The sequence below is a fragment of the Musca autumnalis genome, unplaced genomic scaffold (assembly GCF_047663935.1).
Source record: "Musca autumnalis isolate F117 unplaced genomic scaffold, ASM4766393v1 scaffold_4, whole genome shotgun sequence".
In the NCBI taxonomy this organism is placed as follows: Eukaryota; Metazoa; Arthropoda; class Insecta; order Diptera; family Muscidae; genus Musca; species Musca autumnalis.
Window position 1 is genome coordinate 26736452 of NW_027411977.1, and position 72089 is coordinate 26808540.

The 72089-nt window shown below is 37.1% G+C and overlaps 6 protein-coding genes across 6 annotated transcripts; 2 read left to right on the plus strand and 4 right to left on the minus strand.

The window, feature by feature from the left end:
- Positions 1 to 1597: 1597 nt before the first annotated feature.
- Positions 1598 to 1946, plus strand: LOC141401528 (larval cuticle protein 65Ab1-like). Its single transcript, XM_073981820.1, has one exon. It carries the CDS (start codon positions 1629 to 1631, stop codon positions 1944 to 1946), a length of 318 nt encoding a protein of 105 aa, XP_073837921.1. The 5' UTR covers positions 1598 to 1628.
- A 7053-nt stretch (positions 1947 to 8999) lies between these two features.
- Positions 9000 to 9326, minus strand: LOC141401483 (larval cuticle protein 65Ab1-like). The gene has a single exon (XM_073981747.1). It carries the CDS (start codon positions 9315 to 9317, stop codon positions 9000 to 9002), a length of 318 nt encoding a protein of 105 aa, XP_073837848.1. The 5' UTR covers positions 9318 to 9326.
- Positions 9327 to 24962: 15636 nt separating this feature from the next.
- On the plus strand, positions 24963 to 25296 carry LOC141401627 (larval cuticle protein 65Ab1-like). The gene has a single exon (XM_073981957.1). It carries the CDS (start codon positions 24979 to 24981, stop codon positions 25294 to 25296), a length of 318 nt encoding a protein of 105 aa, XP_073838058.1. The 5' UTR covers positions 24963 to 24978.
- A 10303-nt stretch (positions 25297 to 35599) lies between these two features.
- LOC141401471 (larval cuticle protein 65Ag1-like) lies at positions 35600 to 35905 on the minus strand. Its single transcript, XM_073981735.1, has one exon. The coding sequence runs from the start codon at positions 35903 to 35905 to the stop codon at positions 35600 to 35602; it is 306 nt and encodes a 101-aa protein (XP_073837836.1).
- A 5062-nt stretch (positions 35906 to 40967) lies between these two features.
- Positions 40968 to 41267, minus strand: LOC141401447 (larval cuticle protein 65Ag1-like). Its single transcript, XM_073981706.1, has one exon. The coding sequence runs from the start codon at positions 41265 to 41267 to the stop codon at positions 40968 to 40970; it is 300 nt and encodes a 99-aa protein (XP_073837807.1).
- Positions 41268 to 56463: 15196 nt separating this feature from the next.
- On the minus strand, positions 56464 to 56763 carry LOC141401608 (larval cuticle protein 65Ag1-like). The gene has a single exon (XM_073981936.1). The coding sequence runs from the start codon at positions 56761 to 56763 to the stop codon at positions 56464 to 56466; it is 300 nt and encodes a 99-aa protein (XP_073838037.1).
- Positions 56764 to 72089: the final 15326 nt, after the last annotated feature.

Here is a 72089-nt window from a genome sequence, read left to right on the forward strand (position 1 = left end):
CACTATTTAAAAAATGTCACTAAAATTGTATGCACGATATATCTTTAACGGGGCAACCAATTTGGTCCAAACTTTGGATATCCTAATATTTTGTCTAAATTTAGTTTTTCTCGGCCCGTATCGGTCCTCTCCTTAGGGTAGCTCCCCGACAAAAGTTCAACATTTGTCTCTAAGTGCAGTTTAGGGTCTGTTCGAAGATCCTTTGGAAATGTATACCGATGCTGTTCTTTGCGGTCCTGTTTACATCGATATTATGTTTTCGTGGACAAGTCCATGCTTCCTGTTCCAAAATTTATACAATGACCCACTGAAACGACTAGTGGTCCACTTCCAAAAGAGACAAAATTCAGAAAAGACTCTAAATACATTCGATCTGTCCGTAGATGAAAGTTTCAATTCACATAGGCTGAGGGTATATCTCTGTCGGCAAAGCCGACTGATACTTTTTTACTTGTTTTATTATCAATGAATGAATTAAGTATGCATAATCCATTAATGCATACCTGTGTTTATAAATATATTGATTAATGGAACACTTTCTCCACGTATCACAAATTCAATTAATTAAATTTCATTTAATTTCCAACGGTTTTACACGTTTATACAACCTTGACATTCATAAAGAGAAATTTTTATAGAATATTAAAATTTGCACTTAATTAAATAATCAAATTCGAATAAAATGAATTTTTAATTAGCCACGAAGAAATCATATTAAAATTATTATAGATCTCTTCGACAAGCTGGTCGATTTTAAAAATTTTGTTATAATTACTAGTTTTTAAATTTTCATTTATTATACAATGTTCTTCCTAAATGTTTTTTTTATAATTCAATAAATAATAAACCAATAACATAATTCAAAATAATTTATTAAAAAAACATAAAATTATATTGAGCATTAATTAAACGAATCGAGTTTGTTGTTTAAGTCTTTTGTGTAGATGCAAAAGGCAGCATAATGTTCTTTTCGTAGTTTCAAATCAAATTATAATATTTATGGATTTATAATGTTATTTGAAATTTGGGCACTTGTTACGGTAGTACAGATAATATTTCAAGATTTACGGATCAATGCATTTAAAAATTCAATTCTGTGTGGAGCGAGATGATCATTCAAGAAATATTTGTATTGTTCTAAAAATAATTTTAATTGGGGACTAACAGTAAATTCGTAATTAAAAAAATGCCACCACCTTTAAATTACCGTTTTTTTGCAATATTCCCCAATACCAAAAACTCTCCCGACTTTAATGGCCATTATGTGATTATTACGGCAATTAAGGTTGTTTAGCAACATGTTTTTGAATGCATATCACTGTGGCCCAACAAGAGCCACCTAAACCCGAATAACAACCAAAAATGCATAAAGAAAATAATAATTCCATAAAAATACTAATCTGACATATTTCTTTTATTTTAATTTGCATAAATTAAATGACAAAGTTGGGCGAAATGCAAACTTGTTTTTTTTTATTAATTTAGAACATTTCTTCTGCTTGCTCTTTCGTGTTTGGTTGCGCAATTGATTTTTTTGCATATATAGGCAAGGTAAGATCTGCAACAGTCACCATTCAAGTGTCAGCTATTTCAAGCACCACACCAACCATCAAACCTAATCAGTCAACATGAAATTCCTCATTGTCTTCGTTGCTCTCTTCGCCATTGCCTTGGCTGCTCCTCGTCCTGAAGTTGAAATCGTCAGAAACGACTCTGATGTAGGACCCGAAAGTTATAACTACGCTGTCGCTACTTCCGATGGTACCGAACACAACGAAAGTGGCCAACTCAAGAATGTTGGTTCTGAAGACGAGGCCATCTCTGTCCAAGGTGCTTACACCTGGATCGATGAACAGACTGGCGAAAAATTCACCGTCACCTATGTTGCTGATGAAAACGGTTTCCAACCCCAAGGTGCTCATTTGCCCGTTGCCCCCGTGGCCTAAATGACAAAAAATAATAAATAAAATTTGCTGACAAAAAAATAAAAATTGTATTTTTTAATTAATGAACACACGGGAAGGTTAGTAGCTCAGTCGGCAGCGACTGACGTGAGGGATTTGGGGAATTTAGCTATTCCAAGGACATTACATTGCTACTTGAGGTTGAAGTGCTTCGCCGCGGCAAAAACATAAACGTTAGTTGCTGCAAATTTAAACACCAGAAAAAGTTACAAAAAAACGTTACCGCCCATTTTGTGATCAGAAATATGTGCGCCTAAGCCTCAACCCAAGACAAGGATGAACAGGCTAAAGATATATTTTACTAGCTACTACAAATGCATGACCGATAGTGTTTAAGTTAACAGCACCAATTATAGAAAAGTTTTGCATGGCCGAAATACTCAGGAAGTTTCGCCACCGAATCGAACACAGAGTGCAAGTCAGGTGCACATCCATTACCCCACATTAACAGCCAAAGGATAAACCACTCCACAAGAAGATACAAAATCGATTGTAGATATAAGAAGCCTTCACCAAGGAACCCATGGTACAACAGGACTTCTTTCATATTTAATGGCGTGGTTGTAACAGATCCGAAGAGGTGTGCAGGTTATCTTAGCAGACAATTTACTGAGCACCACGATAGCGATCAGACGAAAATAAATCCGTTATGAATACCAGAAGCCTTCTCCCAGGAACCCATGGTACAACAGGACTTCTTTCATATTTAATGGCGTGGTTGTGACAAATCAAAAGAAGTGCGCAGATTATGTTTGCAGACAATAAGTGTTTTATGTCGTTTATGATCTCTTTCTGCTGAGAAGGAATTTCAATGTTGATGTTAAAACAATTGGAGGAACCAGGAGACAAGTATCTGAACACAATCATCGTTAACTACCTTTATAGTTCCCGAAGCCTGACGAATGAGCAGGATGGTCCTATAACCAATGATGGGCTCGCACCTATAACCAATGATGCCAATAAAGGTGAAATCATACAGGCCGATCTCACTTTGCCACCAATAGGAAATATTCTTGAAATGTTACTCTTCCCCAGCATTAGAGCGCATTATTCTGTTGTGGTACATCGACATGGGTTCGGTAGGCAGCATACAAACCATTTCCACGTATTTTAGCCGATATCTGATCCACAACAGATCGTCTCACATAACAGTTATGATCGCATTCGAGAAAAGTACTACCCTCCGGCTTTTTTAGAAACGTTTGGTCACCAACTCTATGTTGTTGTAACAGTGTTTTTTATTATGTTTGTATGTTCGTTCCTCTGTTCACTCTGGCTCTGGGTCTATCTCCAGTTCCAGAAAAATGGCTGCTTCGATGGGATATAGCCACAGATCCACTGGAGTTGGATGGGTAGGTTTGGCGGGGCATTTGAAAAGGTGTTCTGTGTCGTGCGGGGCCATGCTGCATACTGGGCAGGTGTCTTGCACGGCGCGATCGATTTCCGCCCAATAAGAATTTAGGCGACTGCAATATCCCGAGCATAGTTGAGCCAAAACTACTCTGGTAAGTCGTGGTAGCTGACGCTCCTCAGCTGCGATAGATGGGGGATGTACTCCGACTACTTCATTCACACTATAATTGCTTAAGGCCTTGGCAACTGCGTCCATGTGAATGCTATTCAAACCTGTTTGATATGCTTGTTGATCTAGGGGTTCTCTCCTGTATCGTTGGACCTCTCCCTCTAGAGCATGGATATCCTTCCTGATCTGCCTGAATGTGTCGGGCCTACCCACAAGATGGTGATGTGGAAATGTGGTGGTCTGTGGAAATCACTCTAGCGTCCGAACGGATTGACGTAGGTTGATGAAATTTTGGGAAAATATGTTATATTTACGTAGGACTTTTGGTATTGAAAGCGGGCTATGTAGGTCCACGCTTTCGTATAGCCCCCATACAAAATGAAGCGTGACGCGTCGTCGTTTTAAGAAATTTTTAAGATATTTGGCCCATTTGACCACAGAATTGGTTGTAATTTGGTATTTTGTGTCTTCAGAGGCCAGAAAACATTCCTACCAAAGTTGGGTTATATAGGTCCACGTTTTGGTACAGCCCCCACATAAGGCCCCTTATAAAGTACGCGTCATTTTAATATATTTTGAATGTATTAGACCCATTTGACCAAAGAATCGGTTGTAACTTTGTATTTTGTGTTTCCAGAGGCTATGAAACATTTCTACCATAAAATGTTTATATAGGTCCACGTGTTGATATAACCCCCATAATACAATATCTCCCGATTTTCGATATTTTGAACGTTTTAGCCTCATTATCACACCGAGATGGCTGAAATTTGGTATTTAGTCTTCTTTAGGCGTATAAAACTTTCCCCCAGAAATTTGTAGGTATAGGTCCACGCCATCATATAGCCCCAATAGAACGGTACCTTCCGAATTTCGGTATTTTGAAGGTTTTTTCCACATTAATCCACCGAAATGGAGCCGCATAGCTTACCACAGACCGACCTATCGCGTTATATGTGGTCAACAAGGTTTCTTTATCTGCACCAAAAGTGCTGCCGGCTAGGGACTTGAGGACCTTGTTCCTACTTTTCAGCTTGTCGCAGATAGCTGTGGCGTGTGCACACGATGTGAATGTAGTGTCGAATGTGACCCCTAAAATTTTAGGGCAGTTTGTGGTCGGAATTCTGCTACCGTCGACCAACACATTCAACTTACGTCCAAACTGCGCTGTCCATGTGGTGAACAGAGTGGCTGTAGATTTTGTGGCGGAAATCTGCATATTCCTCGAATGGAAAAAGGTGGTAAGATCGGTTATATAGTTGTTCAGTCTCTCACAGATGTCATCAGGATAGGTACCCGACGACAGAATCGTGCAATCATCCGCATACGTTACGTTCTCGATGCCGTCTGGATGGGGCGGAGTACAGGAGAGGTAGAGGATAAGTCAAGCGCCAAAATCACTGTTCTATCGCACGGTCGTCTCTGGTTGAGTCCTTGACAGATATATGTGGTAATGGCGTGCAGCGCTGTTGTCGGGCTGTACTGCTTACGGAATCCATGCTGATGATCGGCAACTTGATAACTATTTCTGATACTGGGTAGGAGTAAGGCCTCAAGTGTCTTTGATAAGGGCGACAAAAGCGAAATCGGCATATACGACTCACTTTTGCTGGCATCCCTACCTGGCTTCCGTAGTGGGACCACCCTGCCCATTTTCCAGACTTCGGGAACAACGAGGGTGGCTAGCGACAAGTTGAGAACTTTAGTGAGATACTCCACTCCCGGCTCATCCAGCTGCTTCAGCATTACCATGGAGATTCCATCAAGGCCCAACGCTTTGGATGATTTATCGTTTCTGATGGCATTGGCAACATCATCCATTGTATATTGTGGTGGTTCATCCTCGGCAGGAAGAGATCTGATGCGACGCAATACTCTTCTCTTCGCCCTGTCACACTCGGGGTGCTCGACAAACTGTCGATTGAAATTACTTGCGCACCTCTTCGGGTCAGTCAACGTAACGTCGCCAAACGTGACTGAGGTCCTATCTTCCTTTCTTCCAGGGTTCGAGAGTGACTTAACCGTTGCCCACAATTCACTTATACCTGCTCCAATGTTGCAGCTCTTCAGATGATTTAACCATTTGTTCCGCCTATGCTCGCTCATTTGCTAATCCCGTCGCCTCTGCTGGAAAGTTTGGTCTTACTTCGGGTATTCGGCCAGCAGTGATCATGTCTCGGAACGTCCTTTCCGCTACCCGAACTTCAGAAGGATTGGGCAATTCTCTGAAGCGGTGATTGGTGAACTCTCTGAAAGCCGGCCAATCAGCTTTCTTATGATTGACGAACGTGGGGCGTTCAGAGGTGATGAAGTCAGGTGGTCTACTAATGTGACACGATGGTTATGTCTGGCGAACTGTGACACTCTCCTCTAGTTCTGGTAGGGGCGTCCTCATTGACCGTGCAAAACGTAGAGCTATCAATCTGCTCAGCCAGCGCTGTACCTCCCTGGTCGTTTCCGAGGGCCGAATGCCACCTCTCATAAAGTCCCCCAGGACCAGACGATTATGACCTTCCAAGAGCGGGCTAATGTCAGGCCTATAATCTGAGAACCAACTCTATGTGTGACGCAATTCATACGTGGAATTCGGAAACAACAAATCTAAACCCCATGATTTCTCCGGAACTGCTTAACTTATATCTATCTGTACCCTGTCGGACTTTTATCAACCAGTTTATAAAATGGTTGATAATAATTGGATTATTTGTAGACTGACTATAAACCGGTTGAAAAGTCATCTAGAGATCAACCACTTAAAAAAAATGTCGACAATTGTCCATTTCTGCACTACTATTCAACTAACTTTAAATTGGTTGAAAAGGCATCTATAGATCAACCACTTTGAAATCAAGAACACGTACTTTCAACAAAGTATTTCTGTTTGTCAAAAAATAAAGCACAAATGTATAAATAATTCACATTTGTTTTTTCTTAATAAATTTCATATAAATACAGCATCCAATAATAGAACCCATAAAAGGGAACACGAAGGAAATATACAAATTTATCCTCTTATTCTCTCTAACAAAACATAACAGAGAGAGAGAAAGAGATAGATGGAGAATATGAAAAGTCAAAGTCATTGTTTTTACGCTATTATTTAAACTCACTACTAATAGGCTTAAAAAAGTTAGTTTATAATCAGTTGAAAAGGCATCTAGCGATGGACAATACTAACTACTTAGGCGCTCATCGCCTTGTAAAAGTAGTCACTTGGCATAAAGGAACATAATCGATAAAAAGCCTGTTATGTTTACAAAAAAGCTAGTTTTGAGTTAACTTTAAATCAGTTTCAGTCCCTACTGGGTAATTCCATGCCCACCCCAACTTATTGATCCTGTAGAGTTCTTCTATGCGTGGAACCCTACCTCCCGCTTATCGAAAGGTTTGGGCCTCATTATCGTACCGAAATTACGTTGGACTATTTTCGGTGAAAACTTCATAAGACTCTCGAAATTTTGAACTTTTGTGAAGGCGGAAGCAATTTTCCGATATTGGTTTTCTTGGAACGTAATTACTATTTGCAAAGTTTCATCAAAATCGTATACCCAATTCGCAAATTATCTTGCACGTTAGAGATTTTGGGTCACTGTTTCAGCACACCGATGATCTACTTTATTTTACTTCGCTTTAGAAACCGATTTCGTTCCGCAGATAATATCCGTCAACCGACTGGGTCCCATATTTGTCTTTCGTAATATTTTGTCCAAATTTAGTTTAAGTTCGAAAATGGGTAAAATCGGTCCACTTCTTCCTGTACCTTACCCACATTAGTTCAAAACTTTTCGCTAAAATGGTGCGCACGATAACTTTCGAAAGCAGTAACCGAGTTGGTACATATTTTGCACATCGTAAAATTTCTACCAGACATAGATGAGGATCCAACATGGACTCTATCCGTCTACTCCGTCGGGTACTTCCCACACAAAATTTCGGGAAAGTGCAGTTTAAAACATCCTTACAAATGTAATAACTTGTATTGGCTGTCCTCATTACGACGGTACAAACTTTTTCAGACGCAAGTCCATACTTCCTAAGAAAATGGCCCGTAAGCTGTGAAAAACCCCTGTGGCACCATATGTAGTGGTTGAAGCGCAAGTTAACACTCGAACGGATCAGCCGATTCGGTCCTAAATTTGTCTCCGTAATATTTTGTTCAAACTTCGAACGTAAGCCAAATCGGTCCACTCCTTTGGGTACCTGCCCCACAAATGTTCAAAACTTTTCTTAAAAATGGGGCGCACGATAACTCTCGAGAGCAGTAACCGAGTTGGCCCATATTTTGAATCTTGCAACATCTCTACAAGGCATATATCTGGTTTGAATATTAACTATATACGTAGGTCTACTCCTTCGGTACACAAAATTTCGGAAAAGCGCAGTTTAAGACCTCCTCATGAAGCCCTTTCCGATTCGGTCCAAAATTTGGCTTCGTAATATTTTGTCCAAACTTCGAAGGCAAGTCATATCGGTCCACTCCTTTGGGTATCTGCCCCACAAAAGTTCAAAACTTTTCTCTAAAATGGGGCGCACGATAACTCTCGAGAGCAGTAACCGAGTTGGCCCATACTTTAAACCTTGTAACATCTCTCCAAGGCATATATCAGGTTTGAATATAAACTATATAGGTATACTCTATATAGGTCCTCCTCGTGAATCCCTTTGATTTTTGTAACAACTTCTATTCGCTGCCCCCATTACGACAGTACAATTTTTTCCAGGGGCAAGTATAAAATACCCTTATGGCACCATATGTAGGGGCTGCAACGCACGGTAACTCTCGAACGGATCAGCTCACTCTGTCCAAAAATGGTCCATATCGGTCTTCTCTTTAGGTTCAACATTTTTGTTTAAGTGAAGTTTAGGATCTGTTCGAAGATACTTTTATACGGAAGCTACTCCTTGTGGTCCTGTTTATAGCGATATTGTGTTTTTCGTCGGCATGTCCATGCATCCTGTAGTCCATGCCTGATGTAGTGGTCCAAAAGCTCTAAATTATACGGTGACCAACTTAAATGACTGGTGGATATCTATCGAAAAGGAATGATTCCCAAAATAAGGGTAATTTCCGCTACACTTTTAAGCTTTAAGTTCATACGTCCAAAAAATGCCATAAAATTCGGAAAACCCTCTATGTACATAATTTTTAGGAAAGAAGATCCTGGTTGTTTTGCAACTTTTCGATCTGTACATAGATGAAAGTTCCAACTCACACAAGCTAAGGGTATACATATATCAAATTGTTCCATGGTTCCTGGACTAACACAATATGTATATGTATTCGTATACAAATCTACTTGTCGATATCGGCCAATGGATTTTCGGGATAGTTTTCCTTTAACGTATTTGCTAGAATCATAATACGGCTAGAAAATCCATGGTTGCACATTAAATATTGCTCCTTTTTATTAATAAAAAAACAACATATTCTTTAAATTATAAAATTATCTTTTTTATTTACAGTTTTAATAACAAAGAATGGAAAAAAAAACACCTTTCAACATTCCACCAACTTAGGCGACGGGGGCAACGGGCAAATGAGCACCTTGGGGTTGGAAACCATTTTCATCAGCAACATAGGTGACGGTGAATTGTTGACCAGTCTCTTCATCGACCCAGGTGTAGGAACCGCGGACAACGATGGCTTCGTCTTCGGAACCAATATTCTTGAGTTGGCCACTTTCGTTGTGTTCGGTACCATCGGAAGTTGCGACAGCGTAGTTATAACTTTCGGGTCCTACATCAGAGTCGTTTCTGACGATTTCAACTTCAGGACGAGGAGCAGCCAAGGCAATGGCGAAGAGAGCAACGAAAACGATGAGGAATTTCATGTTGATTGGTGATTTCTGGCAAATGGCTAACACTTGTTTGATACATTTCTCCAAAATGAGGCTTAAATTTATATTGAAATAATCATTTGGCAAACTATAGCTAGAAACATAAAAACAATAACAAAAAACATGATCAACAATATAATTTTGTGTATCAGTGCGATTTGCATAAACAGCATGCCTGACTTCCTGATGTGGTCGGTGGTGAATTGTTTGTGTTAAGTTTTAGGGTGTGTCATCCACCCATTAAAAGCCATATGACAATAATTAAGCCACTTTATATTGTACTAGCAAAATGCCCGCTCCTTCGTAAGCGGAAAAGGAATAATATACAAATAAACAATATTTAATAATGAGCACACTGAAAATGTTGATGTACTAATACCTATTTGAATTGATATTTAATTTCTTTCAAGTACTGCTCGTATACGTTTTATTCGAATTTCAAAAAAGACCTCTACACTTGAACAGCGGCCTACATTTTAAATTCCAGTCCATGTTTTATTAGAACGACCGAATTTTGGAATTTTTGAAATCAAAATGTAGATAACCATTATTCCGAAGATGTTACCCTATATAACAGTTCATTTTTGAGACATTTTATTTTAGATCTACCTTTTCAAATGAACTTACAATAACATTTAGAATAGACAACAAAGATAAAAACAATTTTGTTGAAAAGGTACGTTTGACTTTTTGATTTCAGTACATTATTTAAAAACCGAATTCGTGTTAACCTAGAAACAATAGTACATTATTCAGTACAATTTTTTAAAATCCAGGACCTTAGCTCAAATGTTACAGTTTTAGCTCTACTTGTTCACCCAATATCAATGGTATTTCATGTAGGAACCTTTCATACATTTAAAGGCGGATTTAAATAAACATTCTGATACAATCTCAACAGTTATCCTCACAACAAATTTCATTTATCGATTCACCCAGTACCAGTGCTTCAATATTTGGTATTATTTAATACTTCTAGTACACTTATTGTACGACCACCTCTAACAATGAACCTGACAAATCAATAATATATCAGAATTTCACTTCTATACCAAATTTATTGCAATTTTGTACTTTTCACGCACTAATTATATAATTCCATCTTCATTGCTACACCCAACTTCAATTTCAATAGAATTTATTACATTTCGTATTTCTCAATAAATCATACAGCCCTCAGCCTAATTTTAGAATTTGTATGCATTTCAAAAAATCCGTATCTAAACACCAACACAATCCATCATACAACAATTCGAAATTCCACCTATATCCCATCATGCAACTCCAAACTGGTACCAAAATTAATACTTATAGTATGTACATATGAGTTTCAAAAATTACTTCCTTTTATCCAAAACATCCTCTCTATCTCCACTCTAAACGTCAACTGCTATACTAATACCGATTTTCACAATTTCAGCTCTACCCCTTTACACAATAACAATTTGGACCAAATTCTGTGTCATTTAGTAATTTTCGTACACTTATTGTACCTATATCCACAACCACATCCATATCTCAACCTTACACACCAACAGCGGCTATAATACCAAATTTCCGAATTCCACCTCTATTCATAATACCATTAATACTTTTTGTATGAAAGTACAAATTTCAATAACTAACTCCAACAGTAATTGCGAATATCAGGATTCCACCTCTATCCGTCCACCCAAATCTAAATTTTACCAAATTTAGTACCATTTATTAATTTTCGTACCCATAAGTACGAATATCCGAAACTACCTCAATGCTACACTCCATATGTAATCTTAATTATAAATTTCAGGATTCCAGCTCTATCTGTACACCCAAATCCAAAATGTACCAAACTTAGTACCATTTAGTACTTTCCGTACCCATAAGTACGAATTTCCGAAACTACCTCAATCCTACACTCCATAAGTAATCTTAATTCCAAATTTCAGGATTCCAGCTCTATCCGTCCACCTTAATTTAAATTGTACCATATTTAGTACCATTTAGTACTTTCCGTTCCCATAAGTACGAATTTCCAAGACTAAGTCAATCCTACACTCCAAAAGTAATTAAATTCCAAATTTCAGGATTCCAGCTCTATTCGTTCACCCAAATCCAATTTGTACCAAATTTAGTACTTTTCGTACCCATAAGTACGAATTTCAAAAAAACTTCCTCAATCCTACACTGCAACAGTATCCTTAATTCGAAATTTCAGGATTCCAACTCTATCCGTTCACCCAAATATAAATTGTACCAAATTTTGTACATTTTGTACTTTCCGTACCCATAAGTATGCATTTCCAAAACTACCTCAATCCTACACTCCATCAGTAACATTAATTCGAAATTTCAGGATTCCACCTCTATCCGTTCAACTAAATTTAAATTGTACCAAATTTAGTACCATTTAGTACTTTCCGTACCCATAAGTACGAATTTCCAAGACTAACTCAATCCTACACTCCAAAAGTAATTAAATTCCAAATTTCACCCAAATCCAAATTGTACCAAATTTAGTATATTTAGTACTTTCCGTACCCATAACTACGAATTTCCAAAACTTCCTCAATCCTACACTCCAAGAGTAACCTTAATTCGAAATTTCAGGATTCCAAGTATGAATTTCCAAAACTACCTCAATCCTACACTCCAACAGTAACCTTAATTCGAAATTTCAGGATTCCAACTCTATCCGTTCACCCAAATATAAATTGTACCAAATTTAGTACATTTAGTACTTTCCGTACCCATAAGTATGAATTTTCAAAACTACCTCAATCCTACACTCCATCAGTAACCTTAATTCGAAATTTCAGGATTCCAACTCTATCCGTTCAACTAAATTTAAATATTACCAAATTTAGTACCATTTAGTACTTTCCGTACCCATAAGTACAAATTTCCAAGACTAACTCAATCCTACACTCCAAAAGTAATTAAATTCCAAATTTCAGGATTCCAGCTCTATCCGTTCACCCAAATCCAATTTGTAGCAAATTTAGTACCGTTTACTACTTTTCGTACACATAAGTAAGAATTTCCATAACAACCTCAATCCTTCACTCCATCAGTAATATTAATTCCAAATTTCAGGTTTCCATGTCTATCTAAATCCAAAGTGTACCAAATTTGGTACCATTTAGAACTTTTCGTACACATAAGTATGAATTTCCAAAGCTACCCCCATATCTCAATCGTACACTTCAACGGTAATCTAAATTCCAAATTTCATTTTTTCAGCTCTATCCGTTCACCCAAATTCAAATTGCACCAAATTTAGTACCGTTTACTACTTTTCGTACCCATAAGTAAGAATTTCCAAAACAACCTCAATCCTTCACTCCATCAGTAATATTAATTCCAAATTTCAGGTTCCATGTCTATCTAAATCCAAATTGTACCAAATTTGGTACCATTTAGTACTTTTCGTACACATAAGTATGAATTTCCAAAACTACCCCCATATCTTAATCGTACACTTCAACGGTAATCTAAATTCCTAATTTCAGGTTTTCAGCTCTATCCGTTCACCCAAATCCAAATTGTACCAAATTTAGTACCATTAAGTACTATTCGTACACATAAGTACGAACTTCCAAAATCATTTCCTTATATCAACACCACTTCCCAACCTTAATTCACATACCAAATATGAAGATTGTAGCTATATCCCCTCAAAATATACAAATGGTACCAAGTTTTGTAACTTTTCGTACACTTGTAGGTCGAATTTCCAAAAACCCTTTGGTACATCTTTCTAACTCTCCATCAGTTACCCTCATTCCAAATTTCAGAATTCTATCTCTTCCCGTTTGCCTAATACAAAGGGTACCATATTTAGTACCTTTTAGTACTTTTCGTACCCTTCTAGGTCGAATTTCCAAAAACCCAGCCTTATCTCACCCCTACACACCGACAGCATCCTACAGTCAAAATTTCAACTTTCTAGCTTCAGCGGTTTCGTCTGGGCGATGATATGTCAGTCACTCACTCACTCACTCACTCACTCACTCACTCACTGAGCTCTTTTATATATATAGATATTTTAACAATAACATAACATTTTGCACATCATTTTAGTTGATGAAAAGAGAAAACTTGTTTTCATACCCTCAGTTTTTAGGCTATACATTTGTACGATCAGAAATGTGCATCATCGAAAAAATGGTTTTGGACCACAACTATGTTTGAACGAAATTCGTTTCAGACACTTTGGAGTCAATTTAACCCTGCTCATCCGTTTGTTTTGTTGACGAGTAAACGTTTTGGTCCAAACATTGGAAATCACAATACTTCTTTCATGCATTGATCAGATTGGAATATGGACTATATCCCTTCATCCCCACTCGTACCTCCTGCACAATATTACAAAAAATTTAGTTTACGGATCAAATAAGTTTGACATTTTTTGCAGGAGATTGTGCAAACTGCCCTACTTACGACGGTATATTATTTATGGAATGGGGGGCTAGTTGGTACTTCCTATAATAATGGTCCAAAAGCTCTAAAATACCCTGTTGGCATTAACAAAAACGACGAGTGCTCCTAACCTACAAATTGGCCCAAAACTTTACAAATCGTAATAGTTTTTGAAAACGTATATCAAGTTCAAACAGGGTCTATATCCAACAACACCTTCGGGTGCATCACTCACAAAAGTTAAAAATTTACGCTTAAGTGCAATTTAGAGGCTGTTTGAGGATCGTTTTAAAAATTTGATCGATACAGGTTAACAGGGTGACGTAGGGGATGACAGATACCAAGCAACGGTCCTGACCATCTTTAACATGTCAAAGCCAAGCATTTATCTTGGTGTCTCTTTCATCTCAAGTGGACAATGACATCCCCGTGGTGTTCCCAGGGGAGCTGCCCTTAACACCCGTTAAAGGTAGTGAGATAACATGTGCCGTGCATTCACCCATAAAAACTTCAAAACCTTGGGTTTGGGCGTCGGGTTAGTAACCCTTCCCTAGAAAAAAAAGCCTTTAAAACGAAAGACAAGAACAACAAACCCCTCTATAGCTGACGACCCCCGCAAACGTTTTAAGGGCCATGATCTCCGAATCTGCTCTTGGAATGTTCGCAATCTTTATAGAGAAGGTGCAGTTTACGTGCTGGCAAATGTACTTGAAAAGTACAAGGCCGATATAACTGACAAAAAGGGAAAAACGATGGATTGGGAAAGGTGTCACAACCACTCCTAAAGGTGACGCACTGTATTATAGCTTCCATGACACAAAGCATGAGTTTGGCTGCGCATTTATAGTTGGTCGGAAGTTAAAACATCTGGTCTCAGCTTCACTTAAGCCAATGATACAATACGGACAAAAGCAAAATTGTTACACATTAGCTGTATCTGTGCTCATGCTCCATCCGAAGACAAGGACGATCAGACCAAAGATATATTTTACGAGCGCTTAGAAGAAACATATGACCATTGCCCTGCCCATGACATTAAAATTATTCTAGGCGATTTTAATGCCAAAATTGGAAAGGAAAATATCTTTGGCCCAACAGTCGAGAAATTCAGTCTCCACAGTGAAACATCTGACAATGGAATGAGGCTAATAAACTTCGCAGCGATACCAGATTTAAGCATCTCGGTATTTTTAAGGGCACCTGGCTGTCTCCAGATCAAAGAACAAGAAATCAAAGTGATCACGTTGTGATAGATGGAAGACATTCAGCGTGTTGGACGTACGTACCTTGTAGCAGCAAAGGTACCTAACCGTCTAAACGTTGCAAATAAAGCACGAACAGACACAACGCTGAAGTTGGACACCGGTAAGCTGCAAACATAACAGATAGCCACATAATATTCCCCTCAACTAGCCCACTTGCTTAATGAAAGCACTCCTCATCCCGATAACATATCAGCACAATGGCCCACTCCATGCAAACAGCCGCAAAATCCATACTTGGATACCAGAGACCTGCACCAAGGAACCCATGGTATGACCAGGAGTATCGTGCTGCTACTGAAGAGAAAAATGCGGCATAAACGACTACTCTACAAACAGTAGCGCAGCGCACGATATATGTATCGGGAAAAAAGGAGAGAGGAGAAACGTCTCTTCCACAGGAAAAATAGAGAAATGGAAAGGCGGGAGTGTGAGATGTACAGGAGCCAGAATGAAGTCCAAAAATTCTACCAAATAGTGAAGCAACAAACTGGTACAGGCACATCCTCCTTTAGAGACCAGCAAGGTAATTGTTAACTGATACAGATAGTGGCTCGAGATATAAAAAGAGCATTTTCTTAACTGTTGGTATCCAACACTAACGAAGACAACGAGAATACCACAGATCCAACACTAGAAGATGGTATTGAATTTATACAGTCCGGCCAAGATGTAAATACAGCAATAAACCGACTGAAGTATAATACGGCAGCAGGAGCCGATGCCCTACCAGCCGAGCTGTTCAAAACCGGAGGCGACACGCTGATAAGGTGTATGCATCAGCTAGTTAGCACCATCGGACAGGAGAAACGCGTACTCGACGATTGGAACCAGAGCATCCTATATCCAGTCCACAAGAAGGGAGATAAGACTGTGGCTCCAATTGCAGTGGCATAAGCCTGCTCCCTCTTGCATATAAGATAGTATCTGGCATATTGTGTAAGCGACCAAAGCCTATGGTCAATGAAATAATTGGACCCTATCAGTGCGGCTTTAGACCGGGCAAATCCACTATTGACCAGATGTTTACCTTAAGCAAATTCTGAAAAAGAACCAAAAAATGCAGATCGACACCTTCCATCTTTTTGTCGATTATGAAGCAGCCTTCGACAGCCCTATACGTTCAAACGTGTTCAAAGCCATGACTGTTTTTGATATCCCTGCAAAGCTCATTCGGCTTTGTAAGATGATATTAGCAGATAATCGGTCCTCAATTAAAATAGGAAAGAACCTCTCCAAAAGTGCTTTCTGTGTTCGAAAGAATATCGACGTTGTATGAACAATGAGCTGTATCAACTATACAACGACATCAATATAGTTGAACAAATCGAGATACAACGATTGCGATGGCTAGGCCATGTCATAAGAATGAGTGATGATGAACCCGCTCAAAAAGGCGTATAAATACCGACCGCAAGGATGTTCACGCAAATCTCGAAGGCCAAAGTTTCGTTGGAGCGAACAAGTGAAACGAGACGTCAGGAAGCACATATCCCAGATTGGGAAAATACAACAGCAAACAGAGAGGATTGGAGATCTTTTCTTAGTTCGGCTTATGGGACAGGTGTTCTGTAAAAAGCCAGCTAAGTAAGTACAGGTTAAAGCAGTTAGTGGTTGTAATGATGACTACAGCATTATCACTTTTTGTTGCTATTGGAAACCAATGCTTCGTAAATAATAGGCCCGTAATATCCTTTATGCCCACTTCTTCATACACCTGTAAAGTTGTTGGTTCCTTGTGGCCAAGGGAAGGTGTGAAAAAAATACTTCTAGATAATATGTATATCGAACTGAAATTTTTATCAATGGGTCCTAGCGCCAAAGACACTCTAACAAAAACATTGCAGTCCTATTAACCCTATTATAACGGTACCTCTCAATTTAAGGTACATTGAGGCTTTTAGCTACATTTTCTGGCCAAACTAGCTAAAATTTGACATTTGATGTAACCAATGACCAAAAAACTTCTCCACTAAAAAATACCAAGATAGGTCCATGTTTTGGTATATAACGGTACCTCCCGATTTAATGTATTTTGGGATTTTAGCTAATTTTTTGACCGAACTAATTATACCCTCAGCCTTTAGGCTAAGGAGGGTATATACACTTTGATACGATGAAAATGTGCCTCATCGAAATAATGGTTTTAGACCCCAAGTATGTTTGGACGAAATGTGTTTCAGACAATTTGGAGTCGATCTAGCCATGTCCGTCCGTCTGTCTGTCTGTCCTGCTGGCTGGAGCGCACGATAACTCTCGAACGGATAAACCGATTCGGTTCAAATTTTGGCTTTCGTAATATTTTGCCCAAACTTAGCTTAAGTTCGAAGATGAGCTACATCGGTCCACTCCTTCCGGTACCTCCCCCACAAAAGTTCGAAAATGTTCGGAAAGTTTGTGCGCACGATAACTCTTGAAGGGAGTGACCGATTTGGTCCATACTTTGTATGGTGTAAACTTTCTACCAGAGTAATATGAGGTTCCAATATGGTCTCAATAAGTCCACTCCTTCGGGTACCTCCCACACAAAATTTCGGAAAAATTCAGTTTAGGGCCATCTCTCGAATCGCTTTAATTTTTGTTTTAGCAACTTGTATTCACTGCCCTCCATACGACGGTACAAGTTTTATCAGGGGCAAGTCCATACTTCCTGAGAAAATAGCATGAAAGTTGCAAAAAAACCCTATGAAACCATGTAAGGTGGTTGGAGCGCACGATAACTCTCTAACGGATCTGCCGATTCGGTCCAAAATATGGTCTTAGTAATATTTTGTCCAAACAAAGTTTAAGTTTGAAGATAAGCCATATCGGTCCACTCCTTCAGGTACCTCCCCCACAAAAGTTCAAAAATGTTCGGAAAAATTGTTCGTACGGTAACTCTTGAAGGGAGTGGCCGAATTGGTCTATACTTTATACAACCTAATATATCTACCAGATATAGATCAGGTTCAAATATGGACTATATTTGTCCACTCTATCTGGTACCTCCCACACAAAATTTCGGATAAGTTCACTTTTAGACCTGATATCGAATCACTTTGATTTTTGTTGAAGCAACTTGCATTCGCTGCCTCATTTACGATGGTAAAAGTTTTTTAGGGGCAAGTCCATACTTCTTGAGCAAACAGCCCGAATAGTGTAAAAACCCCCTGTGACACCATATGTTGCGGCTGGGGATCCACTTCCATAACGGTCAATGTCGATCCATTCCTATTAGTATCTCCTCCGCAAAACTTTTGATCTTTAATCCTAATCAACATTTTTGTCTGTTCAAACGGCCAAAATTTTTAAAACCCCCTAAAGACATACGTATTTTGGGAAAAAATTGTTTCAATATACACAGGCTGAGGGTATATCTCTGTCGGCAAAGCCCACTGATACTTTTTTACTTGTTTTAATTTGACATTTGAGGTTGTCAGTGGTCCCCTAGCTTCTCAACCAAAAATCGTCAATATTGGTCCATGTTTCAGAACAGCCCATATAGGGGTACCCCTCGATTTTCGGTACTTCGGGGATTTAAGCTACAATTTTAAACAACTTGGTTGTAAATGGACATTTGAGGTTCACAGTGGTCCCGAAGTTTCTCCACCAAAAATCGTCCACATAGGTCCATTTTTTGCAACATCCTTCATATATCCCCGAACTTAATGTTTTTTTACTTGTTTTTTATACCCTCAGCATTTATGCTAACGAGGGTATATACATACACTTTCATACGGGCAAAATGTGCCTCATCGAAATAACGGTTTTAGACCCCAAGTATGTTTAGACGAAATGTGTTTCAGATAATTTGGAGTCGGTTTAGCAATATCCGTCAGTCTGTCTGGCTGGTGCGCACGATAACTCTCGAACGGATGAACCGATTTGGTCCAAAATTTGGTTTCGCAATATTTTGTGCAAACTTAGTTTAAGTTCGAAGTTGGGTTATATCGGCCCACTCCTTCCGGTACCTCCCCCACAAAAGTTCGAAAATGTTCGGAAAATTTGGGCGCACGATAACTCTTGAAGGGAGTAACCGATTTGGTCCATACTTTGCACATCGTGAAATTTCTACCAAACTTAGATGAGGTTCCAATATGGACTCAATCGGTCCACTCCTTCGGGTACCTCCCACACAAAATTGCGGAAAAGTTCAGTTTAGGACCTGCTCTCGAATCGTTTTGATTTTTGTTGTAACAACTTGTACTTACGGCCATACAGCGGTACAAGTTTCATCAGGGGCAAGTCCTTACTTCCTGAAAAAATAGCCTGAAAGATGGAAAACGCCCTATGATACAGTGTGTAGTGGTTGGAGCGCAAGATAAATCTCGAACGGATCTGCCGATTGGGTCCAAAATTTGGCCTTAGTAATATTTTGTCCAAATACAGTTTAAGTTCGAAGATAAGCCATATAGGTCCACTCCTTCAGGTACCTCCCCCACAAATGTTCAAAAATGCTCGGAAAAATTGTGCGCACAATAACTCTTGAAGGGAGCGACCGATTTTGTCCATACTTTACACCTCCAAATATATCTACTAGATATAGATCAGGATCGAATATGGACTTTATTTTTCCACTCCTGGGGGTACCTATCACACAAAATTTCGGATAAGTTCACTTTAAGACCTGCTTCTGAATCGGATTGTTTTTTGTTGAAACAACTTGCATTAGCTGCCTCAATTACGATGGTAAAAGTTTCTTTACGGACAAGTCCATACTTCTTGAGAAAACAGCCCGAAAGGTGTAAAACCCCCTATGACACCATATGCAGTGGTTGGAGATAAATCTCGAACTGATCGACCGATTTGGTCCAAAATTTGACCTTCGTCATATTTTGTCCAAGCTTCAGTTGCAGTTCGAAGATGAGCAATACCGATCCACAGCTTCCGGTATTTCCCATAAAAAATTTCACTAATATGGTATGAAATACCTCCCGCACAAAAGTTCAACATTTGTTTCCACGTGCTGTTAGGGTCTGTTCGAAAATCTTTTGGAAATGCATACAGATGCTGTTCGATATGGTCCTATTTACAGCGATATTATGTTTTCCGTGGACAAGTCCATGCTTCCTGGCATACGGGTCCAAAAGTTATAGGATGACCCACTGAAATGAAATGGGCATGAAATGGGCGCGATATCTATCGAAAAGATATGACTCCCAAAATAAGATCCACATAGATAATGGACTATGTCGGTCCATTCCTTTAAGTACCTCCTCATCAACACTTTTGAACTTTAATCCTAATCCACTTTTTTGTCGGCAAGCTCAAATGTCCAAAAAGTGTTTCAATTCACATGGGCTGAGGGTAGTTCTCTATCGGCAAAGCCGACTGATACTTGTTTACTTGTTTTTTGTTGTTTTTTTTTTTTTGCAAATTAATTTTTTTTCCAATTCACTGCAAACAACCAAACACGTGGTCGTCGTCAAAACGCTCTGACTACGATTGGGTTAAAAATTTACAAACTTTCCAAAGGAACTGTAAAATGGCGCCTGGCAAATTTTTAGTAGCCCTCATAATAAGGCGCCAGACTTTAATTCGTTGTATTTAATTGGATATTTCATGTTGTTAATAATTTCGTCATATATACCTGTCATGTAGCACGGTGCGCCTTAACTAGCTTTAAATGAAATGTGCTTACACCTGGGAAGTTTTTGCAGATTCTGAAACAGCAAAGGTCATAGGTGAGAAAAATAAAAAAAGAACTAAAAAAGGATCAATCGGCTTTGCCGACAGAGATATACCCTCAGTCTGTGTATATTGAAAAAGATTTTTCCCAAAATACGTATGTATTTAGGGGGATTTAAAAATTTTCCGTTCAAACCGACAAAAATGTTGATTAGGATTAAAGACCAAAAGTTTTGCGGAGGAGATACTAAGAGGAATGGATAGACATTGACCGTTATGGAAGTGGATCTCCAGCCACAACATATGGTGCCATAGGGGGTTTTTACACTCTTCGGGCTGTTTGCTCAAGAAGTATGGACTTGCCCCTAAAAAAACTTTTACCATCGTAATTGAGGCAGCGAATGCAGGTTGCTTCAACAAAAATCAAAGTGAACTTATCCGAAATTTTGTGTGGAGGTACCGGATGGAGTGGAGAAATATAATCCATATTTCAACCTGATCTATATCTGGTATATATTTTAGGATATGTAAAGTATAGACCAATTCGGCCACTCCTCTTAAGAGTTACCGTACGAACAATTTTTCCGAACATTTTTGAACTTTTGTGGGGGATGTAACTGAAGGAGTGGATTGATATGGCTTATCTTCAAACTTAAACTATGTTTGGACAAAATATTACTAAGTCCAAATTTTGGATTGAATCGGCAGATCCGTCCGAGAGTTATCTTGCGCTCCAACCACCTCACACGGTGTCATAGGGTTTTTTGCAATTTGCTATTTTCTCAGGAAGTATGGACTTGCCCCTGACGAAACTTGTACCGTCGTATGGATGGCAGTGAATACAAGTCGCTAAAACAAAAATCAACTCGATTCGAGAGATGGCCCTAAACTGAACTTTTCGGAAATTTTGGGTGGGAGGTACCCGAAGTCTGGGACCAATTGAGTCCATATTCGAACCTCATCTAAGTTTGGTAGAAATTTTACGATGTGCAAAGTATAGACCAAATCGGTTACTCCCTTCAAGAGTTATCAGGCGCACAAATTTTGCGAGCATTTTCGAACTTTTGTGGGGGAGGTACCGGAAGGAGTGGACCGATATAACCCATCTTCGAACTTAAACTAAAATTGGGTAAAATATTACGAAAGCCAAAATTTTAACCGAATCGGTTTATCCGTTCGAGAGTTATCGTGCGCTCCAAATTGTCGGAAACACATTTCGTCCAAACATACTTGGGGTCTAAAACCATTATTTCGATGAGGCACATTTTGCCCGTATGAAAGTGTATATACCCTCGTTAGCATAAATGCTGAGGGTATAAAAAAAATTTGACGGATTTATGACGAAAAAACTATTAACTTTTGTTTAATTAAAATCGGAATTTCGAATTTTACAGTTCACAATTTTTTTAAAAGATGATATTTTTAATTGCGTTTCGCTTAGGTACAAGATTATTAGGTTTTTAATGATCCCACAAAAGCATATGTTGACCGGTTCATTCGTTTTCGAGCTAGAAAGTGCTCCGCAAACTGCTTTAGTAAAAACTGTGTTTCGTAAACGGCCATTTGTCAGAACATTGTGCAATATTTTTCAACAAAAACAAGTAAAAAAGTGTCAGTCGGCTTTGCCGACAGATATATACCCTCAGCCAATGTGAAGCGAAACTTTCACCTCCGGACAGATCGAATATATTTAAGGTCTCCTCAGAATTTTGTGGCCCTTTTTAGACATTTGAACTTGCCGACAAAAACGTGGATTTGGAATTAACTGCACTAATACACAAATGTTGAACTTTTGTAGGGCAGGTACCTTTAGGGAGGACCGATATTGGCCATTTTAGAAGTTATACTAAATTTTGATAAAATATTGGGAGATCCAAAGTTTGGACCAAATTGGTTGCCTCATTCAAGTGATATCGTCCTAGCATTTAAGTGATATTTTTTAATCATTGGGGAGAAGTAACGAAAGTTGTGGAGCGGTATTGCCCATGAAACTAAGTTTGTATATAATATGACGAAGACCAAATGTTGGACCAAATCGGTTGAACAGTTCGAGAGTTATCGTGCTCTCAGACCGCCACATATGATGATATAGGGGATTTTTACACCTGTTTCCCAAGAAATATGGACTTTCCCCAGAAAAAACTTTTACCGTCGTAATGGAGGTAGCGAATGCAAATCGCTTCAACAAAAATCAAAGTGATTCGAGAGCAGGTCTTAAAGTGAACTTATACAAAATTTTGTCCGAGAGGTACCCGAAGGAGTAAACAAATATAGTCCATGTTCGAACCTGATCTATATTTAGTAGATATATTAGGATGTGCAAAGTATAGATTACATCGGTCACTCCCTTCAAGAGTTATCGTGCGCAAAATTTTTGCGAACATTTTTGAAGTTTTGTGGGGGAGGTACCTGAAGGAGTGGACCGATATAGCCCATCTTGGAATTTAAACTATGTTTTGATAAAATATTACGAAGGCCAAATTTCGGACCGAATCTACAGATCTGTTGGAGAGTTATCTTGCTCTCCAACCACTACACAAGGTGTCATAGGGGCTTTTGCAACTTTCCGGCCATTTTCTCAGGAAGTATGGACTTTCCCCCGATGAAACTTGTACCGTCATATAGGGGGAAGTGAATACAAGTTGTTGCAAAAAAAAAATCAAAGCGATTCGAGAGCAGGTCCTAAACTGAAGTTATCCGAAATTTTGTGTGGGAGATACCTGAAGAAGTGGGCCGATTGACTCCATATTGGAACCTCATCTATGTCTGGTAGAATTTTTACGATGTGCAAAGTATGGACCAAATCTGTTGCTCCCTTCAAGAGTTATCATGCGCACAAAATTTCCGAACATTTTGGAACTTTTGTGGGGGAGGTACCGGAAGGAGTGGACCAATATAGCTCATCTTCGAACTTAAACTAAGTTTGGACAAAATATTACGAAAGCCAAAATTTGAATCGAATCGGTTCATCCGTTCGAGAGTTATCGTGCACACCAGCCAGCCAGACAGGCAGACAGACAGACGGACATTGCTAAATCAACTCAAAATTGTCTGAAACACATTTCGTCCAAACATACTTGGGGTCTAAAACCATTATTTCGATGAGGCACATTTTGCCCGTATGAAAGTGTATATACCCTTTCTAGCCTAAAGGCTGAGGGTATAAAAATCGAAAGTAGCTCAAAAATGTAATTTTTCCTGCTCAATTAGTGGCCATAACCCCTTAAGGCGATACATTCAGTGCATTGTCCCAATTTGAACTTCTATATCTCAAAAATGGTAAAACCTACGAAGATATCATAAAGATCACTCCAGTAGAGAATTTTTACTGCTAAAACATTATCTTTAGACCGATTTTGATAGGACTTGCGGTTTCCTAGTAAAATCGTGAAAACCTGAAAACCCCATAAACTTTTGAACATTGGCCGAGATTTATTTAAAAATCCCTCAGGCGATTTTTTTTAGTTTTTTTTTGGATATTTCTCAACTATGAACCTTGTAGTTTCAGAATCCGACAAAACTTCCGAGGTGTAAGAACCTTTCATTTAAAGTTAGTTAAGGCGCACCGTGGTAGTGGCTAGTGTGATAATTTCTCTGGCATTGATATTTTTGATAACCTGTAAATCTCACAACATGAAAATAATATGTATATCTATTAATGGGTGATCGCCATTTCTTTCTCAACGAAAATGTCAAATGAAAAAGTTCTGTACGAAACTTGTTTTGTTATCACATTTTGTTTATGGAACCAGAATTGGTCCTCTGATGTGTTGTATGCATAATACGATATACATACATACAATAAATATACACATTTCTTATAAAACTAACATTTAAATGTTAACAATATTGCCATAACAAAAGCCGCCACCTCACAGAGTTATAAGAAATTAAGCATTTTAGTATTTCAACCACCCACCTTACCATCTCCTTCTCCACCTCTCGCCATGTTATGTTATTTATGCATGCCAAATAAAGATCACACATTAAATCGAATATGCAAAAGTCATTATCAAGATATTCCGCTGTGCTTCTTTTCTTTTTGGTAAACGCCTATGATCAGGTCATCGTCATCTTGCCAGGCAACATATTAGAAATAAATTTTTGCAAAAAAATCTTGAAATTTTAGAGTAAATAATAAAGCAACAGCAGAAAAAAACTAGTAAATGCAGATTTTAAATTAACACACACACACCCATACACAATTTTTAACGCAACATGTGCATTGGAAATCTAGTTTTGCATCTTCAGTTTGCGGTTTTGTTGTTCTCAATCTAATTCATCAGAATTATCACTCGTCCACACCATCGTATATAAAATACGACCAATTATTGACAGACAGTATCTGTTTAGTTCATCTAGTCAACGGAATAACACAAGCCAAAATGAAATTCCTCATCGTCTTCGTTGCCCTCTTCGCCATTGCCTTGGCTGCTCCTCGTCCTGAAGTTGAAATCGTCAGAAACGACTCTGATGTAGGACCCGAAAGTTATAACTACGCTGTCGCAACTTCCGATGGTACCGAACACAACGAAAGTGGCCAACTCAAGAACGTTGGTTCTGAAGACGAAGCCATCTCTGTCCAAGGTGCTTACACCTGGATCGATGAAAAGACCGGCGAAAAATTCACCGTCACCTATATTGCTGATGAAAACGGTTTCCAACCTCAAGGTGCTCATTTGCCCGTTGCCCCCGTTGCCTAAATAAAGAAGGCGTTCCTTTTGTTATAAAAATTAAATAAAATAAAAAAAAAATTGATTGGTAAATCTAATGAAAAGTGTGTTCTTATATCAGTAGGAGAATAGTTGGTAAGTTGGGTATTAACCAAGAGTAACCTTAGGTCTTAATCATGGGTATATAATAACAAATATTGCATCATAAAACTTCTCTACAAAAGTGGTGTCTTACACACGCCGTTCGGACTCGGCGATAAACTGTAGGTCCCATATCATTGAGCTAATATGAATCGGGGTGCACTCATTAATATGAGAGAAGTCTCCCTTGTCCCTTATCGGATGTTTGTGGAACAATTATTATTTATATTATATTGCATCATTGAAAGGTAAAAATTAAAAAAAAACCCAACAATGATGATTTCAAAACGGAGGATACAGCAGACACCAAGTTTCAAGGTATAGAGAAAGAAATAAAAAAGTCAGTCGGCCTGTGTGATTTGAAACTTTCATCTACGGACATATCGAATATCGGCTACACAACCAAAACAATTTAGCGTATTTAGGAGGTTTTTAAAATTTTGTGGACGTATGAAGTGTTGCGGAGAAGGTACCCGAAGAAGATAGTTCCATTTGACAGTGTATCTCATTTTAAGAGTTATTCCTTCCGATAGATTTCGCGCTCGGCAGTCATTTAAGTTGGTGACCTTAAAATTTAAAGCTTTTCGACCAATATTTCAGGAAGTGTGGACTTTCCCACATAACATACAATATCTGTTACTCCATTTTAGCGAAAAGTTAAAAGTTTTATGGGTCACATACCGGAAAGAGTGGACCGATAGGTAACATCTTCGAAATTTAGCTAAGATTAGCAGAAATATAAGTAAATGTAAAGTTTGAACCAACGCAGTATAAAGTTGGAAAGGTTTCCAGCGCAGGGCAGGTTTTATACTGTATTTTTTCCGAAATGTTTGTGAGGGAAGTTCGCAAAGGAGTGTACCAATTTAGTCCACATTCGAAACTGATCTATGTCCGAAGTAATATTACTTACTTACTTACTTACTTAGCTGGCCCATTACAGAACATTTGTTCCATAGACCGAACTAAGAAAAGATTTCCAATTCTCTCTGTTTGATGCTTCGCTTTCTGGAATACCGCGCCTTGTCATCTCTTCATCCACTTGTTTGCACCATCTATTCTTTGACCTGCGAATTAGGCGTGCACCGCCATGTGGCCCGAATTTATACGCCTTTTTAACTTATTGATGTCGTTGTATAGCAGATACAGCTCGTGGTTCATACGACGTCGATTGCAGATTGGTCCGTAGATCTTTCGAAGAATTTTTCTCTCACACACACCAAGACTGCCATGTCTGCTTGCGCAAGTACCCAGGCTTCGGAACCATACATCAGCACGGGCAGTATCAGTGTTTTGTCGAGCGTTATTTTTGTTTGACGAGTTGTGACTTTGTTTTTGAAGTGCTTACTTAAGCCAAAGTAGCATCTGTTGGCCAATACAATTCTTCTTTTTATTTCACAACTGATGTCGTTTGTTGTGTTTGCGGCGGTGCCGAGGTATACGAAGTCTTTTACTACCTCAAAATTATAGGAACCAACTTCAACAGTTGGTCCGATCTCAATGGACGCATTGCGCGTCGACACCATCAACTTGGTCTTCTCGCCGTTTACCACCAGACCCACTTTAGCAGATTCTCCTTCGACCTTCATAAAGGTATCGGTTAATTCTTTTACTGATCGTCCCATGATGTCTATATCATCAGCATAAGCAAGTAACATGTGGCTATTGGTGTAGATTGTGCCACTTCTTTTGACGTATGCCTCTCGTATAACCTTTTCTAGCAGGATGCTGAAAAGATCACACGAAAGGCTGTCTCTTTGCCTCTTGGGGTTTCTTCAGGATTTGCCACAGGGTAAATATTTGGTCAATGTTGGAGTTGCCAGGTCTATCTATATCGTTCGCACAATATCCCTGACACTATCTTGTAGGCTATAGAGAGAAGACTTATGTCCCTATAGTTGGAGCATAAAGTCTTATCTCCTTTCTTATGGACGCGACACAGGATGCTCAGATTCCAATCGTCGGGTACACGTTCTTCCTGCAAGATGCTCGGCTGGTAGGCCATCAGCTCCTGCTGCCTTATGATTCTTCAGCCGGTTTATTGGGATTGGTATCTTCGTCGTCTTCGCTGCTATTGGGTACCAACAGTTTTGAAAAATGTTCTTTCCATATCCTGAGCCCACTATCTGTATCAGTTATCAAATTACCTTGCTGGTCTGTACAGGGGGTTGTGCCTGTACCAAAGCCATCAGTTTGATGCTTGACTCTTTGGTAGAATTTTCGGACTTTATTCTGGTTGCTGTACATCTCGATTTTTTCACACTCCCGCTTTTCCATCTCGTGCCCTGTGGATGGTAAAGTAGCCCTATATTCCGCATTTTTCTCTTCGATAGCAGCACGACACTCCTGATCATACCAGGGATTCCTTGGTAGAGGTCTCTGGTATCGAAGTATGGATTTTGCGGCTGTTTGCATGGAGTGGGCAATACTTTGCCATTGCGCTGATATGTTATCGGGATGAGGAGTGCTTTGATTAAGCAATTGGGCTAGTTGAGTGGAATATGCTGTGACTATCTGTTGTGATTGCAGCTTACCGATGTCTAACTTTGGTGTTGTATCTGTTCGTACTTTGTTGCAACAATGTAGTGGTCCGAGCTTATGTTTGCACCTCGGAACGAACGCGCATCCAACACGCTCGATGAATATCTTCCATCTATCACAACGTTATCAATTTGGTTTCTTGTTTTCTGATCTGGAGACAGCCAGGTGCCCTTATGGATGTCGAGATGTTGAAATCTGGTGCTGCCAACTACCATGCTTTTGCCGCTGCGAAGTCTATCAGCCTCATACCATTGTCAGATGTTTCACTGTGGAGACTGAATTTTCCCACTGTTGGGCCAAAAATATTTTCCTTTTCAATTTGGCATTAAAATCGCATAGAATAATTTTAATGTCATGGGCAGGACAACGGTCATATGTTTCTTCTAAGCGCTCATAAAATATATCTTTGGGCAGTTCGTCCTTGTCTGACCAAATATTACTAGATCAAAAGTTTGGACCATATCTGTTGCTCCATTCTAGCGAAAAAGTTATTACTTTTATGGGTCTCGTACCGGAAAGAGTGGACCGATAAGTAACATCTTCGAAAGTTAGCTAAGATTCGCAGAAATATGGGGAAATGTAAAGTTTGGACCAACGTAGTATAAGGTTGGAAAGTTTTCGTGCGCACTACACAGCTTTCGGGAATTTTCTCAGGAAGTAAGGACTTGCCCATGAAAAAACTTGTACTGTCGTGATAATGAACGGCCCCGAGAACAGCGATTGGAAAGCCGGTTTTATACTGTATTTTTTCCGACATTTTGTGAGGCAAGTTCGCAGAGGAGTATAAAAATTTAGTCCATATTCGAAGCTGATTTATGTCCGTTAGTAATATTACGCTGTGAAAACTATGGACCAAATCTGCTAACCCCTTCTAGAGCTATCGTGTGTATAATTTTTACGTACAATTTTGAACTCTTGTGAGGGAGTTACCCGAGGGATGAGAACTCTTTGAACTTGGTCTAAGTTTGGGCAAAAATTTACTCCGAATCGATTGATACGTTCCAGCAGATCGAGCGCCTTGTGTTGGCGCAGCAAGTACTTAGTCTTGAAGCCGAATTGAATGGCGAACGTAAACAACAAACTGCAGCTGTTCTAACCTTAAAGCCCAGTAAAATGTTTGATGCCAACGAATTATTTGAATCATGAGTGCAACTGATTAGTGAAGCCCCATATCAGTGTACTTGAAGAAACCACTCTCAAGCATTTGTTAAAGCAGCATAAAGGGAACCTTGACGGTAATCAAAAGTATTAAACATCAAAGCCATAGCCGCAGTGAATATCCAACTTGAACACCAATTCAAAACAAGAGTAAGAAGCATTTTCCAGAAGCTAATCAACAAAACCGACTGTATGGGACTTCGCTAGATATCAGTTTTTTTTTTTTTAACAAAAACTCCGTTGGTCATGACAAAAACGTTGTTTAGTTTCTAATGTTTTGTCCAAACTTAATTTAAGTTCGAAGATAACCCATATCGGTCGACTCCTTCAGTTAGGTTAGGTTTTGGCATGTGCGGCTGTTATGCTGGCAGCCACTCCACTCGGAGACCTTATGGTCCATTGTGATCATCCTGATTGTTCGGGGTTGTGTTGATTGGGGGAGATGATTATTGAAGATTGCTGTTGATGAAATGATTATTGGTGTGATATAGTTTTGATGGTTGTGTTACAGTTGTAGAGTTGATGTAGAAAGGGGGGGGGGAGTTATTACCCCAACTTGATGACTGGTGTGTTGATGATTATTGTTAGCGTGATGATGGATATTGGTGTTTCAAGACTGTGGCAGTGTTCGTTAGTTGTTGTAGAGATGATTATTGATGTGAGGAGTACGGCTTCCGGTTTTAGAGTGAGGAACGTTGTTTTGTGTAGAGGTGGTGCTTGTCTTGTTCTCCGTTCGTTGAAGCCATCTCAGTTTCTTGGCAAGGTGTAGCAGATCTGACGGCTCTGTTTGGCAGAATGCTGTTAGAGATTGGGCGGTGTGTACGCCCACGATACGCAGTCTTCTTGAAGTGAGCATAGGACAGCGACATAGTAGATGCTCGATCGTATCTATTTCTTCCTCATCCTCGCACAGCCTACAGTAGTCAGCCGTATCGCCCTCTTCCCATTTGCACGTCATTGATCTTATTCCGCAATGACCCGTGATGATCCCCACTGCTAGTTTCAGATCGGATTTCTTCATGGTGAGCAGTGAGGCGGTTCTTGACTTGGACGGAATTGGCCAAATCGCCCATGATGTTCTGCAGCTTGACGTATTTTGCCATTGTTGGCAGAATTTATCCCGATATTTCTCTTCTATTTTTCTCCTGAAGTGGCACAGTGGTGGCTTGATGGAGTTGTCTATTTCAATGTTTTGTGACTCCGATCCGCAGCGTGCCAGTTCGTCGGCTGCCTCGTTTCCCTCGATGTTGTAGTGCCCTGGGGCCCAACACAACGTGACGATTGATTTTAGTGGCTCCAAAGTTTGTTTGCAGTCCAGAACAGCCGCGGACTTGATATAATGGGACCTGAGTGATTTTATGGCCGCTTGACTATCAACATAAATAGTCACCGGTCCAACTATGTCCCCTCTCATGTTGTTCATCAGTTCCGCGGCCTTTCTGATCGCAAAAACTTCAGCTTGGAAGACACTATAATATTCGCTTAACTTGTATGAAAGTCGTAGACCAAGGAAGTTGCTATAGACAACTGCTCCTGTGCCTGTTTCCATCTTAGAGCCGTCAGTATAGATCTCTATACAGTCTAGAGGTGGGCAACTGTGTGTCCAATCATCCCTGTGGGGTATGTTCACCTTCGTTGCCTCGAAGCACATTTGTGGTGATAAATAATCACTAATGTTCCTCAAGGCCGTTGATAGTCCGAATCTACGTAGAATTGCAGTTCATCCGTGTTCGGAACTGGGCCATGAACCTAGCTCCTTAAGACGAAGTGCACTCATTGCTGCCAGTTCCTGCACTACTAGATCCAGCGGATGTAGATCTAGTAGCACATTTAGGGCTGCTTGTGGAGCGCTCCTCATGGCACCAGTGATTAGTAATGATGCCGCTCTTTGGACGCCCTTCAGTTTGTTTAAATATGTCGTTTTGTTCAGAGCATTCCACCATACCACAGAGCCATATGCAAGAATTGGAGGTACAATGGTCGTATATATCCAGTGGATGACCATTGGTCTCAGACCCCAACTCTTGCCAATGGAATTTTTGCAGGAGTATAGAGCTATTAGACCTCTCTTGGTGCGCTCCTCGACATTGCTTTTCCACGTGAAATGGTGGTCCAGGATAATGCCGAGGTATTTGGCTTCCGAAGAGAGTTCAAGAGTAACTCCGTCCAGCACTGGAAGGGCGAATGGTCTGACGTTCCTTTTGTTTGTAAACAGAACTAGCTCAGTTTTCGATGGGTTCACACCTAGTCCATTGTTGCGTGCCCATCTTGATAATTTGACTAGAGCTCCTTGTATACGTTCTGATAGTGTCTGTGGAAACTTCCCGCTGAACATGATGACGGCATACGCGATTGTCTTTATACGCAATCTATCAAAAACCTTGAGTATTTCATTTATCACTAGAAGCCAGAGTAGTGGTGATATAACACTACCTTGGGGTGTACCTCTACTGACGTGCTTCCGAATGGAACTTCCACCGATACTTGAATTGATTATTCGACTGCTAAGCATGCCGTCAATCCAATTGACCAGTGTAGACGTGACACCTGGGTTTTTTAGAGAGCTGCGTATGGATTCGAGACTAACGTTATTAATGGCACCCTCTATGTCCAGGAATGCAGCTAGCTTGTAGTCCTAGCCCTCCATATTACACTCAATGTGTCCCACTACCTCATTTATCGCTGTTTCTACCGATTTGCCTTTTAGGTAAGCATGTTGGGCAGAACATAGGTCTGTGGCCGATAACTTTGCCCTAATGCCAAGATCCAGCAGCCTTCCTAAAGTTTTCAATAAAAAGGAGGAAAGACTAATTGGTCTGTAGTCTTTTGGAAGTGTGTGGCTTGACTTCCCCGCTTTAGGGATATATACCACAGTATCTTCTCTCCATATAACCGGTATGTATGATAAGCACAGACAGGCCCTGAAGATAAGTTCCAGATGTGGAATCAGTGACTCCAATGCATTGTGTAACATTGCAGGTATTATTCTGTCCGGTCCGGGTGATTTGAAGGGCTTGAATGTGCTTATGGTCCATTTTATTTTTTGTTGGCTAATGATTTCCTCTATAACATTCACATCTACGGTGGTATGGTTGTGTGTCATTGAACATCAGAATGTTCTGATACATCCATACAGTTAGGGAAGTGAGTGTTAGCCAGGAGATCTAGAGTCTCAAGGCCAGAGTTAGTCCATGTGCCGTCGTCCCGTTTAATACTACCAATGGTTTTCGGATCCTTTACTCTTTCTATCGTTTCAGTAAAACAAATCCAAGATTTGCGTTTAGCCTTCTTAATTTCACTGTTGAATTTATTGAAAGATGCTCTGTAGCTCTCCCAATCGGTGGACAACTTTGATTTGTTGGCTTTATTGTAAAGCCTTCTGCTGATTTTCCTTAGATTGGCCAGATCTTTTGACCACCAGACGGGTTGGCTTCTCCTGCCAGGTTGGGTTAGTGGGCAGGAGGCCTCATAGCTATCCACCAGAGCCTCTGTTACATGTTCCACTGCCTTTGTAGCTCTCCCAATCGGTGGACAACTTTGATTTGTTGGCTTTATTATAAAGCCTTCTGCTGATTTTCCATAGATTGGCCAGATCTTTTGACCACCAGACCGGTTGGCTTCTCCTGCCAGGGTGGGTTAGTGGGCAGGAGGCCTCATAGCTATCCACCAGAACCTCTGTTACATGTTCCACTGCCTTATCAACCTCTTTGGCTGTTGTGGGGTAGTAAGGTACCCCCAGCTTAGAAGTTGCTAATTCAGCAAACTTGCTCCAGTCAGTCTTCCGTGGATTCCTATGTGGTGGTTGCCGAATTCCATCAACGGAGACCTTGAAAAATATCTTCCGGGGATCGGAAAAGGAGCACTCTTCGGATACTTTCCAGTCAATGATGTGGGATTCGTCTTTGTTAATGAGGGTTATGTCAATAACTTCCTCCCTGATACTATTTTGAAAAGTGGTTTCATTCCCCATTCATTCATTCCCTCATATTGTATTTTAATATAAATTCGAATACGGACTCACCTCGAGCATTCGTGTCGCTACTTCCCCAGTGGAAGTGATGGGCGTTGGCATCGCACCCCAGAATGATGAGGCAGGTACTTCCCATTTCTTCAACGAGTCACTCTACGTGTTGGCCAGGTGGGTTAGGGTTCTCAAAAGGCATGTAAATTGACGCAAAGATGGTAGATTTTTGTGACCGATGTTGCATTTTTACAGCCGTCATATCTCCTAAGCTGAAATTCGAGAGATACATTAAATTCAAATTCTTCCTGGCAACTATGCAGGTTCTTACCTTGTCTCCGCTGGATGTGGCGAAGATAGCATAGTTGCTATCGCTTAGCCCAGCAACCCTATTTGTATATAAGTAGGGTTCCTGGACTAAAGCGATATCAACTTCGGACTTTGAGAGGGTGAGTAGAAGTTCAGCAGGAGCCGCTTTGCAGTGATGCAGGTTGATCTGCATAATGCGAAGCGGATGCTGCTGTCGTTCCTTTACTGTCTTTGACCTAGTTACCTCCCCAACAAAAGTTCGAAAATGTTCGGAAATTTTGTGCGCACGATAACTATTTAACGGAGTAATCGACTTGGTCCATACTTTACACATCCTTATATATCGACCAGATATAGACCACGTTCGAATATGGTCTATATTTTTCCACTCCCTTGGGTACTTCCCACACGCAATTTCTGATAAATTCACTATAAGAAATTCCCTCGAATCACTTTGATTTTTGCTGAAGAAACTTGCATTCGCTACCTCAAATACAACGGTAAAAGGGACAAAACCATACTTCTTTAGAAAACAGTCCCTATGGCACCATATGTATGTGGCTGGAGAGCACGATAACTCTCGAACTGATCAACCAATTTGGTCCAAAATTGGGCCTTTTGGTCCACCCTTTGCACCTCGTGAAATTTCTACCAGACATAGATGAGGTTCCAATATGGACTCTATCTATTTCGGAATAGTTCAGTTTAGGACCTGCTCTCGGATCGTTTTGATTTTTGTTGTAGCAACTTGTATTCGTTGGCCCCATTACGAAAATACAAGTTTTATTTGGGGCAAATCCTTACTTCCTGAGAAAATAGCCAGAAAGTTGTAAAATTCCCCTATGGCACAATGCGTAGTGGTTGACCAAACGGATCTGCCGATTTGGTCTAAAATTCGACCATCGTAATATTTTGTCTGAACTTAGTTTAAGGCCATGTCGGTCCATTCTTTTAGGTACCTCTCCCAGAAAAGTTCGAAAATATTCGGAAAATTTGTGCCCAAGATAAGTCCTGAAGGCAGTAACGGATTTGGTCCATACTTTGCACATCGTGAAATTTCTACCAGACATAGCTGAGGTTCAAATATGGACTCTGACGGTCCACTCCTTCGGTAACCTCTCACACAAAAATTCGGAAAATGCAGTTTAAGGCCTGCTTTCTAATCGCTTTTATCTTTGTCGTAACAACTTGTATTGCTGCCCCCATTACGACGGTGCAAATGTTTTTAAGGACAAGTCCAAACTTCCTGAGAAATAGCACGAAAGCTGTAAAATCCTTGTGACACTATGCTTACGATAACTGTCGAACGGATCAGCCGATTCGGTACAACATTTGGCCTTCGTAATATTTAGCACAAACTAAGTTTAAGTTTAAAGAATGACACTATCGGTGCGCACCGTCCGGTACCTCCCCCACCCCTAAAACTTGAAAAATGTCACTAAAATAGCACACGATATATGCATCTGCTGAACAGAGCAACCGTCCAAAAATTGGATCTCCTAATATTTTGTCCAAATGTAGTTTTACCTCAGAAATAGGTCTTCTCCTTATGTTACCCCCCACAAAAGTTCAACATTTTTGTTAAAGCGCAGTAACCTCTAAGTTATACGGTGACCAACTGAAATGACTGGTGGGCACAAAATCTATCAAAAGAAAAGAATTCCAAAATAAAATCCACTTCATAAATGGACTATATCGGTCCATTCCTTGAAGTACATCCTCCACAACACTTTTGAGCTTCAAACCAAATATATTTTTTGTCGGCAAATTTCAAAAAGGGCTATAAAATCCGTAGATTCGATATTGGACGTTTCAATTCAGACAGGCTGAGGGATTATCTTTGTCGGCAAAGCTTTTTTACTTGTTTTTTCGTTTATATGTTTTAAACCGTGGTGTTGATATCCGCAGTGTAATTTGTGTTTAGTTCCCACATTTCGAGTATATTATTCAGCATTTTTCACTGCTGAATCCTGTTGCAATCCTGAACATGGTTTATATATTCATCATTTGCGATTCGTGGTTGTTAACAATCTCGTTCTTTGTACGTTCAACAGTCCCTTGTTTCAATCCACTTGAGCCACTATTTCATCAATCACAAAACACTTATTTTATCTTATGAAAAGTCTTTTTTTGTATTTAACAAAATTAATAACAATTCATTATCTAACTAAATTAAATAACAACAATAATATTAACAAACTATATAATAACGGAGATTCAGTCGTTTTAAGCCACTGGCAAATGGGCACCTTGGGGTTGGAAACCATTCTTATCGGCAACATAGTTAACGGAGTAAGTTTGACCATCATCACCAACATAGGAGTAGGAACCCTTAACTACGATAGCTTCATCTTCAGTACCTTGATCCTCAAGATGTCCTTCTTCCTGGGCAGTTTTGCCATCACTGGTCTCAACGGCGTATTCATATCGTTCAGGTTCTACATTAGATTCGTAGCGCAAGGTTTCAGCATCTTGGGGGTTGCTGGCCAAAGCCAAGGCGAATAAAGCAACGAAGACAATGATGAATTTCATTTTGATTTTTTTTTAGTATTTTTACACGACTTTGTATTGAAGATGCAAAAGTTTGGATGTTTCTGAATACCTTCAGTACGCTGATCTGTGTTTATATACCACAACCCGCATCACACGCAACAAAAATGAAGCAAAAACAAATATTTATGTTAATCATGTAAACAAAATTATTGATTTGTATGTTAATTATCGCATTGGCTGACTGGCTGGAAGATTGAATTTGGGTTTGGGAGGTTTTTTGCTTTACACTCATGTTGCGCTAGGTTATGGTTTATGTTTGTGTTGTTGTTATGCTGATGTTAAATTTAATTAGCTGACATTTGTTGACTTCGTAAAATATGCATAAACTTGAACTTGACTTTTGTTGCCACCACATTAACCTATTTTCAAAATATTTTGAATAATAATGTTGGAGGTATTAGCTTGTAAAATATAACTTAATTATTTCATAAAAAATATGTTCACAAAATTTTTCACAAAAGTACTATGTATGCATATGTTAGAGTGATGACTTTTCGACTTTTTCTCACAAATTATTCCCTGTTACACGAATTAATGAACTTTTACCTATTAAGGACTAAAATAACGTTGATTGCATTGAACTATTGAAAACAAATTTCGTCGGGTTGTTTATACCCTCAGCATTTATGTTAACGAGGGTATATACACTTTCATACTGGCCTCATCGAAATAATGGTTTTAGACCCCAAGTATGTTTGGACGAAATGTGTTTCATACAATTTGGAGTTGATTTAACCATGGCCGTTCGTCTGTCTGGCTGGTTGGTGCGCACGATAACTCACGAAAGGATCAACCGATTTGGTCCAAAATTTGGCGCTGGTAATATTTTGTCCAAACTTAGTTTAAGTTCGAAGATGGGTTATATCGGTCTACTCCTTCCGGTACCTCCCCCACAAAAGTTCGAAAATGTTCAGAAAATTGCGAACTCCTGAAGTGATTAACCGATTTGGTCCATACTTTGCACATCGTGAAATTTCTACCAAACTTACACGAGGTTCTAGTATGGACTCAATCGGTACACTTATTCGGGTACCTCCACACAAAGTTTCGGAAAAGTTCAGATTAGGCCTTGCTCTCGAATCGCTTTAATTTTTGTTGTAACAACTTGTATTCACTGCGCCCCATATAAGTTTCGTCAGGGCCAAGTCCATACTTCATTATAAAATAGCCTGAAAGGCGCAAAACCGCCTATGACACTCTCGAACGCATCAACCGATTTTATCCAAAATTTGGCCTTCGTAATATTTTGTCCAAAAATAGTTTAAGTTCAAAGATAAGCCATATCAGTCCACGCCATTAGGTACCTCTCCCACAAGAGTTCAAAAATGTTTCGCACGATAACACGATAGATCAGTTTCAAATATGGAATATACTAGCAAATGTCCGCTACTTCGTATGCGGAAAGGGTATAAAATACATATGAACAATATTTAATATGGAAGTGGTGATCACTGACAATTCTGTTGTACTAAAACCTATTTTTAATACCAACATTTAATCGATTTAATTCCTTTAAACGCACCCCTGCACAGCTACCATATTTTTTATTTCGGATTTCCAAAACTACGACCTCATATCACAGACATATACCAACAGCGACTCATATTGCAAATTTCAGACTTGACTTCTGGTTTTACTCATTCACTAACACAGCATTCCCTGCCAGTACGAATTTCCAAACACTAAACTTTATCTTACCCCTTCACAACAACAATAACGCACATTCACAATTCAAGGTTCTAGCTTCAGCGGTTTCGTCAAGAACCCGAATAGGTTCGTAAAATTTTCGGAATATATCCCCATATAACGGTACCCCTCGACTTGTGTATTTTAAAAGTAGTACAAATCTATACTGTCGAATTTTCTCTACATTTGGACCTTGAATACTCAGAGGATATAAAAGCTTAATTTAAAAAATGTCTACTTCAATCTGCTTTTATTAGAAGAGGTATTTTGAAGACTTTTTTGAAAATTTTATGCACATTTTCCAACCGAACTCCGAGCTTTATCTCAAAGTTCAGAGTGATCTTCATAACAAAGATTTTTACATTTCGTATTTTTTGTCCAAATTATATAATCCAAGCTTTGTTCCTACACCCAACACCAAATTTAGTACTTTTCGTTCCCCTATAGTAGGTATTTCTCACTTTAACAGTTTACACAATACCAAAATGGTTTTGGTACCATAATGTTACCAAACTTTTGGTACACATAATTAAACGTTTCAAAACTTACTTTCTTATATTCAACATATATCCCAACCGCAATTCACTTTTCCAGCTTTATATGTTCCCCTGAAACCAATTATATTACAACATATTTAGTCCTTTTGAATAAATAAGTACGAATTTTCAAAACCTCCTCCCTACCTCCACTCTAAACAACCGAATCAAATTTAAAAATTCCAGTTCTGCCCCTTTAAAAAATCACAAATTGTACAAAATTCTGTACCATATAGCAAATACCAAAATGTACCAAATTTTGTACCATTTACCACTTATCGTACACGACTTTCCAAAAACTACTTTTTCCAAATTATAGTCAATGTAGTTTCATTTAGCACTTTTCCATAAGTACGAATTTCCAAAGTAACCGCAATCCTACACTCCAACAGTAATCTGTTCACGAAAATACAAATTGTATCGAATTTAGTACCATTTAGTACTGCTTCGTGCACATTAGTGTGATTTTCTAAAGTTGCCTCCATATCTCAATTCTACATTCTAACAGTAATCTTAATTCCAAATTTCACGACTCCAGCCCAAATTGAAATCATACTAAACTCACTACCATTTAGGACTTTTCGACCTTTGGTACATGTTTCTTACTCTTTATCAGTGACCCTCATTCCAAATTTCAGCACTATTCGTTAATTCAAATCCAAATTGTACTATATTTAGTACTTTTCGTACACTTTTAGTTCGAATTTGCAAAAACCTGTCTTTTTTACTCTCCATCAGTGACCCCTCATTCCAGATTTCAGGATTCCAGCTCTATCCGTTCACACGAATCCAAATTGTACTAAATTTAGTACCATTTAGTACTTTTCGTACACTAATAGGTCGAATTTCAAAAAAACCTTTCATTGTTACTTTTCATCAGTGACCTTCATTCCGAATTTCAGTATTCCAGCTCTATCCGTTCACCCAAATCCAAATTGTACTAAATTTAGTACTTTTCGTGCACTTACAGTTCGAATTTCCAAAAACCTTTCTTTGTTACTCTCCATCAGTGATCCTCATTCCAAATTTCAGGATCCCGGCTCTATCTGTTCACCGAAATCCAAATTGTACTAAATTTAGTACCATTTAGTACTTTTCGTACCCTTATAGTTCGATTTTCCAAAAACCTTTCATCGTTACTCGTCATCAGCGACCCTCATTCCAAATTTCAGGATTCCAGCTCTATCCGTTCACCCAAATCCAAATTGTACTAAATTGAGTACCATTTAGTACTTTTCGTACACAAATAGGTAGAATTTCCAAAAACCTTCCTTTGTTACTCTCCATCAGTGACCTCTCATTCCAAATTTCAATATTCCATCTCTATCCGTACTTTTCGTACACTAATAGGTAGAATTTCCAAAAACCTTTCTTTGTTACTCTCCATTAGTAACTACCATTTCAAATTTCAGGATTCCAGCTCTATCTGTTCACCCAAATCTCAATTGTACTAAATTTAGTACCCTTTTGTACTTTTCGTACACTTATAGTTCGAATTTCCAAAAACCCTTTGGTACGTCTTTCTAGCTCTCCATCAGTTACCCTCATTCCAAATTTCAGAATTCTAGCTCTTCCCGTTGGCCTAATTTCATGTGTACCATATTTAGAACCTTTTAGTACTTTTCGAACACTTCTAGGTCGAATTTTGAAAAACCCAGCCTTATCTCACCCCTACACACCAACATCAACCTACATCCAAAATTTCAACTTTCTAGCTTCAGCGGTTTCGTCTGGGCGCTGATGAATCAGTCAGTCAGTCAGTCAGTGAATACCTCACCTCACTGCTCTTTTATATATATAGATAGAAGATTAGTCCACTCCTTCGGGTACCTATCACACAAAATTTCGGATAAGTCCACTTTGAGACCTGCTCTCGAATCACTTTGATTTTTGTTGAAGCAACTTGCATTCGCTGTCTCATTTACGACGATAAAAGTTTTTTCAGGGACAGGACCATCCTTCTTGAGAAAACAGCCCGAAAGGTGTAAAAAAAAACCTTATGATACCATATGTAGTGGCTGGATAGCACAATAACTCTCGAACTGATTAAGATTTAGTCCAAAAGTTGTTCCTTGTCATATTTTGTCATAGTTTCAGTTCGAAGATCGGCAATACCGGTCCACAACTTTCAGTACTTCCCGGAATATTTTAAAAATGTCACTTAAATGGTATGCACGATATCTCTTAAACAAAACAGGTCCAAAATTTTGGATCTACTAATACTTTGTCCAAATTTAATTAAACTTCTAAAATGGAGGTACCTTGGGTACATCCCCAACAAAAGTTCAACATTTGTCTTTAAGTGCAGTTTAAGGTCTATTCGAAGATCGATTCGAAGAAATGTATACCGATGCTCTCCGTTGTGGTTCTGTTTACTGTGACTAATGACCTCCTCTGCAACATTTTTGAACTTTAATCCTAATCCACATTTTCGTCGGCTAGTTCGAATGTCCAAAAAGACCACAAAATACTGAAAAGACCCTACATTCTATCTGTCCGTAGACGAAAGTTTCAATTCACGTAGGCTGAGGGTATATCTCTGTCTGTAAAACCGATTGTTACTTTTTTACTTGTTGTATAGATATTTCGCAATTTCCTCGTAATGCACTTCCTACAGCAGTTCCACTATTGGCAACCTATAGACGCGTTCGATAGCACTTATCCATATTGTCACAATGATTTATGTTCACAAATGCCCCGCACAGATCACAAATGCCCCGCAATAAATCAATTAAAAAATGATATTATTCTTGCTATTTAAATATTTATTTCCTTATAAAACTATCAACAATTAATCAAATTAAAACACAGTCTTTGGTTTAGGCAACTGGCAAGTGAGCACCTTGGGGTTGGAAACCATTCTTATCGGCAACATAGTTGACGGAGTAAGTTTGACCATCATCACCAACATAGGAGTAGGAACCCTTAACTACGATAGCTTCATCTTCAGTACCCTGATCCTCAAGATGTCCTTCTTCCTGGGCAGTTTTGCCATCACTGGTCTCAACGGCGTATGAATACTGTTCAGGTTCAACATTGGAATCGTAACGCAAAGTTTCAGCATCTTGGGAGGCCAAAGCCAAGGCGAATAGGGCAACGAAGACAATGATGAATTTCATTATGAATTTTTCGTGGTGATCTACTTCTTCGATGAGAGCAAAAAACGTGAGTGAATACTTTGTCGTTTGCTTAATGTGTTTTTATACCCCATGTAAAGCAATACTACCGCTTATGTTACATTTAGTGGACCAGTTTAAATACGTAAATTAGATGATTACTAAACATATACTCGTATATGCAAAACACATTAAATGTTTGACAAAGTTTTCCGTTATTCACTTTTACATTAAGTATTATAAACAAATAAAATGTGCATTGCCTTTTTGAAATCATTGTTTCTCCCCAGCAAAACGAAAATATCAAATATAATACATAAAATATATTGTTACGAATGTAACTGATAGGTTTAAGTTAGCTTAGTTTAATTTCCGTTAATTTAAAAATTTGAATTGTAACGTAAAGTTTTATTACGCAGTTACTTTATTTAAGCAACAACAATTATCATGTAGAATTATCTTCATTATTCTAGATGTTCTTTACCTTTCATTAATGTGCTTTTGTTTTGTTTTGCCACAATCATGTAATTATTGTTTAGTTTGTTACTTCTTTATTGCACTTGTTTGTTGTTGTAGTTACGTCATTACTGTGCTTGTCGTCCAATTGTATTCCCCCATGTACATATGTATGTGAGTATGGTTGTTCGCTTAGTGCGAATGTGCGTCTGTGTGTTCGCTGCACAGATTCGAGATGTTGCCATATGTGTTCTGGAGGACTCTAGAACAGGGAGACTTTGGGGTATAAATACCGGGGAAATGGCAATGACGGAGTAGTCGTGTTTTAAGCGTTGAACTGAACAGATCGGCAAAAGAGTAGCTGCGTGCTAACTAGAGACTTGCTGTGTGCTTTGTAATTAAAGTCGGTTCTGAATAAGTATAATAAAGTAAATAAAGCATTGTAGAAACGTAATCTAAAACGAACCCTGTTTTATTTGGTACAAATCGTATCGGGGAATAAAACAACGTCTACACGGAGATTAGTTAAACCTAATTCCGTAACAATTGGTGTCAGGAAGTGAGATTACGACCATCCTACAATGAAGTTTAAGGATCTACGAGTGGAAGACTTGAAGAAGGAGCTAAGTAAGTTGGAGTTGTGTTCTACTGGCAACAAGGCCGAACTACAAAAACGCTTGTTGGAAGAGTTCGAGCGCCGTGGAATGAACATCGATGAATATGAGTTCGACGGTAAGGAGGAAGTCGAGTTATCGGCAAAGGGCGAATCCTGCGTTGAGGAAGTTTCGTCCGTAGCTGCCAGTGGAGACGATTTGAAATCAATGCTGGCTATGATGATGGTGGAAATTAGGAAAATAGAAGGAAGCTCCATGGAAATAAATAAGAAAATGGAAGAAAATTCCAGGAAGAGCGAAGAAACTTCTAGACTTATGATGGAAATGAAAGCAGAAAATTGTAGAATGGTTGAAGAAAATTCCAGTAAAATGTTAGAAGAGATGTCTAGAAAGAATGAAGAAACTTCTAGACTTATGATGGAAATGAAAGCAGAAAATTGTAGAATGGTTGAAGAAAATTCCAGAAAATTAGAGGAAAAGTTAGAAGAGAACTCTAGAAAAATCACCGAAAACTTAATGGCAGAGAATTCTAGGATGTTTGAAGAAAATTCAAGAAACTTAAAAGAGGAGTTGGAAGAGGATTCTAGAAAAATTAACGAGAAACTCGAGAATATCACGATGGTGATTGAAAAGAGAGTAGAAAACGTGGAGGTACAAATGAAAGAGTTGGATAAAAAGATTTTGTCTGTTGACGAGAAATTTCTGGCCCATGATGAGAAATTTGTGAACCTTGAGAAGAAAATGTCGGAACTGGAAATCAAAGGCGGCCCAGTGAGAGCTATTCATAACACGTTAAAAATTAAGCCTCCAGTGATCGACGGCTCTACTTCTTTCAATGTGTTCAAATTACAGTTCGAGACAATGGCCGCTAGAGATTCTTGGAACGACAACGACAAAGCGGTATCACTCCTGATGGCATTGAAGGGTGATGCTGCTGACGTATTACATAGTATTCCCGCCGCTTCTAGGAACAACTATGGAGATATAATGGCTGCTCTTGAACGTAGGTACGGTAGTGAACACAAGCAAGAGATCTACCGAATGGAACTGAGGGGAAGAGTCCAGAAGACAAATGAGACTTTACAAGACTTTGCGGCTGATATAGAGCGGTTGGCGCAGTTGGCATATCCAGGAGAGACACATCCATTGGTGGACCGCATAAAGATTGAGACATTTGCAAGTGGTATTCGCGATCCAGAGATAAAATTTGCGACGTATGCGGCACCGATAGGAACATTTGCAGAAACCGTGTCATTTGCCCTGGCCCAAGAAACCGCGAAGATGCTGGTGAAACCTAAAGCTTACAACGTGCGGAGGCTGCAAGTTGAGGACAACAATTCCCAGACCGTTGTCGACCTGCTGAAAGATGCACTGATGCGTGTGAAACGAGGGGCTGCTAGAACGAAAAAGACTTGTTATAACTGTCGTAAAGCTGGACACATTGCACGAGAATGCATATTGGAACGACCAAGGCCCAGATCCACCTCACCGCCTTCAAAAAGCGACGACCAACCGGTGGCCAAGAATCTGGAAAGAGAGATATCAGGTGAATCAAATAAAATGAATTCCGTCGATCACGAGCCATAGTCCAGCAGAAGAACCACAACTTAACGGTGAAAGGCTTCGTCAATGGTGTATTGCGTACCTTGACATTGGACACCGGTGCAACAAAGTCCATTATTAGACCGGATTTGGTGAAAGGGAAGGTATTGCCGTTAAATGGAGTCAAATTGCGGACGGCCACAGGCGAGACTACAACGGTGCATGGAAAGGCCTACCAAAGGCTGAGCATGGGTAGAAAATCTGTAAATTTCGATTTTATAGTGGCCGATATTGTGGACGAAGTCATACTTGGTGTAGACTTCATGATTGCCTTCGATATCAACCTGGACATAAAGCACCGTGTGATGACTTGGTCCAATGTGGAAATACCGATAAGTGTGGGCTACAACGAGAAAAGCAAACATCGCCCAAAGGCAGAATCCGGCGAGATCGCTGTCGATGTCCGTACGCTGAAAGTGGAAGCCGCCGACAATTGGCCCGTAGGAAAGCGGAAAAATCCAGCAACGAGGACGAGAAAGCGAAGATGTACGTCGAGGAAAGGTCCATCGAAAAGCGGCCGTACAACAAGGAAGGACAAGTCCGATGAAGACCAGGTGACACTTAAGAAGGTGACCACAAAGAAAGAAGGTATAACGTCAAGATTCCTGGAGAGAAAGCAACGTCGTCCAGAAGAGCAAACATCCAAAGCTGACGGCGTAGAGGGTACGTCTAAATTGGTTGCCACCACTACGGAATTGGTTGCCACCACTACGGATCGAGAACTGCGTCTAGTCAAGAGGAACAGGCTTAAGCGGGAGGCAGTGTTACCAATGCCCATACCACAGAGAGGGAACTGTGGCTATTCGGGACGAACAGGCTTAAGCGGGAGGCAATGTTACGAATGTAACTGATAGGTTTAAGTTAGCTTAGTTTAATTTCCGTTAATTTAAAAATTTGAATTGTAACGTAAAGTTTTATTACGCAGTTACTTTATTTAAGCAACAACAATTATCATGTAGAATTATCTTCATTATTCTAGATGTTCTTTACCTTTCATTAATGTGCTTTTGTTTTGTTTTGCCACAATCATGTAATTATTGTTTAGTTTGTTACTTCTTTATTGCACTTGTTTGTTGTTGTAGTTACGTCATTACTGTGCTTGTCGTCCAATTGTATTCCCCCATGTACATATGTATGTGAGTATGGTTGTTCGCTTAGTGCGAATGTGCGTCTGTGTGTTCGCTCCACAGATTCGAGATGTTGCCATATGTGTTCTGGAGGACTCTAGAACAGGGAGATTTTGGGTATAAATACCGGGGAAATGGCAATGACGGAGTAGTCGTGTTTTAAGCGTTGAACTGAACAGATCGGCAAAAGAGTAGCTGCGTGCTAACTAGAGACTTACTGTGTGCTTTGTAATTAAAGTCGGTTCTGAATAAGTGTAATAAAGTAAATAAAGCATTGTAGAAACGTAATCTAAAACGAACCCTGTTTTATTTGGTACAAATCGTATCGGGGAATAAAACAACGTCTACACGGAGATTAGTTAAACCTAATTCCGTAACAATATATAACATATCTGATTATATTTTTGTCGACCTTTGATCTTTTTATATTGTTGTAGTTTGTTCGGCTGTAGGTCTCTATTTAATAAAACAGCGTTACATTTGTTTCATTTGTTTTATTTTGTTTCCAATATTTCGGTCATCATCAGGGATCTTTATTTTAGTTAAAATAAACATGAATATTAATTATATAAAATAATAACAAAAATACAAAACAATATTTACTTTTTGGTATTATTCAACTAGCAAACAACTTTCATCCTTTGTCACTGGTGGTGTTGAACTGATGTTTCTGTTTTTGGTTTTGATGTTTCTGGATGACATTTCGATATATTTGTGCACAGTGTTCTGTGTCTGACTTATAATTTATTCTTTTTTCCGGAGGAACGTTTATTATGTGGAGCATTTCCAACATATATCGACGTTTATAATTATCTTCTTGAGCTAAGATTTTCACATCCTTAAAGTTCGGAATGTGACCTGTTTGGGAACAATGTACTGCCAGAGCAGTTTTTTGTTCTAATGGTTTGTTTTTTGACTTTTGGTCAGACTTATGACCACTGAGTCTAGTTTTTAATTATGTTTTTGTTGTGCCAACATATACCTTTTGGCATATGTTGGACTTGTCTCCATTGCATGCTATTCTGTATACTAAATTTGATTTGTCATCGTTATGTATTTTGGATTTTGTGTTGCTGAAAAACTTGTTGTTTGTGTTCGTACTTTTTAGAGCTATTTGGTACTGTTCCTTGTTATATAAATTGGATCTAGAGAATCGCTCTGAGAAACCATGCACATATGTTGATCGTTTGTATATGTTTGTATCTCTTTCTACATTGTTGGATGTTTTTGTTTTTGCTTGTATAATTAGTTGATTTATTGTGTGTTTAGGAAAATCATTCATTTGTAGAATTTTGCGAATCTTCTTCTCATTTTTGGAATGAAATGTTTGATCACTAATATTGAATACCCTCCTTATAAAGTTGGTCGCCGTGTTTATCCTTATTCTCCTTGGGTGCTTTGAGTGAAAATTTATGATCCTACCCGAGGCAGTCGGTTTTTGATACCAATCCAAAAGTAGTCGGTTTCCATATCTCTGCACCACCGCGTCTAGATATGGTAATTGGTTGTTACTTTCACATTCCATTGTGAATTTAATTTGTTTATTGAAGTTATTCAAGGCCATTAATGTATTCTCTATTTGGTTTTTCTTTATAATACAAAAAATATCATCAACGTATTTTGTTATTAACCTCGGTTTCACCTTTAATGTTTTGATTGTTTCATGGAGTAGTTCTTCCATTACAATATCGGCGACAATAGGAGAAATCGGCGACCCCATAGGCATTCCCTTCTGTTGTTCATAAACTTTATCTTTATATATGAAGTATCTTGAATCTTTAATGCATAACATTAAACTTTCAACAAAAATGTTCATTGGTATGTTGGTGTGTTTTTCTATGAGGATCCATTTGTTTTTTATTATACTTAATGCCAAGTTTATCGGTACACTTGGAAATAATGATACTACATCGAAAGATATTAATATTTCATCATCTTCGATGCGCTGTTTGTTAATCTTTCCTGTTTTATTAAATAGAGACCTACAGCCGAACAAACTACAACAATATATGTATATAACATATCTTCTATATATATAAAATTGAAATTTGTTTGTCTGTTTGTTTGTTTGTTTGCTTGTTTGTTTGTGCCTTATAGACTCGAAAACCGCTGAACAGATCTTACTGAAATTTTTAGGGTACATTGCTACATGGCCTGAAATGAAAATAGGCTATATCATTTTTTGAAATTTTGCGTTGATCTGGATATATAGCAACAAAACCGGAGGTACCTCCAAAAAATTAGATTTTGTATGTAAATATCTTTAGAACTATTAGAGATACAATTTCCAAATTTTGTATGTGTGACGGAATTTGATGTAAAAATAAATGTACCAAGTTATATTCAAATCGGTTCAGATTTGGATATAGCTCCCATACACATATATTTTCAGCCGACTTTCTTATTTTATGCTCCAAACACGCTATATATGTCCAATTTCGCTGAAATTTCGAACGTCTGACGGAACTTGGTCTGGAATTAAACGTGCCAAATTATATCAAAATCGGTTCAGATTTCGATATAGCTCCCATACACATATATTTTCGGTCGACTTCCTTATTTTATTCACCAAACACGCTATATATGTCCAATTTCGCTGAAATTTTGAATGTATGACGGAATTTGTTTTAGAAATAAATGTGCAAAAATATATCGAGATTGGTTCAGATTTGGATATAGCTCCCGTACACATATATTTTCGGCCGACTTCCTTATTTTATGCACCAAACACGCTATATATGTCCAATTTCGCTGAAATTTTGAATGTCTGACGGAATTTGTTCTAGAAATAAATGTGCCAAATTATATTAAAATCGGTTCAGATTTCGATATAGCTCCCATACACATATATTTTCAGACGACTTTCTTATTTTATGCTCCAAACACGCTATATATGTCCAATTTCGCTGAAATTTCGAACGTCTGACGGAATTTGTTCTTGAAATAAATGTGTCAAATTATATCGAGATTGGTTCAGATTTGGATATAGCTACCATCTATACTTATAAAAGAGTTCAGTAATGATGACTCACTGACTCACTGATTCGCTGACTCACTGACTGACTGATAATCAACGCCCAGACTAAACGGCTAAAGCTAGAATCTTGAAATTTTGGGTGAGGGTCACTCTTGGTCCGAAGGTGTCGGATAAGTCTGGATTTTTGGAAATTCGAACTAGAACTGTACTAAAAGTACTAAAAGGTACTAAATATGGTACCCTTTGTATTAGGCAAACGCGTAGAGCTAGAATTCTGAAATTTGAAATGAGGTTCACTGATGGAGAGTTAGAAAGGTGTACCAAATGGTTTTTGGAAATTCGAACTATAAGTGTACGAAAAGTACTAAAAGTTACTAAATTTAGTACTATTTGGTATTACGTGAACGGATAGATCTAAAATCTTGAAATTTGGAATGAAAATCAAGGTTTAGAAGATGAGTTGATATAAGGAGGTGGTTTTGAAAATGTGTACTCATGTGTACGAATAGTACTAAATGGTACTAAATTTGGTACAATTTGAATTTGGGCGAACCGATAAAGTTGGAATTCTGAAATTTGGAATTACTATTACTGTTGGAGCGTAGGTTTGAGATATGGAGGTAGTTTTCGAAATTCGTACATATGGGTACGAAAGGTACTAAATAGTACCAAATAAGGTACAATTTGGATTTGGGGGAACGGATGGAGCTGGAATCCTGAAATTTGGAATTAGGATTACAGTCGGGGTGTAGGATAGAGGTATTTTGGAAATTCGTACTTTTGGGTACGAAAAGTACTAAATGGTACCAAATTTGGTACAATATGAATTTAAGTGATCGGATAGAGCTGGAATTGTGAAATTTGGAATTAAGATTACTATTGGAGTGTGGGATTTGGATACTTTTGGAAATTCGTACTTATGGCAACGAAAAGTACTAAATGGTACCAAATTTGGTACAATTTGGATTTGGGTGATGAAATTCGAAATTAAGATTACTTTTGGAGTGCTGGATAGAGGTAGGTTTGGAAATTCGTACTTTGGATACGAAAAGTACTAAATGGTATCGAATTTGGTACAATTTGGATTACGGTGATTGGATGCAGCTGTAATCCTTAATTTTGGAATTAAGATTACTGTTGGCTTGTAGGATTGAGGTAGTTCTAGAAATTCGTACTCATGGGTACGAAAGTACTAAATGGTACCAAATTTGGTACAAATTTGGAACGGATATAGCTGGAAACCCGAGATTTGGAATAAGGAGTACTGTTGGAGTGTAGGATTGATAAAGTTTTGGAAATTTGTAGTTATGGGTAGGAAAAGTACTAAATAGTACTAAATTTGGTACAATTTGGATTTGAGCGAACGGATACATTTGGAATCGTGAAATTCGGAATTAAAATTGATATTGGAGTGTTGATAGAGGTAGGTTTAGAAATTCGTACTGTGGATACGAATAGTACTAAATGGTACCAAATTTGGATTTGAGTTATCGGATGTATCTGGAATTCTGAAATTCGGAATTAAGCTTATTGTTTGAACATAGCACTGAGGTAGCTTTGAAAATTTGTACTTATGTATGTGTACGAAAAGTACTAAATGGCACCAAATCTGGTACAATTTGGATTTGGGTGAACAGATATAGCTGGAATCCAGAGATTCGGAATTAGGATTACTGTTGGTAAGTAGGATTGATGAAGTTTTTGATATTTTTAGTTATGGGTACGATAAGTACTAAATGGTACCAAATTGTAATTTATGTGATCGGATACATTTGGAATCCTGAAATTCGGAATTACGATTACTGTTGGAGTGTTGAAAGAGGAAGGTTTGGAAATTCGTACTTTGGATACGAAAAGCACTAAATGGTATCGAATTTGGAACAATTTGGATTACGGTGATTGGATGCAGCTGTAATCCTTAATTTTGGAATTAAGATTACTGTTGGCTTGTAGGATTGAGGTAGTTCTAGAAATTCGTACTCATGGGTACGAAAGTACTAAATGGTACCAAATTTGGTACAAATTTGGAACGGATATAGCTGGAAACCCGAGATTTGGAATAAGGAGTACTGTTGGAGTGTAGGAAAAGTACTAAATAGTACTAAATTTGGTACAATTTGGATTTGAGCGAACGGATACATTTGGAATCGTGAAATTCGGAATTAAAATTGATGTTGAAGTGTTGATAGAGGTAGTTTTAGAAATTCGTACTATGGATACGAATAGTACTAAATGGTACCAAATTTGGATTTGAGTTATCGGATATATCTGGAATCCTGAAATTCGGAATTAAGCTTATTGTTTGAACATAGCACTGAGGTAGTTTTGAAGATTTGTACTTATGGGTACGAAAAGTACTAAATGGTACTAAATTTGGTACAATTTGGATTTCGGTGATCTGATGTAGCTGCCATCCTCAAGTTTGGAATTAAAATACCTGTTGAATTGTAGGATTGATAAAATTTTGGAAATTTTTAGTTATGGGTAGGAAAAGTACTAAATAGTACTAAATTTGGTAAAATTTGGGTTTGAGCGAAAGGCTAGAGCTGGAATCTTGAAGTTTGGAATTAAGATTACTGTTGGGGTGTAGGATTGAAGAAGTTTTGGAAATTCGTACTTATATGTACGAAAACTATTAAACGGTACTAAATTTGGTACAACTTGGATTTGAGCGAACGGGTAGAGCTAGAATCAAGAAATTTGGAATTAATATTACTGTTGGAGTGTAGGATTGAGATATGGAAGTAGTTTTGGAAATTCGTACTTATGAGTACGAAAAGTACTAAATTTGGTTCAATTAGGATTTGAGCGAACGGCTAGAGCTGGAATCTTGAAGTTTGGAATTAAGATTACTGTTGGGGTGTAGGATTTAGAAAGTTTTGGTAATTCGTACTTATATGTACGAAAAGTACTAAACGGTACTATATTTGTTGGATTTGAGCGAACGATTAGAGCTAGAATCTTGAATTTTGGAGTTAATATTACTGTTGGGGTTAGTTTTGGAAATGCGTACTTAGTTTTGGAAATGCGTACTTATGCTTACAAAAAGTACTACATTTTGTACAATTAGGATTTGGGTGAAATTATAGCGCTCGAATCCTAATATGTGGAATTAGGTACACTTAGGGGTACGAAATGGTTCCATGTATGGTACAATTTTGTATTGGATGAACGGATAGATCTGGATTCATGAGATTTGGAATTAAGATTACTGTTACCATTTGCTTATAACGTCCGATTTAAGAAATATGTGCCATAAATATACGAAAAGTTGTAAATAAGGATTTGGTACAATTTGTTATTGTGTAAAGGGAATTTTGAAATAATAGGAGGAGGTTCGTATTTATCTATTTACATGTAAACTACTAAATAGTTCTATAATTGGTTCTGGGTGGAACAGATAGTGCTGGAAATGAGGATGGCGGTTGTTGGGTTAGGCCGTATTTGCGCTGAGAACCTCAATTAAACTATTTCAAAAAATGTGGATTGCTCTTGATGTGTAGGCGTGACGAAAATCGAACAAAAGTGGTACGTATTAGTACACAAAATGTTTCCACCATTCTATATTATATATTGTTTATTTGTTTTGTATATTTAACGCATACGAAGTAGCGGGCACTTTGCTAGTATACATATATATTCGGCCGATTTCCTTATTTTATCCACCAAACACGCTATATATGTCCAATTTCGCTGAAATTTAGATTGTGTGATGGATATTGGCCTAGAAATGTATGTGCCAATTTATATCGAAATCGGTTCAGATTTGGATATAGTTCCTATATATATGTATTTTCTGCCGATTTCATGTATTTGAGGCACCAAACACGCTATTTATATCCAATTTCAATAAAATTTGGAACGTGTGACTGAACTTGGTCTATAAATAAATGTGCCAAATTATATCGAAATCGCTTCAGATTTGGATATAGCTCCTGTGTATATTTTCGGCCAATTTCCTGTATTTTATGCACCAAACTCGCTATGTATATCCAATTTCGCTGAAATTTGGAATGCGTAATGGGATTTGGTCTAGACATAAATGTGCCAAATTATATCGAAATCGGTTCAGATTTGGATATTGCTCCTATATATATTTTCGCCCGATTTTCTGTATTTGATGCATCAAACAAGCTATATGTGTCCAATGTCGCTGAAATTTGGGATGTTTGACGGAATTTTTTCCAAAAATAAATGTGCCAAATTATATCGAGACCGGTTCAAATTTGGACACACTATATATGTCCAATTTCACTGAAATTTGGAAAGCGTGACGGAATACGTTCTAGAAATAAATGGGACAAATTATGTCGAAATCGGGTAAGATTTGAATATAGCTCCCATATATATTTTCGGCTGATTTTCTGTATTTTATGCACAAAACACGCTATGTATGTTCAATTTCAATGAAATTTGGAATGTGAGACGGGATTTGGTCTAAAAATAAATTTGACAAATTATATCGAGATCGGTTCATATAGGAATATAGCTCCCATATATATTTTCGATCGATTTCGTGTTTTTGATACGTACGTATGTTCCATTTCAAAGAAATTTTGAAGACTTAGCAGTCAGCAGAAGTCATCATTATTTACACAAGTACTTATAGTTGGGAAGGAATTGGCCAAGGCTACAGCTATTAAGTAACATATCTTTGAGAGACTTTTTAAGATATATGTTTTATTGTGATATATCTAAATCATTAGAAATACTTATAGGCGGAAAGGCTTTCGGAGGAGTGTTACCTCCTGAAACATACAAAAATACCATAGTAGCTCCATAACAACCCTGAATAGGTATATAACGCCTTCATATCTCCTATATTTATTCGTTAAAATATTAAAAACGTTAATATAATTAAGCGCACCGGGTTCAGCTAGTAAAATATAAAACATAAAATATAAACTATAAAATAAAAAATGAAAAACTATAAAATAAACAACATGAAATTTTTATAAATAAAAATCAAATGTAGTTCGTATCAGTTGAGAACGGCTAGACCGATTTCGATAATTCTTTTTTGAAATGTTCGTCATAACCCAACATAGACTTTTATGCAAAGAAAATTTGACTACGTCCGCCGACACTTTTCAATTTTAAATTTCAATGTTTTCTACAAAAAGTACTGAAATGATTTTCCCGAAATTGTCAGGGAATGTACAGGGATAGCCGCCAGTGAAAATCGGCTACGAATTTAGTTTCGGAGGGGAGGGGTACTTCCGCACACTATTTTTTAAAAATGCTATATTTAAAATAATTACGAATGTATCGGTTTGGAAATTAATTTGCGAGACAATTGTGGTTGTGTCTCCTTGTGTCTCCTTCCCTATTTTTTTAGCAACCAAAGCTTGACCGCGGCATTTTTTAAAATATGTTACATCTACAAAACTACTGAACCGATTTTCCTGAAATCTTCAGGGAATGTATAGGGATGGCCACCGGAGAAAATAGGAGGCATGTTTCCTTGAATTTCCATTTGCCATATTGAAAGAAACGCCATATTTTTATGAATAAAAATCAAATGCCGTCATAACCCAATTTAGGTTTTAATGGAAAGAAAATTTACCACGCCCACTTTTTAAAATTTTCAATAAAAATTTGTTCTGCAAAAACTATTGAACCGATTTTCCTACAATTGTCAGAAAATGTACAGGGATGCCCCCCGAAAACAGGCTACATATTTTATTGATTTCCAGAGGGGGTGGGGTAGCTCCCCTGTGCGATATTTAAAAACAAACGCTATTTTTGCAAAAATTTCGCATGTCTCGGTTTAAAAATTTACGGATTTATCTGCAATCTAGTTACTTCCTTGGGGCCTAAAGACCCGACCACGCCTGTTTTTAAATGTTATATCTCCAATACTTCTGAACCGATTTCCATAAAATTTGCAGCAAAAACTCAATGTTTGTCATTGTTATGTATATTTAACGGATTCCGGAGGAGCTCGGTACCTTCCCACGCCTTTCTTTTAAACACTATACGTATAAGCCAAACTTATGATTATATCGGACTCAGCATACATTTTGGGAGGCAATGGGGTTGGTGTACCCTAGATACATATTTGGAACCAAACTCGCTCGCTTTTTAAATATGTTATATCTTGAAAACTGATGACAAAGCACAATGGTGACACTTAGTCTTGGGATTTATATATCGACTTATTTCGGCAGATGTTAACCAAATATTCAAACCCAATGGGATGTAACAATGAACTCAGAGTTTAGAAAACCACCTTATAATGACATGTGATAAAGTCCACTTTTGAACACAGCCTCCATATAGGGTTATTATAAATTTTCGGTACTTTAAAAGATTTAGTGAACTTTTCTGCAGAATTACCTTTAATAACGTTATTTTAATTCCCAGTGCGTGGAATATTTCAACGTTTTGGCGTGTTGCAACATTAGGGTGTCCCAAATAAGAACATTATATTTTTCTTTCACGATTTTTCAATTCGCCACCAAGTTACCATGATAAAAGAAATCGCTAATAGCACAAGAAACATTATATTGAAAATAAATGAAAAATGGGATAATAAAATTACTTAAAACAAGTAAAAAAGTATCAGTCGGCTTTGCCGACAGAGATATACCCTCAGCCTATGTGAATTGGAACTTTCATCTACGGACAAATCGAATGTATTTAGGGTATTTTCAGAATTTTGTGGCACTTTTTGGACATTTGAACTTGCCGACAAAAATGTGGATCAGGATTAAAGTTCAAAAATTTTGCGCAGGACATAGTGCATTACGGAAGTGGATCTTATTTTGAGAGTCGTATTTTTTCGATAGATAGTCATTTCAGTGGGTTATCGTACAAATGTTGGACAAGTATGCCTGGAAACATAGTCTTGTCCACGAAAAACATAATATGGATGTACACAAGACCACAAAGAACATCATCGGTATACATTTCCAAAGGATCTCCGCACAGACCCTAAACTGCACTTGGACACAAATGTTGAACTTTTGTGGGGGAGGTATCCTAGGGAGAGGACCGATGTGGGTTATTTTAGAAGTTAAACTAAGTTTGGACAAAATATGACGAAGGCCAAATTTTGGACCAAATTGGTTTATCAGTTCGAGAGTTATTGTGCTCTCCAGCTACTACATATGGTGTCATAAGGGTTTTTACAACTTTCGGGCAAGAAGTATGGATTTGCCGATGAAAAAACTTTTGCCGTCGTAATTGAGACAGCGATTGAAAGTAGCTTAAACAAAAATCAAAGTTAGTCTAGAGCAGGTCTTAAAGTGACCTTATGCGAAATTTTGTGTGGGAGGTACCCGAAAGAAGGGACAAATATAGTCCATATTCAAGCCTGATCTATATCTGGTAGATATTTCAGGATGTGCAAAGTATGGACCAAATCGGCCTTTCCCTTCAAGAGTTATCGTGCGCACAATTTTTCCGAACGTTTTTGAACTTTTGTTGGGGATGTGACTTATCTTCGAACTTAAACTAAGTTTGCACAAAATATTACGAAGACCACATTTTGGATCGAATCGGCAGGTCTGTTCGATAGTTATCTTCCGCTCCTACCACCTCAAACGGTGTCATAGGGGTTTTTTGCAACTTTCAGGCTATTTTCTCCGGAAGTATGGACTTGCCCTGATGAAACTTATAACGTCGTATGGGGGGCAGTGAATACAAGTTGCTAAAGCAAAAATCAAAGCGATTCGATAGATGGCCCAATACTGAACTTTTACGAAATTTTGTGTGGGACGTATCCGAAGGAGTGACCGATTGAGTCCATATTGGAGCCTCATTTAAGTCTGGTAGAAATTTCACGATGTGCAAAGTTTGGATCAAATCGGTTCCTCCCTTCAAGAGTTATGGTGCGCACAAACTTTCCGAAAATGTTCGACCTTTTGTGAGGGAGGTACCGGAAGGAGTGGACCGATATAGCCCATCTTCGAACTTAAACTAAGTTTGGACAAAATACTGCGAAAGCCAATTTTTAGACCAAATCCGTTCTTAGCTCGTTGCTGGAATTTATTTAAAAATCTGTGACATCCGCTGTTTTCTGCTTGCTTTGTTATTGTTGAAGATTTAATCTCCTATAATTACTTACATCTGGAGTATTCCCCAATGGCATAATTTCATATTACTCTCTATTACAGAGTAATGCTTACAAAACGAATTGACAACATTACACAATTTGGTGATCGCTACCAATCTCATGATTTCATCCCGACAAATGGAATTTTCATTCCAGACCATATAACGAGTATTAAGAACAAATTCTTATCCATGATTGTTCTTATCCATGCTATACAGAAATGAGTTTTGAAACAATTTTCCAAAGAACTTTTCAAACTCTCATTCAGTAAAATAAATAACTTGCTATATATTTTACAATTTGTTTTTTTTTTATTTAAAACACATTAACAACAATTAAATTATTTATAACAAAAATCTTTGGTTTAGGCAACAGGCAAATGAGCACCTTGGGGTTGGAAACCATTCTTGTCTGCAACATAGTTAACGGAGTAAGTTTGACCATCATCACCAACATAGGAGTATGAGCCCTTAACTACGATAGCTTCATCTTCAGTACCCTGATCCTCAAGATGTCCTTCTTCCTGGGCAGTTTTGCCATCACTGGTCTCAACGGCGTATGAATACTGTTCAGGTTCTACATTGGAATCGTAACGCAAAGTTTCAGCATCTTGGGAGGCCAAAGCCAAGGCGAATAAGGCAACGAAGACAATGATGAATTTCATGCTGATTTTCAGTGATGATCTGCTAAACGTGTCGTCAACTTTGAAAAGCAAAAAGGTAATGTGTATCGATTCGTTTGTAAATTAGCATTTATATATCGTTTTAAAGTACACACGAAACAAATGTCAATCAACAGTGATTCGGTCACATCACAGTGGACCAGTTTACATGTCTAAACTAGATCAATTCAATTAATGCAAATCTCTGAAGTCAAATGCAAGCCGCCGACGTTTTTCTTTAATGTAAACATATTTTTGAAAATTTGATGGTTTCTGTCATCTTAATATATGAATTTTTAATTTCTAAACTGTTTTCGGGAAGTAGTTTCGTTCGTGTTATTTTATTTATTCATGCTAATGGGCTCTAAAATAAAATGTATATTAAACTGAAAACAAAAATCGAAGATAATTGTATTGCCGAAAAAAAAAATTTCCTAATACTATCTAAGGTGGAAGACGAACAAACTTCTCGCATATTCAAGAGAGCAGAGTAGGATTTAAGTTGCAGTTGAATGGTATGACACCTTCTTCGTATCTACCATATACCACGAGTACCGTGTCAATGTGAGATCTGGAATGCAATTAAACAGCTGAAGGGAAATGAGGCAGCCGGAGCTGCTGATGCCCTACCAGCTAAGTTATTCAAGACCGGCCCCACAATCATATAGGGATGATGATTTAAACTACTAGCAAGATTTAACTGACGGCATGCAGATCCAACAAATGGTATGTTTTAGCTATACACCGAAGGAAAAGTTTCCTGTGCATCTTAAACAATCTGGTTTGGAGCACCACAGACCAGGGCTTCACTCTACGCCAAATTCTGAGAGAGACTCAAGAAAAGCATACCAAGGCGTCGACAGCCCTAAAGTGCTCAAACATCATTGGCTTTTATATTATAATCCAGTGGAAGATATAACACGAAGTGCAAAGTGTTTTATAATACAAAAATAACCTTTGGAACGTATATATTTTTATACCTTCCACCATTATATGCAGGGTGTAATTATATTTACCATTCCGTTTGTAACACATCGAAATATTCGTCGGAGACCCTATAAAGTGTATATGACGAAAAGTAAAAAAAAAATTAACATTGATGAAGCCAAGGTTTGCACTGTTATAATTCGCGAAATATTGCAATGTACCACGAAATATGACCATAGTTGGATCAGACGAAGAGTTTTTAATAAAAGCTCCAAAAATGTGGCTAAAAAAGTTTTCGCGGATGCTAAGACCGTGTAAATAAATAAAAATAGGTAACAACACGTTGAAGTAAACTAGTTTTTTACGTTGTTCAATTGGCGGTTAAACCGTTTCAATTACGGATATATGTATGTACAGTCTGTCGCAAAGTTAGTATACACCGTTGAAACCAAAATGTATTAGAGATAAAAAGCACAATAACTTATTGAAAACAACAAACAATTAGTTTTATTTGAGAAACACGGAGGTCGTCTTCGGTAATAACAATTAAAAGTGCGCAATATTTGCATACATTAGCAAATTTACGGTTCGAATCCAAAAAAGACCAACATTTATATCGCAAAAGTTAGTATACAACGGAGAATCCTCGTGGAACTGTGTAAAAAATTCTTGATATTTTCGAACAAATCAAATCAAATCAAAATTTATTGAGTCTTCATTTTAAAATCATACGAATTTTGAATGAGTACAATGTATAAAGACAACTTAAACCTTTTATGTGTTGATTTAATAACAATAGTTGTTGCAAATAATCAGTTTCAGACTTATATAATAATTTGTGTAGCACATAATAAAATGTGTAAATATGTTTAAATCGAGCTTGCTCCCGGCCCTTTCATATTTTGAGAGTTTGTCTCATCTTATTTTCTCTTAATACTAAATCTAACCTATACTTAATCTATTATTTATTTAACCCCCCAAAACTAATCAAATATACCACCTTCCCGACAGAATATTTAAAAAAATAAATACTCTGGACGGGGAGGTGGTGTACATGACTAGTTCATCCCCTGTGAATTCCAGGTGATGCACGAATAAAAAAGTCTGGACACTGAACTGAAGCCAAATCCATTCTTAAATCTATTCCGAAAGAGGAAATGTAATTGGTGTTCGACCAGTTAAAATTAGCTTTATCTCTAATAGAACTCTGGATTAAAGAGTTAGAATGACTAAGAAGACTATTGGTATAATTTTTTACTAGCTGCAATGAGTACACAGATAAGGGCTTAACACCGGCAGAATTGTAAACATAATTGTTTGAAAAACGCTTGTTAAAACTTTGAAAATGTTTTCCGATGCAAAGTCGAAGAACCTTTCTCTCTAACACTTCCATTTTATTCATTACAGTTGGCGAGATAGAGAACCAAATAGGGAAAGCATACAAAAGGGCTGGTCGAATGCAGGTTTTATACAATAATAATTTTGTCCTTACAGGCAACGCTTTGCTAGTAAAGAGTACATTAAGTGACGCCTTAATACGATTTGCCTTTCCCATAAAGCCTCTCGCATTCTCGTTAAACTTGACAAGTTTATTGAAACGTACCCCTAAGTATTTGAGACTATCTCTAAAAGGTATTTATGTACCATTTGGAAACAGTCTCAAAGACTTACTCTCGGGCACGACCCACCTTTTACATTTTCCAGAAGCGTTTCTCAAACAAATTGCTTCACTCTTTGACGAGTTAATTTTTTTTCCCCACTCTGTGTAAAATTTCTCTACATGGTTTAAATGTTGCGAGATTGAAGACAGGGCTTCCTTCGGCGACTCTGCGTGAGCATATAAAAGACAATCATCAGCATACAACACACCTACAGAGTTATTCACCTGATGCGGAAAGTCATACATGTAAATACTGAATAAATGGGGGGACAAAATCGAACCCTGCGGAACTCCACAAGAGATTGTACCTAAATCAGACTTCAGATTTCCAAGTTGGATATAAAACTGTCTATCCGAAAAGAAATTTTTTAATATTTTAACAATGTGAGCCGAAAAACCTAACTGAATCATTTTATAAATAATGCCATCATGATATGTGCGATCGAAGGCTTTTTCAACATCCAATGAAACAGCAACTGTGCAAGATTTCCTACGTAAGTGCGAAATAATATCGCTATGAAATTTTGAAAGTACATCTAGTGTAGAATGACCTTTTCTGAATCCAAATTGGAAAGGGGGAATATACTCTACAGAAATTTCTAAATCCATTTTTTTACGAAGTATTTTCTCCAACAATTTTCCTAAATTAGATAACAAGGAAATCGGTCTCAAGTTATTAATATCGCAACAATTCGGATTCTTTTTAATAGGCAATATCTTTCCAATTTTCCAATTTTTAGGAAAATAAGAGTTGTTTATACAGTTGTTAAATATTATAACTAAATATTTTATAGCATTAAATGGGAACTTGCGAATCAAAAAGTTTGAAATATTGTCTTGACCATAAGATTTCTTATTATTCAAACCAGAAATAGACAAACTCACTTCCTCTATAGTAGTAAACCTTGGGTCTAAATTACTATTAAGTGCTGATGAATTTACAGAAAAATTAATTAGATGATCGGGAACTTGACTTAACACATCATTAATCGTACTCTCAATAGAAGATAAATCCCTATTTGGGGGTGGGCCGTTGTACAATTGTTCAAAATGATTTTTCAGGCAATCTAATTTGTCATGTTCATCGGTCATAGACACTCCGTTTACTGATATTTCCATGTCACTAGACTTATGAGCTTTCCCTAGTACATTATAAATTTTACGAAACGCATTTGGTCTAGGTCTAATATTACGTAATCTATCTTCAAATAATTTTGTTTGTTCAATTTCCACTCTTTCCTTAATTATAATTTTTAAAAGTTGAATTTGTTTAGATAATAACATATAATCCGGATTGTGTCTATTCATATACCTATGGAACATTGGCTTTAAATCTTTTTGCATTCTATGTTTTAATTTAGAATGCAAAAAGATTTAAAGCGAATGTTCCATAGGTATATGAATAGACACAATCCGAACAAAATGAAACTAAATCTGTACTTAAGATCATAAAGAGTATATTAATTGCTTTTAATGGCAGTTATAGTACTTATAGTGACAAGTCCAACGTACACTGGATCGTAAAATCCACAAAAATTGGTCATCTCCAAATACAACAACTGTAGCGACAAAATTCCGGGTGTTATGTCCTGTTTATGAATTCTAAAGCCTTGAAATGCTCAGAAAAGCTCTCAAGTTTCAATTTGGGGAAATTTTGATCGAGTTTCAACTTGTCCTGTTTGAAAAAACGGGAATTTCTTGAAGGAAACCCATACATTTGAGGCCATTGTCCCTTTGAAACATGTAATAATCCTTAATCCTTACATACTTTTTAGTTAATTTTCTCACAAATGATGTCCCTTTTCATATTCCCACCAAAAGTAAATAGTAGGAGAACCTCAAGATCCGTTGTAAGCCCTACAGTTATACTGTCCTACCGGCCTTTTAGCAGTATCGGACATGCTTCTCATGTCCATAGTGTCAAATGTACTACTAATACTTACACATACGGACTTTCCTTTTCAGTTAATTTTCTCACAAATTATGTCCCTTTTCACATTCCCACCAAAAACAAATAGTAGGAGAACCTCAAGTTCTGGTGTAAGCCCTACCGTGATACTCCACCACCACAGAAGGATATGTAGCTAATTTAAAGTTTTAATACAGAACTTTCTCTGCTGTTATAACGCATGTATTGTGCAAAAACGTTCTGAAAAACTGTGTTCGCTTCACTTAGGACCAAAATACAAGTAAATGGATGAGTTAGAAGTAGTTCATTAGACATTAGTAGTACATTTGACACTATGGACATGAGAAGCATGTCCGATACTGCTAAAAGGCCGGTAGGACAGTATAACTGTAGGGCTTACAACGGATCTTGAGGTTCTCCTACTATTTACTTTTGGTGGGAATATGAAAAGGGACATCATTTGTGAGAAAATTAACTAAAAAGTATGTAAGGATAAAGGATTATTACATGTTTCAAAAGGACAATGGCCTCAAATGTATGGGTTTCCTTCAAGAAATTCCAGTTTTTTCAAACAGGACGAGTCGAAACTCGATCAAAATCACCCCATATTGAAACTTTAGAGCTTTTCTGAGCATTTCATGGCTTTAGAATTCATAAACAGGACATAACACCCGGAATTTTGTCGCTACAGTTGTTGTATTTGTAGATGACCAATTTTTGTGGACTTTACGATCCAGAGTACGTTGGACTTGTCACTATAAGTACTATAACTGCCATTAAAACCAATTAATATACTCTTTATGACCTTAAGTACAGATTTTGTTTCATTTTGTATACTAACTTTTGCGACATAAATTTTGGTCTTTTTGGGATTCGAACCGTACATTTGCTAATTTATGCAAATATTGCGCACTTTTAATTGTTATTACGAAAGACAACCTTCTTGTCTATCAAATAAAACTAATTGTTTGTTGTTTTCAATAAGTTATAGTGATATTTATCCCTAATACATTTTGATTTCAACGGTGTATACTAACTTTTGCGACAGACTGTATGTCCAAAGTAAAAGTAGAAGAATACAAAACGAAGATTACACTTCTAATGTATCACATTTCAACTGCATCCCCCTTACGCATAATTTGATATGTACATTGACCCTGTAGCCCAGACAGCATCAGAGTAATCCACTGCCAAAGGCCAAAATTTAGTGCGATATAATTTCGAAAAACCCTATTTTTGACGGTCCGTACCATGTAAATCATAGATCGTAGAAAAACATCTACTAGAACGGCGAAAACAGCAACTGCAACTGCGTTATACAGTTTGTTGCACACTAAACTGCAGACGATGCTACATCTTAGCGGCCAAAGTAAATCCTGGCAAATGTGTACAAATGTAATTTTGAGGATGCGCATCAAGTGATTTTGAGGATTTCGCGATTTACATGCGTTTCAAAATGAAAATTACCCGATACAGTTTTATTATAAGATTATACCCCATTTAAAGGAACTCAACATTTATTTGAACGATACCCATATCTTCCGACAGATGTTAGCGTGTATTCGAGAAGTGAATAGAATAAACAATGTGATTTTTTGCGTGAAATTTAAATAAAATACAAGAATATATAATAGAAATATTTTTCCTACATACTCTTAAACTAACTCGCAAAATAAATTTTAATAAATATTTTCTCTTACAAAAATTGTATACATTTCCTCAATATATGTATTTGTTTTTCCTATAATATGCAAACCACTAAACGGATTTGTATAGTTTTGGTTTCATTTGAATCTTCGCGATGTTTAGATTACGTACATATTTTTATGTATTTTCAGCTGCATAAACAGCTTGAATTTTATTAAAACAAGTTGCAAACTACCAATTGTTTTAAATTATTTTCTAATTTCCGTAAAAATTTACAACTTTTTCACTAAAGTTATGAGACCTCAGTAAACATATAGTATGTAGGAAGCCATAAATTAACAATGTTTCTCGATATAATGAATAGCGTTTTTATAAGATTTTTTCTAATAATCAGAATTGAAACCGCCATAACTTTTGCGCGCAATATCCAAAATTAGTATCTCGAACAGATTTGAGAATAGAAATTTTTCTCAATCCATGTAACAAAAATCGTTCATGTAGCTTTAGAAAAAATTTTAATTTTTTCAAATGGAATATTAAAAAGTTCTGACTTTTCCTCATATATTCTAGACCAGCATAAAATTCTAAGTCGATATAACCATGTCCGTCTGTCCGTCTGTCTGTTGAAATCAAGGTACAGATCGCAATTTTAAAGTTAGAGCTTTATAATTAGCTATAGAAGTTTCAATCACTCCTTGGACATTTGGTATTCATATAACCCCCATAGAACGGTACCCCCCGATTTTCGTTATTTTAAAGCTAGTGGCATCAATATCCCACCAAAAAGGCTATAATTTGGTATTTAGTCTTCGTTAGGGGTACACGACTTCCCACCTAAAATTTGTCGGTATACGTATATAGCCCCCACACAGAAAAAAATTGTAGCCATTTGATAAAAAATTCAAATATTCAATGAAAAATATATCGATTTTCCGGCGATAAAAAAATTGTCATATTGACAAAATTCGGTAAAATTACATTTTGCTTGATAAAAAACAAAATATTTTCTTTAATAAAAACAGATGCATTTTTTCCAATCAATAAAAAATATTCATATTTACAATTATTTTGTTGTTTTTTTTTTTTTTTTTGTTAAATTCAAACCGAAAACAAACAAAAAATACATAAAAACATTTATAAATGGTGGTGGTTGTTTATTTAATTGAAATGCCAAGTACAAAAGCAACAACATACGCATAGGTACATAAAAAATAACAGATGAAAGAAAGAAAAACGAAAAGGAATAATTAATAACAGAAGTACATAATTATTTAGTGCCACACATTAATTTTAATATATAACAAGTAAAAAAGTATCAGTCGGCTTGACCGACAGAGATATACCCTCAGCCTGTGTATATTGAAAAATTTTTCCCAAAAAACCTATGTACATATATAGGGAGTTTTAACAATTTTCGGCGTATAAACCGACAAAAGTTTTGCGGGGGGAAATCAGGTCCTAAACTGAACTTATCCGAAATTTTGTGTGGCAGGTACCCGAAGGAGTAGACCTATTGAGTCCATATTGGAACCTCATCTAAGTCTGGTAGACATTTCACGATTTTCCAATCGGTTATCGTACGTACAAATTTTCCGAACATTTTCGAACTTTTGTGGGGGAGGTACCGGAAGGAGTGGACCGATATAACCCATCTTCGAACTTAAACTAAGTTTAAACAAAATATTACGAAGGCCAAATTTTGGACCGAATCGGTTGATCCGTTCGTTATCGTTATCGTGCGCTCCAGCCAGCCAGACAGACAGACGGACGGACATTGCTCAATCGACTCCAAATTGTCTGAAACACATTTCGTCCAAACATACTTGGGGTCTAAAACCACTATTTCGATGAGGCACATTTTGCCCGTATGCTGAGGGTATAAAAACAAATAAATCACTTTTAAATATAAATTACAGGGAACATCGTTGAACGCTTCTCGTTGTGAAATAAAACACATTATTCTGCCACATTGAAAGTCATCAGCGGAAAATGGGTATCTGTAATGTGAGAAATAGTACATCCACATATATAGTATCGGCCAAAACTAAAGCACTCCCTCAGTACATTTTTTTTAAATGATAATTTTTTTTAGAATACAAAGTAATAAATTTGTTTTTTATTTTTCTTTTTATTTATTTATATCTTTATTATTGGAAAACACAAAAATAAGGAATTTAGAATTTAATAAACAAAAGTAAAAATTCAAAAAACATTTTAGGTCGCAAATATAAGCTGGATGACACAATCACATCTTTTAGGCATAGAGGATACTAAATTATTAATCATTGCAGGCGAAATAATTGATTTTCGGAAAATTTAGCTTAAATCCCCAAAATATTGAAAATCGGAAGTTACCGTTATATGGAAGCCACCGACCCGGGCCCCCCGAAATGATTTTCGATCCCATAGGATATTAGCTTATGCTACACATTTTTTTTTACTTTTTGAATAAAATTTTAAAATGTTTTAAATTGTTAAAGAAATATGTGAAGTATTTGAAGGAAGTATTACAGAGAATTATTTAACTACATTGGTACACTTATTGTCCAACATATTTGAAAGTATAAAGACTAATGAACACGTTAGGCTTTTTGAGCAATTTTCCGCATAGTTGTTGTTAAGTTTTAAGGTGTTGTTTAAGCTTTTATTCGTAATTTGTAACAAGTGCTACTTAGTTCAGAACAAGATGTTTATTTGTATTTATTGAACGTTTGTTGCATATTACGTCCAATACTTTGGCTTATAAACAACATCTAAAAAAACATCAAGATTATTGAGGTTAAAGTTTATATTTTATTTATTGCATATTATTTCCAATATTTCAAAATTACCTTGAATTTCATCTTCAGGGATTTTTCTGTCGATTACACATTGAATTGTATTTTGGGAAGTACTTTCAATGGATACACATTTCTAAAAATGTTCCTTTTTCCTTCTTCGACAAAGGACTTTGTGACGACCATCGAAATAAAAAAAACTGGTTGGAAACAGGATCTTCTTCGTCAAAATCTCAACAAGTATCAGCGGGCTTTGCGGACAGGAATATACTAGAGCTGGCAAAAAATCGATGGCACTATCGATAATATCGATTGTTATTTAAAAATTCAATATCGATAGATAGTTTTACCTATCGATATTATCGGAATAACAACCCCTAACCTGAAATTCATTGAAATAAATAGAAATTTCGCTACTTTTCGGTTATGTGTGTGTGAGAAAGTAAGCCCGTAGTCACACGTACACATTTTTTCGGTAAAGTAAAATGTATTTTTTATATTTTTTATAAAATAAAAGCAATTGTTTATTCTGCCTCACATTTCTGTGAACTACTTGTGCAAAATTTCAAGAAAAGCATTGAAATTTCCGCCATTTTCATTTCCAAATTAATGGTGATGACAGCTTAACGATAATATCGATAGCAATCGATATTTTAAAACATTATATCGAAAATATCTAATGTTGGGAATATCGATGGTTTGCCAGCTCTAGAATATACCCTGAGCCTGTGTGAACTGAAACTTTTATTTATGGACAGATCGAACAACGGCTACACAACCAAAATCCCTTAACCCAAAGCTATGTATTAGGAGATTTTCAGAATTGTGTAGTCATTTGCGTACGTATGAACTTGTCAACAAAATATGGATTTTATTGATTATTTTATTGCGGAGAAGGTACCTGAAGAAATGGACCTGACCAACATAGTTTATTTTGGAAGTAGATATTATTTTTGGGGTCATTCCTTTTAAAAGATATTGCGCCCACCAGTCATTCCACTTCTTCACCAATGTGGTTCATTCACTTTATATAAGACTCGCAGAAATATCGCGATAAACAAAGTTTGGACCAACACTGTATCCGGTTCGAAAGTTGTCGTGCGCACCAACCACTACACATGATTGCCGTAGGTGTTCTTTACAGCTTACGGGCCATTTTCTTTAGAAGTATGGACTGTACCTGTACTGTAATCATAGAGGACCCGACAGCGCTTGTTGCAAAAAAGCAAAGTGTTTCCCGATAGGTATTTTTGTTTATTAATTTATTAATTTCATATTTTTACTTATGACTAAATTATTAGCATAAAGGAGGTGAAGTCATATTTACTAATTATCCAGAGCGGTCTTAAACTGCACTTCTCTGAAAATTTTAGAAATACTCTGTGGAAGGATATCGAAAGAGTGGATCGATATTGTCCATATTCGTTGAGTTGATCAAAATTTCGACAAAATACCACGAAGGCCAAATTTTGGACCGAATCTGTTGATCAGTTCGAGAATTTTAACTTTTGTTTATTAAATTCTGAATTGCTTATTTTTGTGTTTTACAATAATAAAGATATAAATAAATAAAAAGAAAAATAAAAAATAAATTTATTTGTTTGTTTTCTTAAAAAAATTATAATTTAAAAAATGTACTAAGGGCGTGCTTTAGTTTTGGCCGATACTGTATTTCAATATATAAAATGTTTTGATGTTATTACCAATATCACATGCGGTTGCTTCTTTGCCCAATAAAATATTCTTATCATCCTTTTTCATATTCGTGAAATCGATTATAAAATGTAATGGCCACTTAATTTACTTGAAAAGCACCTTTACTTTAAGAAAACACACAAACACAGATTTATGCACTACTGATCCACATACAACAACTGCTTTAAAGAAACTGCCAAAATAAACCAAACTGATGGTTAAAAAATGTTATCTGCCTTCCTTTACCCCAAACAGAAAAAAAACATGAGAACTCGTACCGTTTTTTTCTTTCCCTCTTCGTTTGTTGGTTTATAAAAATCAGCAACAAGAAAACAGTAACAAACTTATTGTATACATACAAGCCTTCACCCAAGCATAAATAAATAAACAAGCCAAATGCCACACAAACGCACCATCCCTCCATGCCGCAAAAATTCCATCACCATGCTTTGAAATATACATAGCAACGACACTCACATCTCAAGACAAAAAAAAAACACAGCACATTGTTGTAGCGCTCTCTTTATGCCCTAAAAAATTTGTTTCTCTCGCTCTTGAGTGCGAGAACATGCGACAAACGTTGAAAACCATTTTAACTATAGAAATTTATTAATAACCATAAACAAATTTCAATAAATTATTTGTTTGAAATCGTTTGTTGATAGCTTTCTAGTATAATTTTCATGTTTGATAAACATTTTCCCATTATATTCGTAATATTTTATCGCCATTCGACAAATATATGGTGATAAAGCTTTTAATCAAAATTTCCGGGGTGGCTTTTTTTCTATGCATAGAACGGTGCCTCCCGGTTTTCAATATTTGAAGGTTTCACCGTCATTATCCCACCGAAATATCTGAAATTTGGCATTTTGTCTTCGATTCCTGGCCAAAAATTCAATTTTTGATTGTCACCGATTTTTAATTTCTATATGGGATTCAATAGTAAACATTTTGAAACTAAAGGAAACAAAAAATAGATCAAAATATTGGTATGTACAAAATACGTAATTTTTCCAAATTTCTGGAGAAAGAATCAGCTATTTCTTAGAAACTATAACAGATATTGTTTGTGTTTATTGTTTTTATGTAGGTAGGATTGTTGCCTTTAAGAGCCGTTTTAATAAATTACCGTAGCGTTTACACGAAGCGAACTATTTTATTTTTCTTCAGGTACTAAATTTTAGTGAAATTCCTAGTTCAGTGGACTAGAACTTTTACGGAACAGCAAGTGTGTCCTCTTGCCGCTAATATATACTTTTGTATCCGCCAGGTTCCGTCTGTTTAACACTTTTTTAAATTTGTTTATATGGGTAAAAACGTGTGTTTTTTTCCATACCGTTTCCAATATAAATTATAGTTTTTTTCATACAAATCGACATATTTTTTATATAGGAGTTTTTTATATAAAAACCCAAGGAGTAATTTTTTCAATATTGGAAAAAAATAAATTTTGTGAAAAAATTTTTATTTTTTTTTATTTTTTGTATTTTCATGGGTTGTTTATTGAGATTTGACCTGTTTTAAATAGTTAGAACATATGAAAAACTTAAAAACACTCATATTTTGATGCAGAATATGAAAAAAGCTCAAAATTTTAACTTTGACCTTGAGTTCCTCCGCAACCGCTAGACCGAATTTGAATGTTTTTAATGTGTTGTTTAGTTACAGAGTTTTGACAAGGAGAAAACGATTCTGAACCACTGTGCGGCGTTATTACTTGTTTTTACTCTCTAGATGTGTTCAATAGAGTTATGATTTTTTTACAACCTCCTATCCCTGTATCATATTTTGATGAGTTTCTAACTATCTTCTTCTTTATTTGCCTATTCGTTTTTCGAATTTTGGCGATCAATGCAATTATATACATACATATTACATCTGTTACATTATAAATTTCATTTTGGTGTTTATAAATTTCTTATTATCTCAGCAAATGACTCTCTGTTTCGGCTTTCGCTGAGAAGATTCCCAACATCTTGGACACCAGTCCACTCCTGTATGTTATTAATCCATATCATTTCTTTTCTTCCTCTAGTGGGTCTTCCTTCAATTTTTGTTCGGATTATATTTTGGAGTAGCTTATATTTGTTGTTTCGCATTATATGACCAAGATAAGCTGTTTTTCGTTTTTTTATTATATGGATTATTTCCTTTTCCTGGTGTAGCCTTTGCAGTACCTCACTGTTTGAAACAAACTGCGTCCATGGAATTTTCAATATTCTTCTGTATGTCCACATTTCAAAAGCTTCTAGTTTTTTAATATCTGTTGCCTTTAAGGTCCAAACTTCGACAGCGTATAACAGAACTGACCATACATCTGTTTTCATGTATCGCAGCTTGGTTTTTATGTTTATATCATGGCTGGTAAAGATTTTCTTGTACTTGATGAATGCTTCCCTCGCCATTTCAATTCGGCATCTTATTTCGGATGAGTTATCCAGCTTGTCATTTATCACTGCACCGAGATATTTAAAGCTGTATACTCTCTCTACTGGTGTATATTATACTGTTAGTGTGAAAGGGGGACAGCGGTTTTCTTTGCTCACAATCATATATTTCGTTTTCTTAATATTGATTTTTAACCCAAACAACTCGCTTTGTGCTACCAGCCTATTTAAGAGATATTGAAGGCCTGACATGCTGTCAGCTAAGATTGTTGTATCGTCTGCATATCTTATATTAGGTGTGTCTTTTTACGTGATAATTTGTAATAATTATTACGAAATGTTACTAAATGCTGTCTTTTTACACAAAAGTTCAGTAAAAGAGAGCGAAGTGAGAGAACAAGTTTGACAGTTGTTTGGTGAGAAATTGCTAAAAGTTGCTGAAAGAATTTTTCCCAGCAACCTTTAGCAAGTTCGATCAGCTGTTTTTTAATCATCTGCTAATAGTCAGCTGCTCAATGTTTATCTTATTTTTTTGTGGAAAAATCTATAAATATTACGACTCAGGTTTATTTATTGATTATTTTATTAATATATTAATTATTTTCTATTTATTTTGCTTAAAATTGAAGAACTTTTTCATTGCTTTGGAGTTATTTTTTCGTTCATATATTGGCGCCAATGTTTTTGTTTTGGTTATCAACTGTTATGTTGCTAAAGTTTACTAAATGCTGTCTTTTTACTTTTTTCTCTATTTTCGTATCAAAGAGTAAAATCTCTCTTACTCTCTGAAAAGAAGTTACTGAATAATTATTACTGAAAAAGTAAAAAGACACAACTATTGTTGATGAAAGCGCCATTTACAAATATTCCTTTCTGAACATCTTTAAATGATTCCTGAAATATTTTTTCGGAGTATACATTGAATAGTAAAGGTGACAATATACATCCTTGCCTGACACCTTTAGATATTATTATATCTTCAGTCATCTCTCCTTCAACATCAACCTGTGCGGTCTGTTGCCAATATAAACTTTTTATGCAGCGAATTTCCTTTTCTTCGATACCAATAGATGCAAGGATTTCTACAAGTTTATCGTGTTTGACTGTATCAAATGCTTTTTCATAGTCTATAAAGCAAATATAAACGTCTTTTTGAGCATTTTTACATTTTTGAAGAAGAACTTCAATTGAAAAAAGCGCCTCACGTGTTCCCATACCTTCTTTAAAGCCGAATTGAGAGAATCCCATAACATTTTCACATCTTTTATATATCCTGCCATGAATTATCTTGAGAAAAATTTTAAGGGTATGGCTCATAAGACTAATTAGTCTATAATCGTTGCATGCTTTTGGATGTCCTTTTTTAGGAATAGCTATGAACGTAGATTTTAGCCAGTCCTGTGGATATTTACCGGTTTCATATATGCAATTAATAAGCCTTACAAGTATGTTGATATTATCGCCTTCAATCAGTTTAAGAATTTCGGATGGGATTTCATCTGGACCACATGCTTTCTTCATTTTTAAAGATTTAATAGCAGCTTCAGTTTCGTGTTTAGTTATCGGAGTTCCTACTTGTGGCTCGGGTTCCATTATGTCGTAGTTTGATCTGTTTTCATCTGTATAAAGAGAGGTTATGTAATTCTGCCATATAGCTTTTTTCTCCGTAATATCAAAAACAGCTTCATTGTTGCTGTTGTATAGAACTTTTGGCAGTGATTTACGATATATTCCCGCTGCTTCCTTAATTTTTTTGTGGAGATTAAAATCGTCATGAAGTTCTTGTAATCTTTCGATCTCCTGGCATTGTTTGTTAAGATTGTCATTTTTCGCTGCTCTGATTGCAGATTGTACTTCTTTATTTAATTCATGATATAATTCGTAGTTGGAATTCTTATATTTTCGACGTTCTTCCATTAGGCCCAGTATTTCTGTAGTCATCCATTCATTCTTCCGTTTTCTTGGATTGCTTCCTAAATTATTATCTGCTATTGATTTTAGCGATTGTTTTACCGACTTCCATATGCTTTCACTGTCCACTATGAGTAGATAAAATCTTAATTATAAGGTGAATCGAAAAATGGTCACCCACAATGTCATTTTAAAAATGTTCTGAATATATGACTGAAAATAAACTTTAAATTCACGCGACATAACTAAAATGGAATAACCTTTTATTTTTCACTAAATTTATCATAATTTGATTACATATATTATTATATATATATATTATATCATTTTATAGCATACATATATAATTAAATTTCACATATCATATAAATTATGAGTGGTTTGTGCAGGACCTTTTTCAATATTTAAAAATA

Excerpts from the sequence above, each read along its gene's own strand:
- LOC141401627 (XM_073981957.1), top strand. The coding sequence starts at position 24,979 with ATGAAATTCCTCATCGTCTTCGTTGCCCTCTTCGCCATTGCCTTGGCT.
- LOC141401528 (XM_073981820.1), top strand. The coding sequence starts at position 1,629 with ATGAAATTCCTCATTGTCTTCGTTGCTCTCTTCGCCATTGCCTTGGCT.
- LOC141401608 (XM_073981936.1), bottom strand. The coding sequence starts at position 56,763 with ATGAAATTCATCATTGTCTTCGTTGCCTTATTCGCCTTGGCTTTGGCC.
- LOC141401447 (XM_073981706.1), bottom strand. The coding sequence starts at position 41,267 with ATGAAATTCATCATTGTCTTCGTTGCCCTATTCGCCTTGGCTTTGGCC.
- LOC141401471 (XM_073981735.1), bottom strand. The coding sequence starts at position 35,905 with ATGAAATTCATCATTGTCTTCGTTGCTTTATTCGCCTTGGCTTTGGCC.
- LOC141401483 (XM_073981747.1), bottom strand. The coding sequence starts at position 9,317 with ATGAAATTCCTCATCGTTTTCGTTGCTCTCTTCGCCATTGCCTTGGCT.